At 46.0% G+C, this 72,089-nt stretch overlaps 2 protein-coding genes across 2 annotated transcripts; both read left to right on the top strand.

Moving 5' to 3' along the window:
* Window positions 1–20,993: 20,993 nt before the first annotated feature.
* tmem256 (transmembrane protein 256) lies at window positions 20,994–23,503 on the top strand. The gene is made up of 4 exons (XM_056576051.1): window positions 20,994–21,130; window positions 21,315–21,352; window positions 21,683–21,763; window positions 23,050–23,503. The coding sequence occupies exons 1-4, from the start codon at window positions 21,049–21,051 to the stop codon at window positions 23,191–23,193; spliced, it is 345 nt and encodes a 114-aa protein (XP_056432026.1). The 5' UTR covers window positions 20,994–21,048; the 3' UTR covers window positions 23,194–23,503.
* A 6,008-nt stretch (window positions 23,504–29,511) lies between these two features.
* On the top strand, window positions 29,512–50,286 carry tmem102 (transmembrane protein 102). Its single transcript, XM_056575646.1, has 6 exons — window positions 29,512–29,671; window positions 30,669–30,881; window positions 43,491–43,832; window positions 47,115–47,308; window positions 48,808–49,020; window positions 49,597–50,286. Exons 2-6 carry the CDS (start codon window positions 30,680–30,682, stop codon window positions 50,206–50,208), a joined length of 1,563 nt encoding a protein of 520 aa, XP_056431621.1. The 5' UTR covers window positions 29,512–29,671; window positions 30,669–30,679; the 3' UTR covers window positions 50,209–50,286.
* Window positions 50,287–72,089: the final 21,803 nt, after the last annotated feature.

Genomic DNA, 72,089 nt, shown 5'->3' with positions numbered 1-72,089 from the left:
CATATCGTTGGATAGGACCGGGCGCTGCGTGTGAACACACACTCGGACGCAACACTGAAGACACTCACACGTGCGCGTGTGACGTGCGCGTGTGATGCGCGCATTGCTGCGCGCGGGCGATGAGGCGCACTAGGTACAGACCTCCCTGACCAGGCCACTTGTCCTCTGCGCCTCTAACGACCCCATTGAAGATCAATTAGAGCCCATTGATCCACCGTGCCTAAATGAATACACAGGCCAAGCTGGGCCAGTCGCCGTGAACCTCGCTCTACCCGCTCGCCCTCTCTCTCCTCCCCTTTCATTTGTTAGAGCTCTACTTCTGATTCTCTCTTTTTTTTGATGATTGCCGTGTGATTGGTGTGTGCGTCACTGTGAGCGGCGACGCTCCCATACACACACACACACACACACACACACACACACACACACACACACACACACACACACACACACACACACACACACACACACAGTCGTCTGACCCCCACCCCACAACACTGCATACATGTTTAAAACTCTCACCATGTCTCTCTCTCTCTCTCTCTCTCTCTCTCTCTCTCTCTCTCTCTCTCTCTCTCTCTCTCTCTCTCTCTCTCTCTCGCTCTCTCTCGAAGACCTGATGCAGAGGGAGGGATGATATGGGAGAGAGCGAGAGAGAGAAAGGAGCTGAGGGGAGGAAACAGGAGAGGAGGAGTGGAGCGGAGGGGGGGATGTGAACAAGAGGAGACGAGCAGAGAGCGGGGGAGAGAGAGGGGGGGGGGGGGACGAGGAGAGGACGTGAGAGAAGGAGAGAGGAGGATGGCCGAGCTTCCTCCCAAAAAAGATGAGAGCAGAGGAAGACAAGGAGAAGGCCGAGATGAGAGCAGAGGACAGAGTGTGGAGAGGAGGGGAGGAGAGGAGAGGGGGAACCAGGGGAGACGCAAAAGAAGAGGCGAGAACTGAGGGCCAGAAGAGAGAGGAGGGCCACAGATAAGAACAGAGAGCTTCTTGTCTCGGCTGAATTCTATCATCTAGCACGGCCCCCACATCGGAATGCCCCCCACCACCAGACCCCCAACCCAAGCATATAAATGCACCCTATTCTTACAGAGTGTGTGTGTTTGTGTGTTTGTGCGTGTGCGTGTGCGTGTGCGTGTGTGTGTGTGTGTGTGTGTGTGCGTGCGGGTCTATATGTGTGTTGCGTGTATCGCATGTGTGTGTGTGTCTGTGTGTGCGTGCGTGTGCGTGCGTGTGTGTGTCTGTGTGTGTGTGTGTGTTTGTGTGTGCGAAGTAGCCTATATGTTCTTATGGAGTCTTCTTGCGAGACAACACCCGGCTAGGAAGGCCCCTCCCCCCCCACCACCACCACCACCACTGCCACCTCCACCTCCCCCACCTCCACCACCCCCACCACCACCACCTCCACTGCCACCACCACCACCACCCCCATCACCACCCCCATCACCACCACCCCCACCACCACAAGACAACAGCGTCAGAGGGATGTCTTTCCTTGTTGATGGGAAACGACTACAAGGAAGTTCTGTGCGTTTGTGTGGGTTTGGTCTAGGCGGGGGGATGGAGGGCTGGGGTCGAGGGGGGACGGGGGGATGGGGGTGAGGGGGCTGCGTGTGTGTACGTGAGAATCAAGAACTCAGTTGTACATCCGACCGTCAGACTGACTGCAAAAACATAGTGGGTCTCTCTGGAGTAGCCATGTCCTGCCACAAGACACAACTTGAGTACCCTTATTTAATGTTTGAGAGAGTAGCCTATGCCAGACGCACAGTGATCTACACGGTGATCTAGGCGATATAGGCATAGGCAACCGCCTTAATTAATATGCAACCATTTGAGCATTGATCTTCAGGAGTAGACATGTGATCTGGTACACCCAGAGAAGCCTCTGTGTCTTTAAATACTGCTGCTCTTCTTCGATGATAACGGTACCGTGGGAAGGATTTGGTGCTTTGGAGCATCCAGCTAGGAGCAGGTTTTACAATAGGGTGCCTGAATAGGCTATGATTGACATGATGACATGATTTCCATCACGTTTAAGAAGATAGCCGATTTGGATCACCATGTTATACATCATCAAGTGATCAGTCCATCTGCCTCACACCATACTTTAAACACTCAACGTCTACAAATAACATTATAATAATGGTTTAAAAGACACGATGTGATGTCAGCAGACTACCTTACCGTGATCGGTGGTCGTCGGATGGATGGACGCACAATCCAACTGATGTTGCTCTCCCCAAGCAGCGGGAAGGATGGGACGTCGTCCTCTCCTCGGCTCCACAGTCTACGCGCTTTTTTTCTCCTCCAGAAAAGCGAGATGTCGAGTGAAATAAAACGTTTGGCTATTTGCACATTCCCCGTGTGTGATTTCCCTCGATAAGCTGTCGCATCCAGCTGACCCCGACGGCAGGCGCTTCTCCGACTAAACCACGCTATGTGTCAGTGACAACGCGCTCTCCTCCAGCACAGCACTAAAATGCAATTAATGCAATTAATTTCTTTACATATAGGTAGGTCAATCGACTAAAAGCAACGATCCTGCAATGATTATACCCCAGAAAACCTTCGAGTCTTCGAGCCCTCAATACGAGCTGCTGCCCCCAATACACAACGGGGGGCACCGTTTAGGATGCACGCAATTCCCTCTCCAACGCGCGTGCGTGCCCTTGAGGATGCTGCGCGGTGATGGAATCCTGCACACAGCTCAGCATCAGCATCACGGGGCGATACCGGGAGCAGTGCGCGCCTCGAGCGCTCCGGTAACGGCACGGAGGAGGCTGCGTGGTCGGCCGCTTCTTCTGCAGAACGAAGGTGGTGAAGGCAGTCAAAAAATAAAACAGTAAAAAATCGCCCGTTTCTTTCTGTGCGATTGGCTCTCACGCTCCCGCACACGCTGCACACACACGCACGTCTTCTCCGGGGGTCGCGCGCCGTACACAGTCCCAATGATAAAAAAAAAAAGACTGTCCTCCTATTACGAAGTTTGTCGCTGTGACAACGGTTGGATCACCCCGCGTCCTCTCTGTCCCTCGATGCACGGTCGCGTCGCGTGCACGGATGTCGTTGTCGACGTCACCCACAGATCCGGCAGTCCTTCCCGCGTCGCGGTCGGCGTCGATCAAGCCATGTTGTCAACCGCGCGGCCAGCGGCGAGGAGGATAGGAACGATTTTGTGCTGAGGATTTTTTTTTCATCCCCCCCCCCTCTCTCTCTCTCTCTCGCTCTCGCTCTCGCTCTCTCTCTCTCAGCCTCCCCCCGTCAGCCTTGAAGATCTGCATCAGCGTGACGTCAGAGGACGTTAAAGCGCCACGAGCCCATTTCATCCCCCCCCCCCCTCTCTCTCACTCCGATCCTTACACCCCCCCCCCCCCCACCCATTTCCACACTGCCCATATAATCTCAATGTAGGCCAAGAGCATTCTGCTGGAGAGTGATCCATCACCATTTTTCATTTCTATTTTTACCTGCCAAATCATAGTAAGGGCTTTTATTTTTCTCCTCTACTCCCCCCCTGGTTGTTTGTTGTGGTTCGGGCTTGGCTCGCTCTCTCCTGTTTGTTTGTTTGCTGTATTTCAAACAACAATCATGACACACCAAGTGTTGCATATGGTATTGTTAATCAGCAGTGACTGCACCTGTGGGAAAGGGAATCGGGCGGCTACCTGTCTGTTACATTACCATGGTGATGACATTCTGGTACATTACCATGGTGATGACAGAGGCCCACCCCAAAACATTCTCTCTCTCCGTCTGAATATGAAGCCAACCTCTGTAGACGGACAAATTAATCCCCTTGACGTCTGCAAAAAAAATCAGGGGAAATATCTCCTAAACAAACAAGAAACTAATCCATTGCATGCATTACTGTGTAACGCAAACATATCTATGTTTGGTCAAATTCAGCCAATGGAAATTGAGATATAATGCTAAAGATCTAGAGATAGCCAAAGCTAATGCTTAAATCTAGTCTGCATATCGTGTGTGTGTGCATGTGTGTGATTTGGTGTGAGTGGGCCTGTGCGTGTGTGTGTGTGTGTGTGTGTGTGTGTGTGTGTGTGTGTGTGTGTGTGTGTGTGTGTGTGTGTGTGTGTGTGTGATTTTGTGTGTGTGTGTGTGCGTGTTTTCATGTGTGTGAGCCTGTGTATGTGCGTGTGCGTGCTTGTGAGGGTTTGTGCGTGCGTGCATGCGTGTGCTTCTGTGTGTGTGTGTGTGTGTGTGTGTGTGTGTGTGTGTGTGTGTGTGTGTGTGTGTGTGTGTGTGTGTGTGTGAGCATGCGTCTAGAGCAGGACCCTGACAGGCCAATCGGCACGGCAACAAGCCGCAGCAGATGCAGACACCGACAGGTGAAGCACCTGTCTCATGTGTTATCATTACCTCTCTTAAAACTCTGCACGTGACTATATTTGCTGCGTATTTATTGGCGGCTGCTGGAAGGAAAACAATGCATCTCATTTGTTGTCGTCTGTCGAGAAGCCCCCTGTTGTGAATAAATCCACAGATTAAACCTACATGTTGCTGGTAAAAGCAACATTGTGCATGCTACCCAACACCTGGCCCCCACCATACCAACCCACCCAACACCTGGCCCCCACCATACCAACCCACCCAACACCTGGCCCCCACCCACCTCACTAGGCCAGTGACACCTCATCATAGCCAAGGTGAGGGAAGGGGGGAGTGACATCTATAGTGGGCGTTGTGTGTGTGTGTGTGTGTGTGTGTGTGTGTGTGTGTGTGTGTGTGTGTGTGTGTGTGTGTGTGTGTGTGTGTGTGTGTGTGTGTGTGTGTGTGTGTGTGTGTGTGTCTGTGAAACGTTTAATGTATGTTTGTCCATGCTTGCTTGTCGATGTGTATCTGTGCGTAAGTGCATGTTTTCGTTTTCATGACTGTGTGCGCGTGTGTCTGTGTGTGTGCGTGTGTTTGTGTTTATGTGTGCCCTTGTTAGACCCTGAGCCTGCATCAAAGGTAATGGGCCATGAGGGACCCCCGACAGCTGAGCCTTTAGTAAGACACACACGCACACGCACACACACACACACACACACACACACACACACACACACACACACACACACACACACACACACACACACACACACACACACACACACACAGGGGGGCCGCTACAGCTAGGTGCTCTCTGTGGGCGTCTGTAATAAAATGCAACGATAGATACTGGCATTAACATGTGTACCATGACAAGATACATACACAAACAGACAGACACACACACACACACACACACACACACACACACACACACACACACACACACACACACACGCACACACAGTACTCACTCAATGTGTACCACAACCTAAGCCTGTACCTTATCCAGCACAGAGCAATACACTTAATCACACTCACACATAGGAGCACACAAACACACACACAAAAGGACACACACACAGGACACGTAGGGCATGCAAACAACCTCGATCCAAAACTCACACACATCCCACGCACAAACCCATTATCTCTGGAACAAATAGTTCCCAGTTTGTGGTGAGATATTGTGGAGGGCCCTGGAGTGTGTTTACTCCGTCCTGTGTATGTTCATCCTGGAGCCTGTTTTTGGTGGCTGGGCCCTGTGCTACAAAGCAGCGTTTCCACCTAAATGACCCACAACTTCTAGTCCCATTAACTACATTTCAAGGGCCTCAAAGGTCCCCTCGGCCCCTTGTTGTCTGCGTCCCCACCGCGGTGTAAAGCCCCGTGAAGGTTAAACAAATGAAGGTCCTTTTACAATCAGGTGCATAACGAATACATGGAAAAAGCGAATAATAAAATTGTGTCTACTATCAGTTCGACGCGAATGGCGCACACCTATGGATGCAATAAGAGGACTGTGTGGGATTGATGTGTGTGAACAAAAAGTTTGCGCTGCAGATGTTGAAATGGCTGAGTACTCAATTACAGCTGTACCTTTCGTAAGTCCTACCCCAGTTTTTGGGGACAAAATAATTTCTCCAGAACTTAATTGAGACCGGTGTCACCTAGTTCCCCCAAAAGTTCCTAGTTCCTGGGTAAAGTTCCTGGGTGGAACAAGGCTTGAGTTAGCGTTGACAGGGTCTGCTCCAGGAGCTTCCTTTATGGGAGGCCCTGGCTACAGCCCCACGGCCCCTCAGGCCTCTCTTCTTCTTCCTTCTCTCTCTCTCTCTCTCTCTCTCTCTCTCTCTCTCTCTCTCTCTCTCTCTCTCTCTCTCTCTCTCTCTCTCTCTCACCTCACTTTCTCTTCCACAAAACACTTGCACCCTTACACACGCACATGCACACACAAAACATATTTCTCTTGAAAGTTGTTTATTATCACATTCCATGTTGGGTGAACACATGGGGGTACAAACACACCCTGGCAATAATGCTGTTTGTTGTTTCATGTTTCCTGTTTCAAGACCATTACCATATTCCCGTGGAGCGCATAATGCAGAAGAGATCGCCACAGGTACATCCCATGGCATCCGGTTCAAATAAAGTATTCGCTCCAAGGTGTTCGCAATAATGTACAGTTGCAATCTAATAAAACCATTAACCTTAATCCCAAGCTACCCATAGTATTCAAAAAAGCACTTTCTCTCCCACCCTCTCATTTGCTTTTTCCGATTCCAATGAGCATGCCCAGCTGATCTCCAAACGTGTGTTTACCAGCCATTTTAAATGAACACTATTCCCAATCCCCATTAGCTTTCGCGGTCAGTTTATTAGCACAGAAACCATTGATTTATTCTTACCTGCTTGTTTATTATGACTAAGAATACCACTAGTACATAGTGGTACTGGTACATTTACAATTAATACTTCCACTACTACTACTACTACTATTAATACTAACAGTAATATTAATAATACAACTCATGTTATACTAAATGTTGACTCAATCCTACACAAACACTCTCTCTCTGAAACTGTTTCTGGTAAACCACTTTATCCGATAACACGCTGATATTTTAAGATTTTGTACAAAAGAACAAAGGCAAAAATAGGGTTCAGAGATTTGTCCAAGCACGGAAGACAGATGAAAAAAAACCTTTGCTGACAATTCTCCTCTTCTCTTCTATATTTCAAAGAATCCTTTCCGCTTTCTCTGGCCCGTAACTTCACCTCATCTGTAGACCAGAGATGCTCAACTGAATTTGCCACAAAAGATACAGCCAAGGCTGAACCAAAATCCTTCCTTGTGCTCTCAAACCATAAGAGAACTCTGTAGTAAGGCGTGGGGAGTTTCCGGACCTAAAGCTGTGTCTGTAGTACCCACACAGAGCGTTACTACAGCTCATCTCCTGCCTTTCTTTCCCTTCTCTCTCCAAGGGCTGGACTGGGACAGAAAATCTGTATTTTGGCCCAGACCAGCCCACCACAATCTTTCGCCCGCATGCAAAGCCCCGGCAAAGTGATGGCGCCGTGCCCGCCCTGGCCTTCTCTGTGTATTCTGGCGGCTGCAGGGCCCTGTTTAAGCCCTAACGCACTTCACTGCATTTATCTGACTCACTTTACTTCACACCTACCTAGACTAGGCTCTGCGAGGAGGAGCAAGGTCAAAACAGCCAGCACTTAGTTAACAATTCAGTCATCACCCTATTCACGCAAGTGTCCACAGTTTGACCAAATACATTCTCCAAACACAGGAATAAAAGGTTCACTCGGACGAGATAAGTTAAAAAAACCATCCATTTTGGCACTCTTTTTTTTTGAAGATGCGCTTTTTAATGAAGGCATGAGTGGACTTCATGCCTTCATTAAAAAGCGCATCTTCAAAAAAAAGAGTGCCAAATAGGGGGAGGGGTTTAAAGATGGGATTGGGCCACCCCAGTTTCAATTAAGAAAAACAATGTGCTGATCAGTTCGGTTATGTCATCGGTCCAACCCCCCTTCCTCCCCCTCTCTCCCCCTTGCTTCCTCCATGTCGTTCTCTGCTCATCTATAGCTTTGAATCTGTGCCATGCTTGTTGTTTCCAGTATAACTACAAAATGTACTACATGTATGTAGTTACACTGTACATAGTTGAGAGGTTGTTAAAGTAGACTGCATTTGGAAACATCATTTGTGTGGGTGTAGTGCATGCGTGTGTGTACACGCCAGTGTGTATGTGTATGTCTGTGTGTGTGTGTGTATCTGTGTTTGCGTGTGTTGGTGAAGGGGCCCTGATGGGAGATATTTCATTATGCATGAGGATCACAGTGAGATAGAATAAAGTAGAACGTGCCCACTTTTATTTGACTCCATTCGAGATACAATGGAGCTGAACAAGCATCGAGGGCAAGCCAATTGGAGGAGAGTTTCCCTGGTGGTAACGTGTAATAAGGTTGTAAAATAAGACGACCACAACAAGGTTACTATTGTACATTTTATGTGGTGTGCTTAGCCATCGTGCCGGGTTTAATTGAACATTGATATTCATTCACTTAATGTGTTTTTGTCAGGACATGTTTCTCTCACAAACTAGAAAAATAATACAAATAATTTACCACCATCGCATGACGTTCTTATCTCCTCGCTCTCCGCTCGTTATGTGACTTTGTCAGAAAGTTAATGGCAGGAACGACACCATTGCCATCCGCCGCCTCCCGTCATTGTGGCCCAAATCGTCCGGCAACCGTTTCCTATCTAAATTGTTTTGAGGCAATTATTGTTCAATGCTTTTTCCAGCCGTCGTTAACGGAGATCTAATTTGGAGACAAGCGGGGATGAAAATCGGTCAAATAAATGGCTCTTTGGTCCGCGTACGGCCATCGGTTCTATTAACCGTTAAACCAGTTGTGGAAACTAATTCCGGTGATTCATCCGGGAACACAGTGGGTCGGCCTAATTCCACAACAACTGGGCAGAGTTGTTTTTTCCTGCTGTGCAGTTACATATTTAATAACCTGGAATTGATGGAGTTAAGCAGTTCACCCCAGGTTCAGGCAGATGGGCAGGGAGAGCAGATTTGGCGCCGAGAGAAATGAATGGTCATTATAACAGTAAACTACTGTGGATCCAACACTGTCCTGGGCCTTTCAATAGAAGGCTGCCACCATGGACACTTTCAGAGGGACTTTCCCTCACGTGTTTACATTTGAGCTTCTCACCTTTTGCTTCATAGAACGATTCGATTCCGGATGACACAAAAAACAGCGTTGATTTGAGCTGATGATGATGATGGTTTATCATCATTAAAAAAATATTGAACAAAGGAGAGAAAGAGAGAGAGGTGCAAGGGAGGGGAATGGCCGCAATTACAATATTACATATAATGTTTCAACACAACACAACGACACATATAGTAGATGAGGAAAAAACCATGAGTACTTAATCAGAAGTGCAATTTAAATGGAATTCAGTTTTCATCATGTAATTGTCTTTCCTCTGATGCATTCCTGTAATTTTTTCCTCTGAACTTGACACAACTAATTACAACTCCTTAGCCAAAAGATTTGGCTGGTTAGTGACACAGAAAATTCAGTTTGTAAAGGGGTCATAGCAGATTGCAATTAGTAAAGTATATAGATTGACGGTGCAATGCTGGGCTCCTATCTAAATACGACGCTTGCAGAAAAATTGCAAATGCGTTCCAAAAATAACAAATCTCTTAAAGCCCATTAGTGGATTAAAGTGAAATCACGAGGAGGCCACCTAAAGGTCTTCACACGTTACCTGCACATTTTTGGTGCACCCCCTCCCAACTTCTTTCTAAAACTGTTTCAGAGGTCCACCTACATGCCCATCCAGTGAAAAGTACCAACTGATTAAACTAATGGGTGGAGCCATCCATCACTGATCTCTGCTGTACTCCCATGTGTGAGGTCGCAAACTAGGCACATTGTTAAATGGCTTGTAATGGTTATCACCATCACAACTGACGGTAAAGTAGGGGCCGTTAATCGAAAGCAAATGATAACATCGTAGGGTGAAGTGAAGGCTGTCTGTTCGTGTTAAATAAAAACACAGCGTGATTAATATTATATAAATGTAACAAATTGTCTGTAGATCGATCCTGCTGATTTTATTTTAATGCCTTATTCTGACCTCCAAATTCAGACACGATTTCCACCTAACAAGCAGGAGATTATATTGAAGAAAATCAATTCCTACCAATCTCATCTGAGAAATATACGAACATCATCCTTGAAGCCGGCAACATATTACTCCATTCATTACTTCGACCACTGCGAAACCTGAAACTGAAAAATACTGGAAATGTACTCCCTCGCAGTCATGACCATCGGTGAGGTTACTGCCGTCTCTGTGTGTGGTCGTCATGAATTAATGGAATATATAATCCACTGATGACTCTTGTTTGCCTTAAGGCTAAATGCTAATGCAATTCTGTAAAGTACATTGCTTTAGCATAGACGTTCACGATGACACGGAAAGGAGCTTTGATGAACCAAGTAATCATACCAATGACTACTGAAGTCATACTAGTCATACTAACATCAGGCTCACGTCGTCTTAGTACACTGTGCGCCAAGCTAGCAAGCAGTTGTAATTTCTCAGCAAAGGTAGCATTTCATAGTAGTATGGGTATGGCTTTTTAGGAGCACATGGAGCACATGGTAAATGGATATATATATAGCTCTATTCTAACCAGTGGCTACTCAAAGCTCTTTACCATGTTACCTAAAATAAACCATTCATGCACACTTTCACACACCGACGGTCAACCATGCAAGGTGACAGCCAGCTCGTCAGGAGCAGTTAGGGTGAGGTGCCTTGCTCAGGGACATCTCGACGCTCAGGTATCGAGGTAGAGCCAACCCGCTCTACCTCCTGAGCCACATCCCGCCCCCACATATCAAGTGAAGATACCTTATCTGATAGTGCCCTGTGTGACATCCAATCAAACCAAGACATTAGCTTTTAATTGTGACGCGCTGAACTGTTTGTGCTTACCGTTAGCTGTTATCGTGGGTTTTTGGTCATGCGCTTCTTTAATAACATTCTTGAGGTTTTGCCACTTTTTTTTCTTTGTCATCTTTGAACTGATGGCTGACAGCGACACCCAGAGTGGTATCTGGTTAGAAAGACTATCTGGCACCTGCTTTCCAAGACATCTAATTGGGTATTGACGATCAGCGTGGGAACGTGGTCGGACGGTGTCTAAAACAAACAAATTGACAGCTTGCTGGTCTGCTGGCCCTGGGGCGCCCTGTTCTGCAACCTTGGCTTTATTGAGCGCTACAGGGCCTGAGTGAACACCGGCAGTCACCATCTCTGACTCCCATCTTATCAGGCCTCTGCCGCCCCCGTTGACCAGCAGGCACCCCTTACGGCTAGGGTTTAAACAATGCCCCTAACACCTTCTTCGGGGCAAGTCACCTAAGCTATTGGTAAGAACACTACACCGCAAGGGGTACACAACAACTTTCATCCATATCCAGCGTTTCCCCTCGCCCTAAGGGACGGCGATCGCTGTATGAATAGAGGTTAGCCTTGTGGATTATATACGCTCAGCCCCTTCGTCTATGTCACCGTGTGGATGAATCGCTCTACCTTTACTAGCATGCCTTTCAATCCATCGTATGGGATGTGTTGATCGTCAACAACAAGAGCAGCATCCAAGACACCAAATGGATTATTGGAGGGTCAAGCAGGCGCTGTTGCTGTTGTTGGAGCAAGCAAAACTCTGATGGATGTAAACAGACAGAGAGACAGACGGAGCGTTCATGGAATAGGTGGAGTTGCCGTGAGATGGTATGAGTGGGAGTCAGAGGCGAGAGACAAAACAAACTCACTCTGAAAGCGTGAGTTTGAGAGACAGCATACGATTGACTGAGAGAGAGAGGGAGAGAGATGGGGAAACAGAGTGAGAGAGACAGAGAGAGAGTTAGAGAGAGAGAGAGAGTGAGAGAGTAAGGTGGAGCGAGAGAAAGAGAGAGAGAGAGAGAGAGAGAGAGAGAGAGAGAGAGAGAGAGGGGAGAGGGGAGAGGGGAGAGAGAGAGAGAGAGATTGTTAAGCAAGGCAAAGTGAATGAGACAGATGACGCAACGTCATGGCGGGCCTCTGGGACGACGCCGAGCTGTGATTGGATCATCAATTGTCCGGTACACACGGCATGTGACAACTCTGATTAATATACCCCATGCTCCACTGGTAATCCTCATTCTGTCTCCTAAGCTCTCTCTCTCTCTCTTTTTCTCTCTCTCTATCCCTCTTCTCTCTCTATCCCTCTCCCGCTCACACACACACACACACACACACACACACACACACACACACACACACACACACACACACACACACACACACACACACACACACACACACACACACACACACACACACACACACCACAGAGCAGAAGGGAAACAGCTGACGTTTGGATGTAGTGTTCATGGCTGGGGTGGAAGGTTGGCCACCTCAGCCGACATCAGACCGTTCCTCATGACTTCTAACAGGACTCAGGAACTACAAATTCCATTGTTACAGACAGGCCAATGTTAGACTTTCCAATGGTAAGCATGTTGTGTCCTATCTTGGAAACCTAAGACAAAAATGTCCTACGGTCATTTCAGGAAAATACTTAAATTACCTGTGTGTGTGTGTGTGTGTGTGTGTGTGTGTGTGTGTGTGTGTGTGTGTGTGTGTGTGTGTGTGTGTGTGTGTGTGTGTGTGTGTGTGTGTGTGTGTGAACATTTCTATGCATGTGGTTGAATATGTCCATTGGAGTCTGTGGGTGAGTGTGTGTGTGTGTGTGTGTATTAACACGAGTGCTTATGTGAGTGTATGTGTTCCTAATGGCATGTGGATTCGTTATTCTAGAATGCTTTATGTATGCCAATAAGGGAAAAAGAAGAAGAGTGAAACTGGAGATACCACACTCAGAGTTAATTAAACAGAATTTGATAAGATGCGAGAATGAATAAAAACCAAACTTGTTTTCAATACAAAAAAAAAAAACGCCACAACCAAGTGTCTCTAGCAAGCTGCGATTTTTCCTCCCCCCATCCCTAATTGCTGCCAGTGGCTAAATCCCCCACCAATTTACATTGATCCTCTTTGAAGAGAGATGCAGATGAGCTTAACAACTGGGCTAATTGCAGCCCTTCACTTTGTACAGCGAGCAACACCCACCACTCTCAAGACTGGAGTCGGCTCGTGTGGCAGTGGTGGCGTTTGAATCAGGGATCGATTCCATGAAATGTTGATTCCACCAATCTTCAATGTAATGGGTGACGTTATGTTCATGTTACCGATGGGATAGTCTAGTGAGGCCTCCACCACCACCTGTTCTTTAATGACCAAACAGTGAATCCTCTCTCTCATGTTGTGCCACTATTTACACATTTAGTTTCACTTTGTGTTAACAGCTGTATTTATAACAGCCTTCTCCTGGTTTTGTTTGCGATACGATTTGCACTGAAAAGGATTCCCCAGACATGGTGAACTCTTGTGTTGTCCATGCGTCCCTTCTTTGTACATATTTTCTTTTAGTCACTGATGTGAACATTGAACACAATCCCGCGAATTATCTGATGCTGTAACAAAAGAAAATACATTTAATTGGTGACAGGTATTTGGTGGAAAATGAATCTCTGCACTCAGAGGAGCAAATGACTAAAAGGGAAATCCACCGGCTGTTAACTGGCACAAAGATTCCTTACACGCTATTGATTGAGCAAGTTACACCGAGAGGATTCTCTGGTCAACGTTATTGAAGACAGGTGAGATACATTTCCACTGATAAGGTTGGCGTGTCAAAGGCAGTGGTAGGCGCGGCGTCCCTAGTGGCCACGTAGAGACATGACAGATCGTAAAAATGGGCTTTTACGATAAACAAAGTGATGCGTTCTGCTCCAGAAGCGATCTGAAAAGGTTGACCTCTAAGGTGCTTGCACCCCAGCGCGCGGCAACCGCCCTGGTAACCACCTCGCTGCCGGAGGGTTCAGCGCGGCAGGTGTGAAGGGCCAGGCGTTTTCAAAAGTGGCTGCTGCTGCGGAAAGTTTCAACACGGGGAAAGCTGAGCGGTAGGGCAAAATCTGTGCGCGTTCACGTGGGCGGCAACCGCTTCCTGGTCAACAGCCGCTTTTGTAACCGCCTCCCCTCTGCCGCCCTTCCCTCTTTGAAATGAATGGAGGCGGCGAGTTGCCGCGCGGCGGTGTGAAAGCTGCTTTAGAGAGAACGTACCTTTCAATGCAGGACCATTCTGTGATGTCATAAAATGTAAAAGGCAGCCTTTGAGCTGTGCATAGAGGGTTTGACATCGATAAGTGACTTAGTAACTTTAGTGGGGGCTACGGATGTAGTCATTGGTATAAGTTACATTGTTTTCTGGGCACAGCTCACAGTAGGTGGTGGCAGGTTTTCTCTGTAATACTGGGTGCGTTTCCAAGTTTTTACACACTTGATTTCAGCATTGAAGGGTGTACTGGGGCCCCGGGTTCTGTCAGGTAAAATAAAATCTGGCACCAGGATGTTTGTGCTGAAATACAGAGTGTCGGAGTGTGTAGTCGCTCTTTGGCCCGACCAACACAAGCTGTGCTCTGGGGACTATGTATTTCAGGAATATGGGAAGTAAAAAAGAACGCGTCGCAATGGTCGCCACGGATGGCGCAATCTGAAACATTCAGTCCTTATTTATGTAAGATATTGTGTGACCATATAACAATGAGGAAGAAATAAAGGTTTTAACTGAAATGTAGCTTTAATGGGTTGTTTTGATCTCCTTACAGGGCTGTGTGGTTTAAAAACAAAAAGGTTTTGGCACAGTGTGTATAGATTTCAGGACGGCTTGGCATTTGGATTTTGGTTTCCCATGGAAAAAGGGGTATTATGCCTTCCATCCCGGCTCTGGAGAAGGGAAAAAAGGGGACATCTCATTGTTAATTGTCTTGCCATGTGATTGTCTCAGAGCTGGCACATGGTAAAAGGTAAAACCATGGGCAGAGGGGGAGAACAGGAATGCATGTAATGGATGCGGGGCTAGGCTGTCGTGCTGTCACTTCGTCACACTCACTTTGCACCAGAGCGGCTTAAAATAACCAATGTTCTGCTTGTCCTGCTTGATTTTCTCTTTTTTTGTTTTTAGCTTTTTTTTCTTGTCATTTTTTGTACCCGAGCGTTGAATAGGTTTTCTTGAACGGGAGCTCAATCACAATAAAAAAAAAAAAGGTCAAGGCGCAGAAATACACACAGGCGAGCAAATATGTGTACACAGGCTCACACACCCACACACACACCCACAAGCGTGCAAGATTATATGTGAACACAAAACACACATACATGCTAACAGACACACACACACACACACACACACACACACGCACACACACACACACACACACACACACACACACACACACCCAGGTACGGCTGTAGATTTAGTGGGCAGGGACCCTGTGGCTGGAAGGGAGGAGGGGGGAGACAGGTGGGGGAGAGAGATGGATGGTCTCTCCTCCGAGGAGATGGCTCAGGGCAGACTGCTGCTGCTGCTGCTGGGACTTATATAATATTGCCGCTTGTCTGGGAAAACAAGATGTAAAGCTGCACTTCCCTGTTGTCCTTGGTCAGGTCCAGAAGGAACATCACCTGTCCGACAGTTTGTGATTGTTTATGTGTGCGTGATGCATGTGTGTGTTATGATGGTATTTTTGTGTGCTTGCATGTGTGAATGGGTACGAGTTTGTTGAAGTTCCTGTGTGCGTGTGTGTGTGTGTGGTCGTGTGTGTGTGTGTGCGTGCGTGAGTGTGCAATTACTGTATGTGTTTGATTTGTTGTGCGTGTGTTTGTTACAGTTGAACCTTTCATGTGTGGCGTGTGTATGCAGTATGTTTGTGGTATGTGTGTGTGCTTGTGTTTGTGTGTGCGTGCGTGAGTGTGCAATTACGGTATGGGTGTGATTTGTGTGTGGGTGTGTTTATAGTTTAACCTTTCATGTGTGGCGTGTGTATGCAGTATGTTTGTGGTATGTGTGCGTGCGTGCGTGTGCTTGTGATGCAATATGTTGCCTGTGTTTGTGTGTGTGTGTCTAGTGGTTATGTGATGGTGTAATGTGGTGTGTTGGTAAAGAGGGGAAGAAGGGAACATCATCCTGAATGAACCCTGTCTGGAGGCCAGTGAAGCGTGACTGGTGCACATGTGCGACCAAGAGATATGTAGGACAGGTTAAAACGCCCGGTGCCATGAAGATGGATTCCCATTAAAAAAAACAACTTATGGAGACAACATATCTGTGTCCATTTCAATGCGCATTTGCACACCCATCCGTTATGCACACACACACACACACACACACACACACACACACACACACACACACACACACACACACACACACACACACACACACACACACACACACACACACATAAACAAAGCAAATATCTGGGTAAGAACATTACAACAACATTGAGGATTTATGTCCTTGAAAGAAACAGATAGAATAGTCTGAGTGTGCTATCTAACTTGACCCACATAGCTTAGTAAGCTGAAAAATGTCTATAATTTGGACACACACACACAAACGCACACACGCACACGCACACACACACACACACACACTCGCGCGCGCGCGCGCACGCACGCACGCACGCACACACACACACACACACACACACACACACACACACACACACAAGGGGTTTATTTCAGCATGATGGTGATGATGATGGTCTATAGGGCTGTGTGAACTTGTTGTTTTAATTACTTACATGATCAAGAAAGCTTGTGAACAGCAAACATTGTGTTAATGCTTTGTCTATGTCAGCCAAGGACAGGGACAAAGTGTTCTTTGGTAAGGTAGCGTGACCCGTGTAATTCCAATATGTTGATCGGAGAGAACGTGAAGCGAGCCCTGCAATCGATCTTGTTCGCTGAACTCCAAAACAGTTGCAAACAGCGCCCTCCCTTGGTGTGGTTCACTTTGAATTATCTTTTATTTTATTAAAAGATAATTCATATTACATATTTTTTCCCAGAAAATGCAAGGAATGCTCACCCACAATTGATATCAAAACTTATTGAAATGGCAAATTAGCTGTCTAGTTATGCTATTATTTGGCAAATTGGTGTTCACCGTCGTGTTTCTCATTGGAAATGGGAGCAACTTAATTATTCATAGAAAATACACCGCAACTGATAATTGGTTTCACTCATGAATAATTCAGTTAAATAAAAGGTCTTAAATAAAGTCCCATGAAAAATAACGTTTTGTGTATCCTATATGGGTCACAGTCTTGATGAGATTGTCCTTCCGAAAAAGGAAAGTTCGGCTTTTTGGAAAAGAATGATGCCCGAGAGGCAACTGGCAGGAAGGCCTGTAACCAGCGCCGGGCGTCGTAACCCCTCTTCTGCCGCATCCCAGGGTTTGCCTCGGACCACCTGGAGACCATCCCTCAGCCGACAAGGTGACGTAATTGCCACAGACCATGCTCAGTGGGGAAAGCTTTCTTCTGCTTCACATTGGGGGTTGGCGCCATCTGCCAGAAGCCGCTACGCAGGCCAGGGGAACCGAACCAGCTGTACCCGGTGAGGTGGTCGTGGGCATCGTCGATTCAAGGTAAGTCATTTTTAGAGACTGCATTTCGGCGTTGATTGTCCTCATAGAAACGCCAGCCAGCGTCCCAATTCTTCCCCTCGAATGCCCGAGCCACCCATTGTCTGTCGGAGGGCTGGCCGTGTTGATGCAGCGTTGTTCCTGGGGCGTCCCGGTGATAATGGAGGTTGGTCAGGACCATTTGCTGCGAAGCTGTGATGGTGTAGCACAGGGGATAGTGCGTGCTGGTAGCAGGACGGATTCTGTGCCATTCTGGTTGTGGGTTAACGGTTTTCCAAAGTGGCACACTTCAGAACCCTCCCCAAACATCCGTCGGCCCAGGAGACCGCCAGGCTGGTGGTGCAACATGTGTTCCGTATCTACGGCCTTGCCCAGGACGTTGTGTTGGATCGATGACCTAAATTCGTTTTGGAAGGGCTTCGCCAACTGCCGTCTGGCTTTCACCCCCAGTCAAATAGCCAAACAGCACGTTAACCAGAATCTGGAGATACTAAGTTGCTACGCGTCAAACAGTCTGGCATCCTGGAGCCAACGTCTCCTGATTATGACACAACACATGGTCAGCTCTGCTACCGGTCTCTCTTTCAGTGCCAGTATGGTTACCAGCACCCCCCTGTTTCCAGGGATGAAGAAGGTGGCGGAGGTGCCCTCAGTTTGGCCAATGCAGGTGCGCAAAGGGCTTCGTGCTTTGCCCAGCACCAGGCAAACTGGCAGACATCAGCACACTCCCGTCAACCGTCCGGGCCCAGGAAGTAGCCTGGCTCTCTACCAGGGATCTTCCTCTTCGGAGTGAGTCCAGGAAACTATCCTCATGCTTCAACGGTCCACTAGATCAACCCAGGCACCTACGGTCTACAGCATCCCTGTTCCATTCGGGTCTAGTCTAGTTGGCCCTTGCCCCTCAACCTACTCCCCCACTGCGACTCCTTGATGGACAACTGGTGTCTGCGGTGTATCGGATTCTGTCGACGGTCGGGCGGGGTTTGCAGTTTCTAGTGGATTGGGAGGGGTATGGTCTTGAGTAGCGATCATGGGGTCCCTAGGCGCCACATCATGGACTCGTCCCTCATCACCACATTACCAAAGGGATCACTCCGAGGAACCTCAGTGAAACGGCAGGATCCATTCGTCGGAGGTGGGGAATCTTCACACAGCGGAGCTTCAGCGACATCTAGGTGCTCTATCGGCCTTGCACAGTGGGATCCCTACCGGACACCGTACACTAATGGACCGGTTATTCACACCTGTGTTTATGTTGTTGCGTCTATTTGTTCCCTCTGCTCCCCTCACTCCATGCTGATTCTTTACAAATGTTTGTGCGCCGCTTCTTGCCTCACCGAGTTTTCCCCTAGCCTGTTATAGCCTCTTTAGGTGACTTTGGACTTGCCTAATGGCTTCTTCCAATTACTGGATCTCACTCTCTCCATTCTTTAAATCACGCTTCTGACACCAACGTGGCGAGCTTGGCTTTTTGGCAAGGATTGTTGCCCGAGCCAGAGACTTGCAGAGTTGTAAAATCCTTGCTCCTGTTTGGTACTTTGTAAAACTTAAATCCTGGTATTTTTACCCAATCTGGGTGTGGTATTGGACATTTTATATTGGAAAAACAGATAAAATCAATAGTTCAGTCAAGCTTTTTCCAGCAGAGGCTCTTGTCCAAGGGCAAGTTATTTTTATCGCTTTATGATGTGGAAAGGGTTATACATGCTTTGTCTCATCCCAACATGACAACTGTAATGCCCTTTAAGTTGGTGTGACCCCGGCCTCCCCTGTCTCTAACATTTGATCCCCCTGAGGAGGTTGCAGAATTATCTGTAGGTTTGTTGACAAACTACGATGGAAAGGGTTATAGACAAACAACGACATTTTGTTGTATTTTTAGTATACTGGGTCTCATTTTGACTACTATTTGGAACACATTGGAAATCTTTCCAAAGTTCATCCCCCGCACACTCTCATTAAAGTTTAGAAAAACTAAGGCCAACTAAGCTTTGATGTTCTTCAGACAATCCAACAATAATTTGCATCATTCCGTTTCAGCGGCAGGTAAATTTGTGTGTCATCCATGTCATTGGAAAGAGACCCCTATATCTTCTTAGCATGGTCCCTAAGGGAAGCAAATAGTGAGACTTGAACCACTCCAGCGCAGTGCCTTTAATGCCCACACAATGCTCCAGGCGTGAGATGAGGATACAGTGGTATACTTTCTCGAATGCAGCTGTCAGATCTGGAAGCAAATGAAGGGCAAATTCCCTGGAGTCAGTAGATAATAAAACATTGTTAAAAACGTATAAAAGGGGCAGATTCAGTGCTTTGAAGGGTTTTTAAACCAGACTGCAACACCTCAAGAATGCCATGTATCCACCAGAGATGGACTGCACTCATTGCGAGGGCAAAACTAGCTGCAGTATAGGAAACGTTGCATTCCTCTGGGAAGATGAGTCCCAGGTATAGTTATGGCCATTGCATTCAGTCTAAATCTGCAGGTCTTTCTGCAGCATATTCCACACAGTTGGGGCAGGGTATACAAAAGCCTTTTTACCCTGTTCTGTCCCCACATTGGGGACAAAAAGCAACACCAAGTCCTGTGAACGTAAAAAGTGTGGACCAGCACTTTTCCGCATGATAAGGGTGCATAAATAGCTAGGTAGCCCACCAAGTATTGCCTTATAAATAAATATGCACTAGTGACTGAGCCTACGAGTGGACAAAGCAGGCCAATACTTCCGGGGCTGACTTTTGGGCACACTTGTACTACATTTATACTAGCAGAAGGCCAGGGTCAGAGGCTCTATACACATGTTTTTGAAACAAAACAAAAAACAAAAAGCTTCCAGGATGTATTAGTAGAGGAGAAGTGGGCAACTAGAGGAGAAGGGGCAAATCGCATGCCTCGATTGACTAATCTCACATGCTCTAACCCAATACCACCATTGATTAAAGTTACCCCGCCCTCCTCCTCTTCTCACACACACACACGCACACACACACACACACACACACACACACACACACACACACACACACACACACACACACACACACACACACACACACACACACACACACACACACACACACACACACACACACACATTTTTTTAAATATTTACAGCGGGAATCAACCTTGTAAATTAAGTTAATCGCTCTTATCTCTGATAACATCGTGGTCAATTTATCATTAAGAACAGTAGGATTTGTTACATACAGCTTCTTTAACTTTGAATCTTAAATATCTAATAATTATTACGCACATTATAAAGACTATGAAAAAGGATTCATGTATGATATTCTGTATTATTCATAAATATAAATAATAATTTAAAACACTCGTATTTAATTTAATTCAAACACATAATGAATCCGTTTGTCGAAAAAAATCGACAAACTATGACTATAATCACTCACCATTTCCCAAACTGTTTATAAATAAACCATTACTGCGCCCTAAAACACATTGTGAACCGCGCTAACCGGATGTACTTCTCTACTTTGACTTCCGGAACGAACGTAGTCACCTCCTTTGCTTTTCCGTATCTCTTCCGCAAGCAGCTCGACCATAACAGCAGTCATGACCGCGTCTATTGTCGTCCAGAGGGTCGCTGCCCTGGCGGGGGCTTCTGCCGTGGCCGCTGGGGCTTATGGAGCTCACGGTAATACTTAATAGCAATTTATTATATTTTATAAAACTCATTCGGAGAGACCCGTGCGACAACTTCCTCATCCGTCTTTTTGTCGGTAAACGTTATGCAACGCCAAGGTTAGGCTGGCCACTGGTTAGAAAAGCGCTGTATAAATGCAGTCCAACTACCATAACTGCCTCTACTCCCACTTTAGGTTTCAAAAACAAAGACCCCGAAGATTACCAGAGAAATGTACGTGCAAGTGATTGGATTAAATTGCATTTTATTCCGTCAGAAATACTTTTGATTGACGGATTAATTGTAATATTTTCAAACTAATTCCCTAAGGATAGATCAATCAAGGAGTTAATTGAATGTCTAAAACAAACATATTAGTCCACAAAGCCTTGTAAATTTGATCATCCATTGCGTCTTACAAAAATCCAAGATTGATTTGATAAGACGCATGTTCTATGCTACATTACATTTCTGTTTTATATTTACTGGACATTTCAATAAGTAAATCATGAAAATGCATCTCTTGGTCTGTCTATGTCTCTCAATCCCTTCCCTCCCCCCCAGCTGTATGAAACGGCCAACAAGTACCACTTCTACCACAGTCTCGCTCTGCTGGGAGCTTCTCGCTGTGGAAAGCCCGCCTTGGTGAGTGCATTAGTGGGTCTGATACCTCGATAGCCTGGGGCATTGCTCTCTCCAGGGTCCCTTTCACATCTTTACCCTGGCAGTGTAGCCTTCTCACCCCGCCTCTCACTTGTGTATGTATTAGAATCCATACCATTACCAATGCTATTACAGCATAACAGCTGCCATCGCTAGCTGTATGAGTGTACATGGACTGTACATTTGAGCAAGGCGTCAAAGATCACGCTCTCCGGAGACCAGGAATATAAGTGGCTATTTGTTACGTGTTTATGGTGGATAATTTGCTAAATATTCAGGGAGCACCAACAATAGATTTCAGTGATTGACAGGGCCAGGATATTGTAGAGGCTAGGGTGTTGGATTCCTAGATGAAAAGTACTGAATTTAATCTCCACAGTCTACTTGTCTGTGTTCCTGAGAAAGTTGTCAAACTCCTTCCTGCTCGTTAGTGACATCAAGATAAAATAGTAAATATTAGGGGTGGAACTGTTATAATGTTCCACCCCTGCATAATTCACAGTTCGGTTCATAACACAATTCGGGCTCACACTTTTCGGTAGGGTACAGTGCATTTTTGGTAAAGCAGAATATTTTCATTTATATATATGTGTGTTTGTGTGCATAAATATGTGAGGGTTGAACCGGTATTATTGCTCTGTGGAGGAATTTGATAAATTAATTGAATCCGTGTTTCTTCGGATTCACTCTTGGTGCAGGGTTGCTGTAAAAACGTTGATTTCCTTTAATGCATGCTTATTTAAAAAAGAGCAAAGAAGACTTTTAACCACAATGTCAAACAATGTTGTTCATGCTACTTTTTAAAAACCACTCCAGCTTTACAAGGAACCCCTTCTTCTTGAACCTACTTGTTCATTCTGAATGATGTATTGGATAAATAGGGAATCACAAGAACTAAAATAGATAAATAGCATCCATGTCCCTGCCACCTCTTGACCAATATGTAGCTCAATAAATAAACCACCTAAACAGCTCTACGGAGTATTGCCGGATAGTGAGTACCTGGTTAGTTGTGTTAGTTAGTGTTGGTCTCTTAAATGTTCTGAGTTAGATCCCCAATGTCTGTGGCGTCCCTTTAAGCATCCATGAGCAAATCACCTAACCCCAAACCTGCTCCTGAATGACATACCTGAACACACTGTTGGAAGAAATCACCTGCTAAAATCCCATTAACCCTAACCCTAACCCAAAGACATTATCATTGATTTGGCCTTTATGTTGCGTTAAACCAAAGCAATCCTGCTAAATGACGGTTGGTTTCTTTCCAGGCGGGGGCCCTCCTGGCGGCGGGCATTGGCCTGTTCTGCGGGCCCCTGTATCACCAGGCTCTGACGGAGAGCTCCGAACTGCGAAAGGCAGCCCCGTTCGGGGGGATGGCGCTCATCGCCGGGTGGCTGGCCTTGGTCTTCTGAAGCCTGTCAGGTCACCTCTGGGCGGGATGCAATGTCACGTTAAAACTGTCAAAAAGTTGAGCTTTTGAAAATGTAATGTCAGATAAGAAGCACAGGGGGGTGGGGTGGAACCGCCGCCCCTCCCCTACGTGTCGCCGCGAGATAAGGCTGTTTGGAGGGATTACCTTTATTTAAAATGTCCAAACCATCGCTGGATTTCTGCCCGACTTGCCGGGTTCACAACCTTGTCTCAGCCCATCGGAAGTGGACGGGGTGAATGTATGTGTGTATTTTGTTACAAAATTAAATAAAGTTAGATTAAATCAATAAACCCATGTGTCGTGATGGACTTCTACTGACCCTTATTTGGTTTCATGGGCTGTGAACTCTACTCCTCGACTCTGTACACTATAACTATACTCCTAGAGTATTGTTACTCTGCTGTGCCCACTCAACAGATGCATAAAATTGTTTTACTTGAATTTTATAAATAAACACAGACGAGCATAATTTATATTCAATATAATTCAAATTCTGCTAAGGCTTAGCTATTTATATTAATCAAGAGTTTGACTATTCCTTCACCGAGACGATTCTGTCTGGGGTGTAAAGACAGTTGTTCCCCTTTGTCTTTGTGACCTACATCATTTGATGCTCCGAGTGGCGAAACACAAAAGGAGTCAATTACTGGTGGCCTTACTATAGCTATGTACCATGTTGGCTCTCTTGACAACTGAAGATCAGACGTGGGCCTGATCCCCTATCGTTTGATGCTCTTTGGTCATATTTTTTAAATGGCAATTTCCAAAGGAAGCTTGGTTTTTATGGCTGTGGCTCTTAAGATAAAAACGTCCCTATGTGTTTTGGGCTTGGCATTCGTGTGGACACCTGATACGCAAATTATGCAGTAATCGCCCCCAAACCAGCTGGGCGACGTTAGGGTTCTGTCATATTTGTTTTTTTGATTTGATTTGTATTATTTTTGTAGCTTTAAATAAATACAGCACCTTGGTAGATTGAATTATTAACTGTGCATTCAAAAGTATTTTCTGCTCAATCTAAAAGGTTTAACAACTGCTTTCTCCTCCTCGACTGTATTTGTAACATTGCGCAGGTTTGTTGCGCGTGCTCTGCCTCGTCTTCTTCTTTTGTTGGTGGTGAACCAGCGCCACACAGTGGCCTTTAATGTGTACTACAGCGTTTCTACAGCTCGATGCGTTTTCGCAATGAGTCCGACTTAACGGAGATATTCCTGAAACGCAGCCAAGGAAAACGGAGGGGAAAAGATTGTTTTTCGCCCTTGTGGACGGGAACTTAGTCTGTAGAAAGAAAGCGATAATCTCCCCCATTTTAAACAAGGTGCCATAGACCTGATCGCTACACATGAAGTGGTGGGAGAACCAGGCGATGCGTCGAAAACACACTTTCGAGGCCTAATTGGCATCCTTTTATAGAGGTGTGAGAAATGGCGTGTGGCGTTTGGCAAAAGACTCCTGACTCTGCGTCACAGGTTAACCAGTGGTGACGTGGACATGTTGTGCATTCAACGTCACTGACACAAGCACTGAGCGAATTCCCACTTATGGAATGGAGCGTTTAAATGAAGCCACGGTTTCACCCCGCAGTCTTTATTCTCGTCCTATTTTCTCCACTTGTCTGGGGGAGACTTTAATGCAGAGTCGTTCTCGGCTGCTCTTGTTTATGTATATCCAACTGTCCTTGGCTCATCAAATGATGTGGTTGTGTTGTGTGTTGGTTCCATCATGTGTGAAAGGAAAAAAGCGAGAGTGTCATATGTTCTGTTTGAAATACTTCCACATAATTCTTAAGAGAGAAAAAACAAACACTAGTACTATTGATCGAAAGAGAGGAAGATGCTGCTTTGCAAACACACGGGCCGTGAAGTAGGTTTACGTTCTAAATGAACTCCACAGACAAAAGTGTCTTCCGCTGTCGTGGGCGTCTGTGAAGGAGGGAAAGAAACGCGTATATAAACCAAGGGCAGATATTGTTAATTGTACCTCGGGGGAACTCTTCTCTTAACTTCACAAGCTTCTGCGCTCTTTTATTTCTCTATTCATGAATACATTATTTAGGCAAACACCTCCCTCTTGGCTCCTTCCGAAATCAGGCAGACGGAATATAATTACATCGGCAGCCAGTCGTGGAGCCGCTCGGTTAGATTGGTATCTGGGCTCAAATTGAACTTGTGAAGAACTGGTAGCCCGAGAGCCATCAGTCATTCACCGACCAGAGATACAGAGGGGCTAACTGGGAGGAGGAGGATGATGGCTGCTAGCTAGCTACTGGGAAAAACAGGCTGTAACAGGTTTCTTCTTCACACTTCAAATAAGATAAGTTGTACTTCCCACAAGAGAAACTCGGAAATAGTACTTCATAAGACTTCAGCCATATTTATAGATATTTAATCAAACACTGTTGAAGCTCAAGCATTTCATTTCCATTATTGTTTCTGCCTGCTGCTCATTATGAAATGTGCATATTACAATAAACATGAAACTTGAATTGGCTGTCTTACGATATTGTGGGGAATATAAAACCCATTGCCTGATGCCTATTCACGAGCCGCCCATCAACCTAGACTTAGTCCTCGCTTACCGAGACGGATCCAGAACGCACACGAGAGCGGAGAAAAGTATTAATCACAGACACAAACATTGTGTTGACGCGATGCTATTAAAAGACAAACCACACACACACACACGCTCACACAAATACACAAGAAGAGACGCAAAATCGCTCCCTTCTTTCCCAGGCATCCGTCACGTTCTGGCAGCTCACACAACGGCCGTAATTGCCATTTGGAGTGTTGCCACAGCCCACTTCCCCTACTGTTGACCTTTCAAGCTACTTAAAGGATGGTTACCGCTAACACACACACACACACACACTCTAGATTACTCCCTCACTTCAGCAGAGACTGAAGCCTCACAATAGACGCATGGTGGATGACAGAGCGATGTGTCTCTGATCATTTAGTCCCCCATCTGGGCCCCTGTTGAGAATTTTCATGCGTCAACGAAGCATGGAGGTAAGTAAAAAAAAAAATTGGCAAGCCGGGTGGGTTTGTCGTGCAACATCGCCATGGTGATAACAAGAGCTCTCCTCCCCCAGCTGTGGAGACACCACGATGTGTGATCACACCCACTGTTCCTGCTATCTCGTGGACATGGGGGTGGTCACCCAGTAGCCCCTTTTTGGCTGGGAACACTAGCAGCTGCATCATCCTACCCCCGATCATACATTAATGTATGGATTTATAAGGTTTTGATCATATTTAGTCTATGAAGGATCTTTGTTTAACTTCTATTTTCCAGTGTGGAGAGAAACAACATTTTTTATTTCCCTCTATATTTTGTGATTTCAAAATGTATTTTTCTTTTGGAAGGATCTTTTTAATTTCTGCCAAGGATGGGTTACCCGAGTTGATTTTGGAAGAAATCCTTCACAAATATCCCCAATGAAAGCATCCAATGGCAAATGTTCTACACAACAAACCTGTAGAATGGTATTTTATATTTCCTGTACTGTCTTTCCTGTCACAAGAAAATAAGCAAAACACAAGCATCAACATGCTCTGTCGTCTATAGCACAATAAATAGTAGGAGGTATAGGAAAAGGACCCAATTTAAATATGTATTTAACCATTTTTATTTGACACATTTTATTTTGGCACATTTGTAGACACAAGTTCAGGCAAAATTAACTTCAACCCCTACATATGAGCATTACCTCGCTGACGCATTCACAGTCCCCTGGTGAAACACCGGTTATTACATTCTCTTTTTCTTGTTTGTGATTGGATCAAATTCGTACCCTGTGACAAGTGACATCACTTTGCACCGATTTGAACCAATCAGCAATTGCACGATATATGGGTTCCCTTCTGTCCTGATGGTTTGATCCAGGCACTAGGTTTTGATTGAAGCCGCCAGGCCGAGGGAAATATCCAAGCGCCGGCATACTAGTCCAGGTTCCTGAAAACTTGCAAACTAGGACTCAATTTTATTCCTGCACCTACATGGGGCCTGGGACCACACAGTGTGTTTAATCATGTCCCCCAGCTGCTCATGAATAAAAAGGGGGATAAGAAATGGGGAATGAGTTTAAATTGTGAGATTTCCTTCGCTTTGTAATTCTTTTTACTGAACCATTGTAATAACTTTGGAAGTCCTTTTCGAGGATGCAGTCACCTCTCATTTGGCTGAGCAGGTGCCCAATACACCACTTAGGAGCAACGTATGGTCTTCGGTGCCTGCTCGTCATTTTAAAAGCTTAGAGTTACCACATACGGATAAATCAGAATATGTTTGTCACTATACAGAAGGCTGCTTTACTATAATAATATATATGTAGAACATTTAAGTGGGGACATACTATATTATACTAAATTAATCAAATGGCTTTAGGTCATAAAGTTATGTGAATGTAAAATACTATATTTATTTATAGCTACTCTGTATAGTAACATTGTTATGTTGAAACCAAAAAAAAAACACCTAAAAACCGAAAACATATGCTTTTGTATCACCCTATCAAAGCAATCAAAATGGGGTCTATTTTGGATTTTTTTACAGGATCTACCTATCTTCCTTACTTCATTGTGTTTTCAGAATCTAGATTCCATTTCCATTTGTTTGGGGATATAAAGCCCATCACATATAAAAAGGGCACCTGCAAAAGCCAACAAATGAAGGAGTGTTAGGCCTTCCTGTATTTAGGAGTTATTATTAGGCAGCCAATGCTAGGGCCTTGACTTCCAGATGAGACGTCATTTAACAATCCTCCCTTGTGGCTAAACATTGAAACCGCATCAGCAAATGGTTCCTCCCTTTGCACTTAGCTTTTTTCTAGGATGGAATCCCCTAATAAATGAATTGGTAATAATTGTATTTGAAGAAACTCAATTAGGATTCTGAATCAGATAAGAAGATTTAGCAAACGGCCAAGTGTTTCTATACACACCCATATGTCATCACCATTACTTTTTGCCATCTCAGATAGATGTAGTGAGAGAGGGGACTTGTGACCCTTGGAGATTTATACACAGACAAACAGTTTGCTTCATTTAATCAGCTGAACCAGCAACCAAATTGATCATCCCTTATTCTCACTTCTTCCGTTATCTTCAACTGAGGCACTTTGTCAAAGACAAAATTAAAACGTTGTAACAATGCCAGAGATTCACCCACCACTCTACCAGCTGCAAAAGCTTCCTCCAGACTCTAAGCACCTGATAGCTCGCTTTGTGCGCCTATTTGCGAACTCCGTATCCACTAACCATCTGAAAGAAGCCCGGTCCACTCAGCTGAATCTTGAGGTGTCTGACGACACTTGGAATGACAGTCAGACTAGAATCCAAACTTGCTAAATGAATGCCTGGTACAAACAGATTAAATTCAAAGCCATTCATATGCTCCACTATTCAAAACCCAAACTACACTACCTGAATTTATCCGTTGGTCTCCCCATTGTATGACAGATGCAAATGTGCAGAAGTCTCGTGACACATCTCTCCTGGCTCTGTGCTCATCTACCAACATTTTTGGAACATGGCTTTTCGGAGTCTATGGTTGGGACATTCCTCCTGATCCAGAGCTTGCACTCCTTGGATGCTCAGAGTCTGCTTCAAGCTATCTGAGGATCAGATGTCATGGATGCTTGTTATGGTTGCGGCAAAAACATGTATTCTATTAGATTGTAAATCGCCTACAACCCCCTCCTTTCAGAAATGGCTCAACGTAACGATCATCATACAGATGGAGAGAATACGCTTCTACAAAAATAAAGCGCCAAACTACATAACATATGGGGCCCATTCGCTTACCATTTCAAAGATAAATAATTGTAGTGACATATTATTGTTCATTCTATTCTTCAGCTCTGTTTTGTCTTGTTTACAAAAAATATATAAAACTCTAACGGAAAATTTAATGCATAAAGAATAAAAATAGAATTCTAAGTGGACTTGGAAAGGTGTTTTTAATTATCACCTCAGGTGTCAGCGCTGAACCTGATGAATAAGGATTGTTTAGAATCATAAACTTGGCACTCATCCTCTTCGATATAGGCTGCTGGGCTGCACACACACACACACACACACACACACACACACACACACACACACACACACACACACACACACACACACACACACACACACACACACACACACACACACACACACACACACACACACACACACACACACACACACACACACACACACACACACGATGACCCCAAGTGGCCCTCACCATTCAAACCAATCCTCTTTGTATTCTGAGAGGTAGTACTCTGCAGGTACTACTACTCCCAGGATGCTCCCTGGCTCCGTTGCTTCCGGGTCCAGTGTTGCCAGGGGAGAGGTGGCCTCGTCGGGGACCTGTTGGAGATGACAGCTGAAGAAAGCGGATTAAACAATAAACCCCGCAGATAGCGAAGAAACCTTCTCTCGCAACACTGTGGAAGAAAAAGGGTGCGTGTGTGATCGCGCAACGTGACCGATGTAATGCTAAGCTAATATAGCTAATGATTAGTTCTTACTGAGATCAGGTGTCACCAAGCTAGTCGGACACATGCACCCGCGTTGGTGTGTGCGTGTGTGTGTGTGTACTTGCGCGCATGTGTGTGTAGATGCGTTTGTGCAACTATGCGTGTGTTTGTGTCAGGGTCTGCGTGTGTGTTTGTGTTATGTCCTAATCCCTGCCCTCCCACCTGTCATGTTAGCCAAGGAGAGCTATCATGATGCAGCTAGCCGGCTAATAAACCAGGTGTAAACTTCTTCTGATCTTTATCGATTCATTTGAGTAATTGATTTATTATTTGTTGAGGAGCGAGCTGAAAGAACCAATAACGCTGTTATATGTTGAGTTTATGATTTCCTGGTGGAAATGGTTTCCTATTGAACAGGAGGGCAGGGTGAATGATTAGCCATACTTGTAGCCTGGTTTCTAGTCTCGCGAGAGCTGGCTGGTTAATTGCCCTGGTTAATTGGTAAAGTGAGGGCACGACCCGTTTCACTTCTCAAAGTAGGTAGATTTGGTTTTCATATAGGTTTCACTGTTAAAAAGATGGACTGTGTCGGCTGTTGGTTTTAATCAGTGTTACAGTAACAGTGATGTATTTAACTCTTGTCAATACACTGGCCTGTAGGAAGTAGGATTTTAGGCCAATGTCTTTGATGTTTGCATTGCTTTCAAAGTCACTCCGTAATAACCTTGGGCATGACTTCTATACTATAGTTACTAAGTTAGGCGTTAGCTAAGTTAGGTATTCTCGTTGAGGACTTAGGCAAAGATTAAACCATACCGCCATCTAATCAGCATTAAATCATGACCGAATGGGCACAATCCACTTATTAACCATTTATTATACGTACATACTCTAATAAACAAACAGTTTTTAAAACAGTCACCCCATTTAGGTCTTGCCTTATCTTAACCCGAACACTGTCTCTCTTCTCCGTTGGTCAGGGCGCTGACCCATGGAGTCGTTGATCAGCGCGGTGGCTCCGCGCTCCCCAGCCATCGTCAAGAGGCCCTCTGAGGTGGACTTCCGGTCGGGGGCCACGCTGGAGCAGCTGTCCCTGCAGGCGTCTGAGCTGGTGCTGCTGGAGCAGGGAGACTTTGGGGACCAGACGGCCCTGGAGGTCCACACGGCCAAAGACTTCATCTTCAACATGCTAGGTAGGCACCAGGATGAGCTGTGTTGTCCCCCCAACATGGGGACTGCTTGGTGTGGGGGGGGGGGGGGGGGGGGGGGGGGGGGGGGGGAAGGCCCACAGTGTTGAGGAGATGATGGATAGGTATGCCTTGAATGGGTCGCTAGTTCATGGAATGAACAAGTTAAAAATGACTTGTACGATAGTTTGATGCTCATTATTCAATGTCTCCTTGTCAGGTTTTTAAGATCTATTGCAATCGTGGGAAGACGAATGCAAAGAAGCCCATGAAGAATCTGAAAGGCTATTTTGGCAATGTGTCGATTAATTATGAAATGAAAGGTATCACCAGCCCAGCATCAAAAAATAGTCAGGGCTCAGAAGAAGTTGTGAAATAGTGGATGAAATAACGGTTGATTAGTTATGATACACTGGAGAAAACTCTTCAAATCTCTCTTCCACTTTCTTTGGCAATAACAGCTTGACAGTTCTGAGAGGAGACGACTGTGGCTGCAAGCCTCACAAAGCAATAACCACCATCATGATCCTGAACCATTCGAGTATGAAATAGTTATGTGTTTTACTATTTAAATAACCAAACAGTCTAACAGACGATTTCAGATACAAGTCACTAAGGAGCAGGTTGCTCAAATGCATCGGCTGTTTAATGGTGGGGGATCGAACCCAGTAACTTTTGACTGGAAGTCCAATGATCCTGCTCCCTCAAGTGTGTGTATACAGTGACATGGTGCCGCACCATAGCTGCAAGTACCCGTCCGAGTGCGTGGATGAGCTGTAGCTCAGAATTGCTTATTTTGGACGGGATTGGCAACAATATTCAGAAAGTGCTGTTCAGACACATCAGAAAACATTGCAGACAAAACAAAACACACCCGTCTCCCTGCCAACACCACCGCCGTCGCTCCATTACGGTCGAAAACAAACACATGGTTTCATGAACTCACGGAGCTTGCATCAGAAGCACTAAACAGTGGCTTACTATCAGGGCTTGGCTCTGAGGCGAAGTGGAGAGTGGCTTTAAGATGCTGTTCTACTAATGGCTGCTAAGTGCGCAGGGTTAAAATTGACAATGAGTCACCAGTGGTACCCACCGTGAACTCCAAACGACAGTGCAGGGTGTTTTGGGCTGTGACTACAAACACCATAAGGTTGAACTTGTTGTGTTTAAATCCCACCAGTGCTTTACTTTTCTCTGTGTTTTTTACACCATGGAGATTCTCTTTTCTTTTAATAAAAAATTACTCATTACTTATATTGTAAATTATTAAATTATTATCTGTAAATTATCTGTATCTTTTTAAGTCTACATCCACAAGTATACACAACATAACAGTGATTATTCTGCGTATTTCAGTAGGTCATCAGTCTGTATCATTTATTGTAACTCTGCTAATATAAATTTAGGGTATTTGTACAATGATAGTATATTCCATAATTTTTTTCTTTATCACTACATGTAAACATGCAGCAGTGTACCTAATACATCAACTGTTCCTGTTGCTAGAAATTTTGGAAATGACACACAATCTAAAGTATATTCCATAATTTTTTCTTTATCACTACATGTAAACATGCAGCAGTGTACCTAATACATCAACTGTTCCTGTTGCTAGAAATGTTGGAAATGGCACACAATCTAAAGTAAGGCACATTAATTTATAATTGCCTGATGTGTTTTGATAATGTGTGTCTAGCTTGTTTTAATATAGGCCCATTCTTTTTTATAAACCCCCACTCTCTCCGGTCCAGTAGAAATTCCATTTGGGATAGTCGAGTACTTTGATGTTAATATGGAAGTCAGACGTTCCGGGATGTACTATTGTAGAAAGTGGAGGGGGGTGTATGGATTAATGTGAATGGCCTTGTTTAACCTTGCTACACATATTATCCAGCTTTCTCAGTCAAGCATGCAAGTATTGAAAACGAATGATAACGAGTGAGATGGAGTTTCGTCATAACCTTTCAGAGAGTTGGGCTTTACTGCATTTTATTGCAGTGTGTCTCTTTGCCTCACAAGGAATCTGCATATTCATTCATGCGCAAAGTTTTGTTAATATGATTGCATCATTGACTATCAGTACATACCAAGAAATACAAAGGTGTGTTGTAAAAATGTGTACCCAATGCCCTCGAGCACCCTGGCATGGTAGGGTCATGCACTCCCATACCACTTGCAAGTGAAGTGTGTATGTTTTTCCAATAGGTGGCACTCTGCACCCTCCCACCCTCCCTCCTGCTCTCTCTCCCTCTCTAACCTCTCTCCCTAACCTCCCTCCCACCTCTTGACCTCCCTCTCTCTCTTCCCCTCTTTCTCCCCCTTCTGCAATTCAACAATTCAATACTTACGTATTTTTTTTCTGCACTGAAATTCCCACCCCAAATGTTCCTGGTTTGGTCCCCAGTGTTGACCCAACCTTCAAGGAGATGCTTAGCCCCTACTCCTTCTCCATGTCCTATGCTTTCTGTTAGGGAACGGCCGATATTCGTGTTGTTGAATGCCGTCGGCCTATCGGAAAATAAGATGACATTCACCAATGCAGTGGCCGATGTTTACATGTTTAATGCTTTCTCCTCTTGAAATGTCACTGGATCATGTCATACAAACTGCATATCGCTGATCTTCCTCCGAGACAGTGAAATACTCCCACACGACTGACATTTTCTTTCACTTTTATTTGTAAACAAACCACATATGCATTGGCTGCTTCTTTTTTTTTCTGTCGCATCACTCCGCAAGCGTCCTCGGTTGCTAAGCGACGTCGACATCTTTGGCAGACTATTTATCAGCTGATAACCACTACGAATGCTGGTAAAAAAAATAATTGTAAAAAGACACACTGTGTGAAGTTTTTGCCACAGTTTCCATATGCTTAAGACGTGTCTAGGTCACCGTCATGTGTTCAGTAAAATAAATAGCGATCTGTTTTCGACGCATGTAGGCCTATCTGCCTAAGCCCACGTTGAAATAATTTTGATGTTGAATGTTAATGGCACAGTTAACATTCAACAGAAACACAGAAATAAACAGATTGACAACAGATCATAAAACCCTCTCCCTGGGTCATTGTGTGTGTGTGTATACGAGGTGCGTATCTGCATGCGTGCGTGGGGGGTCATCTAGGCCCGATGGCTTGGACCTTTGTTTCTATCAGCTAGTCATTTGATGCAAGGTGAGGCAGGTTCACAGCTCCCTCTCTTCCCACACTCCCACCGCCGTACACCAAAGAGATTCATCATGTCTTTTTTGGTACACATCAGGCAGGCAGTGTTTGGTCAAGCTCAGCGCCAATTGACACACACACACACACACACACACACACACACACACACACACACACACACACACACACACACACACACACACACACACACACACACACACACACACACACACACACACACACACAAGATGTTGATGCTCCTGTAGTGACTGGCAGATAATTATAATGTTAAGATCATTTTAGTGTCTTCTTTATGTGTGTTTAGTATGCAAGTCAGTCTTACTGTTAAAATAAGACAGAATAAACAACAAATGGCTCTATCAATGGCTGAGCTATTATATTACACTCTATTAAGTTCTGAGTGGTAGCAGCGGATGAGGATCTATTGCCGTTCGATGACCTAATCTTACTCTCTCTCCATCTCCCTTCCTACATCTCAATCCCTCCCTCCATTTCCTCTGGTAAAATGTAACTGCTGGACTTGGGGTTCTACCTTTCATTTGTCCCCATCCTCCAACGTATTACAATACTGACGGGGACAGAGAAGCTCTTCATACCATGCATACGGCAGCCTTTAGAATGAGTATTGAATCTATTATTGATGCGTGTAAAAAAAAGCCTGTGCAGGGTTTGAGTTGATTCAGTTTGATCATTCGATCGCCCACTAGACAGTGTGGTCGTCTCTCTTTCAACCGAAGAGGCCTCGATCAGTGCAGAAACAGCCACATCCAATTAATGCTTTACCCCAAATGTATGCAGGTCTTTTTCTTCCTTTGTGACTTCAAACTATAGAGTGTTTCCCTATTTCTTTCTCTTGCGTTTGCATTTGAAGATGAGAATGAGATGCACTTTATGAATCCCAGATGGGTAATTCGGGAGCCACAGCGGTAGAAGTGCAGGACAGTATTCGTCCTTTCTTCTCTCCTTCCCTTCCCGTCATCCCTCTCGCTCTCGCGCTCGCCCTCGCGCTCGCCCTCGCTCTCGCTCTCTCGGCCATGAATAGCCTGTTTGTTGTAGATGGGTTTCACTCTATGTCTGTCCGCGGCTGGTGTTTCGTGGGGTTAAGGATGCGCTGGAGACCGCCAGAGAACCAAAACACCCCCCTCCTCCCCCCCTGTGCCCCCCTTAGGTCCGCTGGACCTTTGCTTGGCGGTTTATTATACCTTTGTGTGTGAGTATGCCTGTGCATGCACTTTGAAAGTTTTTTTTTGCCACCCTTCTGTCGTTTTTGAAGTTGCACTGGAGCCCTCACACTGTCGGGGAACTGAGGGAAAACTAAAGACTCACATATGCAGTCTTGGGTATACACCTATATACACACACAAAACCAGGCAACTTGTAATCAGACCGAGCCAATCGGGGAGCCTTTATCTACCCTGTTTAGTATATTATTTGTTGCCGTGGCGCTTGCTATCGCATACATGTATGAGGTAAGCATGGAGACAATGCCCGTGAACTCCCGGTGTCACTGCTCGACACTCGCATCTGGCACCGCGCGCTAGGCCTCTGTGCGGCAGCCGACACAGCAGGGAGGTGCGCAGACATGCGTCGGCATATTGGAGCCAGCCCATCCAACCCTCGCCCTTCTGTTCCCCCTCTGCTGCCTCCTCTTCCTCATCCTCCCTCTCTTCTTCTTCTGCGTCCTGCTGTGTGCCACACATGGGGTACTGTTTGTATGCTGCATCCCCCTAGAATCCCCTTATGTTTGGTGTGTCTGAGGTAGCTCTTTGTGTGTGTGTGTGTCTGTCAGAGTGTGTGTGTGTGTGTGTGTGTCTGTCAGAGAGAGAGTGTGTGTGTGTGTGCAAATTTCTGCAAAAGTTTGCCTTGAAGTACAAAGACAGCATGTGTTGCCCAACACAAGCTTTGTGTGGGCGGAGGTGTTTGTTTGTTTGTGAATATTCATACCTTCTCGGGTGTTTTATTGCAGTGTTTCTCTGCCTCCTTGACAGTGCACTGACCCGTGCAAACAGAAAGCCATAAACAGCCCCTAGCCGTTTGGATACTACTTAATAACATCCCCGCAGGGTTTATTTTGCATTAATCCCTTTTCTTGTGTATATTGACCATACAAACAATTTCAAAGTGTAGTTCTTCTACATTTGGGTAAACACAAACTATTTTATATTCGATGTATGTTTATTACAAAGTGAGTTCAACTGAAGGGGAAATATTATGTAAATGGATTTTTTGAAGTGCAAAGGAAGAAACTGGATAATGGCTCCCTGCTGATGTCAGGGCCGCAGACTAGATCACCAGCTTCCGCAAAAGACTCAAGACTCACTTGAGTTCACCTACATCTGCATAGCCACCCCCCTTATTGTATGTTGTATGTCCCGGCACTTTATGTACGCACTTATTGTATGTCGTACTTAGTTATAGCACTTAGTTGTGTAGCATCTTATCCTAACTATTTTTGTTGTTTTGTTATGGATAATGGCTGCTTTGCACTTTGTTCTGTGAACATCCTTACTGTACAGCGATTAAATTGTTGTTTCTCTTTCCTCTGAAAAATGTACTTATTGTAAGTTGCTTTGGATAAAAGCGTCTGCTAAATGCCCTAAATGTAAATGTAATACTAGTACTGCCAGCTTGGTTTGATGTTCACTGTGTTCAGTGTCGGTAACTCATCCTTTTTAAAAATTGCTAGATGAGTGCTATGGCTACCAGTTGGAGTTGCACCTTTACCGATGACCGTACTCTGGTATTGGTCGTTCACTGTGCTAATGGACTCCCAAACAGGCACACCCTCCTCACACCACGGCAACATGGGGGTAGCGATAGGAGGAGCTTATGACCAGCGTGCAGAGGCACACGATTCCTTGGCGATCGCACCAAGGCACACCCAGTAAATCAGTTTAACTATTTATTCTACACACACACACACAATAAAATGATGACGATAAGGAGTTACTCATTATTTATTATCCGAGCTTCGTCACCAGGCCTGGCATTTCCTTATTTTAGGGGCAAGGCCACTTGGACTGCAGCGTGGCAATTTCTTTGAGGGCACAAAGGCCACATGCCAGGGCATCAAGGCCATAAGATAAAAAACATGATTTTGATTTCACGTAAATACTAGACAAATCCATTTCTAAAAGCATTGATGCCTTTTTAATAAACAGTGCAGTTTGCAGTTTTTATCTGCATCTTGAAGAGCCCTTTGCGATAATTTTCCACTTATTTTTCAAAAGGAAATCCCCAAATTCAACATTTACCGCCTAGCCATGACTACGCCCCACCCACAAATTGAAGAGACAGACATATATACATTGACATACATATATATATTCATATTTTGTTCTTATTTGTACTTAATTTATAGCTTTTCTCATATCCGATTAGTTGAAGTACGAGGCCATGTGGCCCTCTTTATCATGAAAGATTCCCATCCCTGGTCTAGTGTTTCATGTGCACAATGTTATACCACACATGTAATAAGATTGGAATAGTAGGTATAGTTTGAGTTGAAATTAATGCTATCCTACGACGGCTAGTGGCTAGCATGGCAAACCCATGCTTAACACCCGTGACAGTGACGACCCCGCTAAAACGACAAACTCACACCAACACCCCTTCAAAATACCTCTCAAATATAACAACACAGCACTTCCAACCACGACCACGCTCGCACATCACACGTAGCGCGGCGGCGTGAGGCATCGAACCAACGGGATTAACTCGGAGCGTGTCTGTATCCGCCTCCTTTTGGAGATGCCTATTTCAGGCTAATCTCCCCGCCTTGATGCTAGGCCCAGGAACGCCATGCGGGCGGCGGCGGCGGCGGCGGCAACAGTTCACCGCTCCGCCGCTAGCCTCGGGAGCCTTATCCTGATATTAGGCAGCGTGGGCTGTTGGCGAGGGGCGGTCTTCAAAGCGGCGTTACCGCCAACATCGGGACTTTTTAAATGAAAGTGTTTGACGATTGGCAGAACATTCCAGGAGCTCATCTTGCTCAAGGACACCCAATAGGTACACTGCGGGCCTGAGGGGATCGAACTGGCTACCTTTTGGCTTGGAGCGGAATAACCCCATCACCATCACTAATCACTAGTCCTTATTTTTTTAATTAACTGCTTGCTCAGGGTTATCAGGAGTGGAGAGCCGGGGGGAGATGGGGGAAAAAGGGGGAATAAACGACCTGATCCGATGTTGACGAGGTGCCCTTAGAGCAACCCACCTAGCCCGTTCTGCTTTGAGAAAGAGCATTTCATGGTCCCCAACCGACTTTTTTTATTTTTTTTCCAGTGGGAAAAATTGCTGGCAATGTTGGAAGTGCCTTGGTAAGTCTCCCAGCCGGCCCTGTATTAGTGTTCTGCAGCGGGAACATGCAGCGACTCCCCCCTGGGATTGGTACTGACTTCACAAAATGAAAGCTGGCCCCCAACACACACACACACACACACACACACACACACACACACACACACACACACACACACACACACACACGGGGGAAATAAAACATCCTTGGTGCAATAGACCTCAGATGTAGGTCCCGAGCTCTTCTGGTGAAATCCCGTTTTCTGGAGCTTTCCGCGGCTATATTTAGGGCGGCATCCCGAACAAACGTACACAGATGAATAGCTGAACTTACGGAGGACGAAAAGGAAATCAACAATGTGTTTTTGTTGCTGCACTGCACTATGGCAGGAGAGAGGCAGTGAATGTTAGAAGTGGGTAGGATTTTGAGGTAAAACCCTGAGCCCTCTCTGTGCTGGCCCAAAAGGAGGACATCATCAACCCCTGGCCAGCAACAGGTTACCGATAGTCAAAAGCTCCATTTATTGGTTATATCTCAGATTTGTGCGTACATTTTTCTCCTTGCCTGTGATTCCCAGCCTGCATGTGTTAAGTGCAGAAACTTTACAGTCTGGTTGACACTCGAAGTCGATTTGTATATGGAAATAAGTTCTCTCTATTTGAAATCACCATTTCTTATAGGATTATGAGATTAATCTGTGACACCAGCCGTGTGTGTGTGTGTGTGTGTGTGTGTGTGTGTGTGTGTGTGTGTGTGTGTGTGTGTGTGTGTGTGTGTGTGTGTGTGTGTGTGTGTGTGTGTGTGTGTGTGTGTGTGTGTGTGTGTGTGTGTGTGTGAGAGATGGTGTCCGTGCCCGCCCCCTACCCCCGTTTTCCCTCCGTGTGCACCAGTGTACCGACAGGGTTTTAAGAGCACAGTTGGAAACGAGTGACTCAAAGGGCTTGATTAAGCAGGAACACCGCCACCATCGTACCCCAGATTGGCTTGTGTTGGAGCGGCCTCAAACACAGCAAACCGACCGCAGCCGCCGCCTCATAAATTGACACACTTGACTTCCGTCCCGCCCCCTCCCTCCTTATCTAAACACTTTCCCCACTGAAGGCGCCGCTGCAGAGATAACACTCTCTTTTAAGTAGCGCCCTCTCCTCTCCTCTCCCCTCCCCGCTCCCATCCTCTCCCTCCTTTTCCTTATACGTGCTCTCCCCCCCCTCCCCCCCCCCCCCTCCTCCACCTCCCCAGTCCTATTCCCCTGTCACGTGTTTTATTAACCCGATTTATGAGCGTTGGAGATTAGACAAATGGGGATATCACAAGGCAGGGGGGTGAACAGCAATCGCAGAGCCCAAGAGCTCGCTAATATCATCTCTATCCGTCTCTCATCTCGCTCTCGTTCGCTCTCTGTCTGTCATCTCTCTCTCTCTCGTTCACTCTCTCTTTGTGTCTCTCTTTTTCCAATCAGTCCCAAGATTCAAGATTTAAAGTTTTATTTTTTGGCCATGAAAATGTACATGGCCAAAGCACATGGAGTACAATAATATACCATAGGGTAGTTTCAACTTTTAATTATACAAATAAAAAATACAAATGTCTCCCTTTTCTGTCTCTCTTTCTCTCGCTCTCTCTATTTCTCGCTTTGTCGCTCTTTCTGCTTTAGTCATCCATCACTAGTCCAGGTTTCATCATTATTTGAGGCTCTCTAGGTTCCCATCTGCACTTCTATTTTCACTTTTCTTTTTTGCAATGTTTGATGTTGTTGTTTACTTCCATAAGCTATGTGCTGACAGAAACACACTCAAAACAACGTAAATATTGGGAAGTACGTGTAAGTGGGTCGAAGAAGGATACAGGGCTTTGAAAATGTAATTAAAAAGGAATTTAATGTTGACGACAATGATCCCTATGCGACCCATATTGATATATTCATTTATTTTATAATATACTTAGCCTAGCCACTGTCTTGCCTAGACATTAAAATGCATTAATGCAGAATATTTTAATTGAGTATTGTGCACTGCATTTCTGATGTGACTAGATAACACACACACACAGAAAGTGTATTCGAGGCAAACATCTGTTCTGGGGACAGGTCACAAAGCAGCAGAAGAGTGGCAACCACTCTCCAGGGTACTCCTGAGTTATGTTTCCCCCCTTGTGAGTAAAGATAGAGGATCTTGGACCCATCCCTTGTCGGTAGGGGGTCCTGTTTGCTCAGCTGGTGACGAAGACTAATTGGAGGGGTGGCTGTTTCAGTTGAGACTAGTTCTTTCACCTAATTGGTTAGAATATGTGCATACGATCACTGGTCATAAGAAGGCGTTTAAAGTGTCACACAGGTGATTGTGCCGTATAGAAGTGTGACTAGTGTAGCCACAGTTCAACCAGAGAGGGTGCTGTTGTCAAGGTTCGGTTGATCGGGCCTGCTCTTTGGAAATAAGTAAAATGGCATCCGACGTGTGTCGTGCTTCTTCCCGTACACGAGTTTCCAACTCAAAACTCTTCGCTGAGGAAACGAGCTAACCAGGTCAAAAAGTACATGCTTCATCTCCCTGTGTTTTTAAGACAACCAAATCCCAAAGACCCCGCTTCCCCCCCGCTCCCCTCGCCCCGATATCTGTCTCGAAGAGCGATTTCCGCTTTCCGACTCGCTGACTTCATGGCGTCTCCCCTGCTGAACGCCGCTGTCTTTTCTGACGTTAGGTAGGAAGGAGATCAGTCGTCCTCACTCGGCAGGGTTCCTCCGTGGGTTCTGGGAGGGGGGGGGGGGGAACGTGTCCCCTGCAAGAACAGAAGCGATCCCACTCTGTGATTGAAGACGAGGCCCATCTGCAGTCAGGTGCGCCAGTGGCTCGGCTGTGAGTAACAGTGAGGGGAGGATAGTGCACGCCGCGGTGCCTTGAGTTCTGCCTGCTATTGGCTCGGTGTGCTGAGCGTTCAGTTGAAAAGAGGCCAAAATGGAGGACGCATGGATGCACTACTTAAAGGCAATTTTTAATCAATTTGAGTGGAAGGGGGTGGCGAGTCTGACTCTGCGCCAATGATTCACTCTTGTGTGTACATGCCACACACACCCACACACACATACACTCACACACTTTTCTTTTTTGGCACAACCGTGGTTGCTACCATATTGGTAGATAATTGGGTTTTTTTGTGCCAGGGTGAAATAAATATTACCTCCACTTTTTGTGTAAAAATAAAAGTTTCCTTTATCTAATTCCCTTGAATGATACACTGCATTAATTTGCTTGTCATGTATTTCCTTTAATCATCGTGTCAAAGTTCATGGTTGTTCATGTATTTAGTACATCAGCACTTCCCTTGTCTGACCTTGGGATCTTCCTCCAGTCAAACACGGCAACGTGTGTGTGTGTGTGTGTGTGTGTGTGTGTGTGTGTGTGTGTGTGTGTGTGTGTGTGTGTGTGTGTGTGTGTGTGTGTGTGTGTGTGTGTGTGTGTGTGTGTGTGTGTGTGTGTGTGTGTGCACACACAGACACATACACCTAACATATCAACTCTCTCACCGACATTCCCTTCCCAATGCTCACCGCTACGAGAGCTTATTCAAAGGAGAAGCTGATTCGGGTAGTTGGCCAGCAGTGGTTCTTTTAAACTGGCAACACACAATCTACTGGTGAGCAACAACAAGGTTCCCACAGGATTCCCAATGGCGGCAAGTGTACAACAACAGCTAAGTAGCCGTAAAAAGGATTGGAGGGCTCGAGGGCTCTCCTCTTCTGAACAGTTACTAGAACGGAGGAGTTGTGCAGAGACCTCTATTTTCTCTATTTACCCAGGAGAGATTAAAGCTTAGCCTGACATGGTTGCGATATGTGTGGAAAATAAGTGTCAGCGGCTCCAATTTCTTATTTTCTTTTTTAACCATCTCCAAGTTTTCTTCAGATTTTGTGTTTCCCAGTTGCTCTCTCTAGAAGTGTTCCCTGCGAGTCAACTAATGAGGAAGGTGTTTCAGCTTTTCCTGGCCTACTTTTATGGCCAAATGCTAATAGAAAAAGCGGTTAAATGTCTTCATTACATTGGCTGTAAGTGGTCTCGCAACTGGGACCTTTTGAACATCAGACTAACCCAGGCCAGTTTGATCCATAACGTGTACACACAGCTTACTGTTACTGAAAGTCCCCGTTTCTGATCCCCACTGTGTGTAGTGGGGACAAAAGTGCAATTCATAGTTGCCGTTCATGAGGTGGCAGTTTACCAATGGCCAGGCAGTTTATAGTAGCACTTTGGCGTTAACATCGGCGTGAACACGCACTCTACTTGCTGAGCTCCAACATTTCAGAAGTGCCCAACGTGCGTAAAAATGCCCCATTATCCCTGCACGGGGGGCTGTGATTACGCCATGTTTGGTTGGTTGACAGTTTGCACAGTTCACGCATGGCGACCTATAAATTTGGTTTAATGTGGACATTTCTTCCTAAACTTCTGGAAAGAAGATGTCTTTCAGTTTAGGCAAGAATGCCTTTCAGTTTAGGCTAGTTCTGTCAGCTGATTGCTTAGAATATGTGATGTCACTCGGCATAAGTAGGCATTTATTGCGTGATGGTGCTGTTGTCACGGTTCGGTGGCTCAGGGCAGCTGTTTGGAAACGAGTCCAATGGCATACGACGTGTGTCGTACATTTTCAAGTGCGTACGAGTTTCCAACCCAAACTCTTCGCTGAGGCAACGAGCTAACCAGGTCAAAAAGTACATACTTCATCTCCCTGTGTTTTTAAGACATCCAAATCCCAAAGACCCCTGTTCCCCCGCTCCCCTCGCCCCGATATCTGTCTCGAAGAGCGATTTCCACTAAAAACCCTAAAAGGAGGTTAAATTCAATTTAACTCAATTGTATTTGTATAGCCCTTAATCACTGGTACGGTCTCAAAGGGCTTAACAGGCCATATCTTTGTGACACCGCCTCCCTGACCCTTGCCCCCAGAGGGCAAGGAAAAAAAACCTTGATCAGCAAGGAATAAATCTAGAGGAGCAACGCAGAGTGGGGGACCCCTCCTTCAGGGATGGTCAATGGTCAGTGCAATGGTTGCCATCATTGACATTCAAACGTACATGTTACAAACACACACGCAGAAGGTGGTAGGAAGGTGCCTGACGCGTACGGCCTCTCTCCCCCAGGTCTGGTCCAGAAGGTGGACCAGCGCCTCCCGGTGGCCAACGAGTACCTGCTGCTGTCCGGCGGCGCCCGGGAGGGCGTGCTGGACCTGAACCCCGAGGACCTGGGCGACTACGCCAAGGGCGCCGACTTCGACCTGGACTTCACCCTGCTGGTGCCGGCGCTGAAGCTCCACGACCGCAACCAGCCGGTGACGCTGGACATGAGGCGCTCGCCGCCCTGCCACTCGTGGCTCAGCCTGAGGCTCTGCGACTCGGCCACGCTGGCCCGCTGGAGCGTCTGCTGCCAGGAGGAGAACCTGCTGCACCCGGCCGAGGACGAGGAGGAGTACGAGGAGGAGCTGGGTAGGCCCGGGACCCCCACCCCCCCCCCCCCCCCCCCCCCCCCCCCCCCCCCCTGAGTAGCACAGCCTGCTGTGATTGGTCAGCATGCCCGCTCTGTTGCGGTTGGTTAAACGCTTTCCGCGTCTGTCTGCATACTCACATCCCGAGAAGTTGTAAACATTGTGGGTTTGCCGGGAGGCGGGATTTCGGTACTGCAGCATAGGGCTTTGACTTTTGCCCAAAAATCATATTCGAAGTTTGTTTGTTTATTAATATTAATATTCAAATATATTTGAATATTTATTAATAATATTTTGACCATTAAATGCCTTCAGTAAGACCTGGATTGGGCTTCGTGAGGTTTGTTTACCACGTTGCTATGGTTACCGGTCTTGCGTGTTCCAACGGTTCATTAGGTTTCTAATAAATCGCTGTATAATCAATACTTCATTCACTGCCTCTTCCGTTGTCATTACAATATTATGAATAGACTGCGTCGGGTTCTCCAACGTCTCTCCCTCTTGGCCTGCCCATAACAGGTTCGAATATTAAGGGCTGCCTAATATTTGTTCGAATTTTGATTTATTTTTTGATATTCTAATCATATTCGAATAACGAAGTTCAGAGTCAAAGCCCTACTGCAGCACCGCCCACTGCATTCTGACGTCACTCTATTACAGAAGAAAAGTTTGAGTGCAAACAAGGTGTTACACGCACTTAATTGAGGGGCGTTCTCGGTGGGTGCAAATACTCGCCCTGGCTCAGCCTTCGATTTTTCTAGTTTAGCAAACGTAGAACATGTATACATACGGCATATATGTCGAAAAAGCCTGATATCACCCATTTAATTGTGTCGTAGGTAAAGATGTTTGACTTTTAGGCGGTAAAGCATTTAATCCTCCAGCCTAATCTCCCAAAAGCCATTTCAACAAAAAGACCATTCAACCTGACCCAAACCCCCACAGATAAGAACAGTGTTAGTTGGTTTTGAGTCATCATTCTTTATTTTTTTATATTTATTTTATAACAAAAATGAATATTTAAATAAATTGTCTGTAGGTTAGATTTAAGTGTGTGGGCGGTGGGGCAGCTATTAGTGAGGGAGAATAGCTCTTTGTCGTTGACGGCACCTGCCTCAGGTCAGCTCTTCCCTGATTTGTCCAGGGACTTCACGGTGCCTGTCAATCACCTGAGTGCAAATGCTACACTTCTCAAGGCAGCGAAACTATGGGATTGATTGTTGTAAGTGGTCTCTGCAAGCAATTTGTATAAAATCTGAAAAGGTTGCAATGGACTTTGTAAGACTTCATTTCAGCAAGCATAAGGGTCCTATGAACATTTTATTTTTAATGTAAATTTGAAATCTGGCATCATTCAATGTATCTCCCCCCTAGCAATCCCTTTCTGTTCAATGTGTTAATTTATCTTCGAGACCCCCATAGGGTAGATGACTGGGCACTTTGGAAGCGCATTATACCTCAACTTCGTTCTCTACATTACTTTGTTCCCTGGGGAAAAAGGGAGGAAAATAACAGGAGAATTATGGATGCATATCATGCTAGCATTCATTAACATAAATCCCTTATAGATTGGATTCATATACAATCTTTAAGCCAAATGCGCTACGTCACTGCTCATAAATCTGCCTTGAATCTTCCCCCTCACTCATCCTTACGTAATCCGTGTGTGAAATGTAACCAAATTACACCCTCGGTTTATCAGGGTAATCTGTGGGTAAAGTCCATGCAGCTCCTAGGTAAAGCTGGATGCAAATGACTAAAGAATAGAGGGTAGTGGAGTGGGATAAAGCTCGCTCCTCCCATGTGAACGTCACGTGCCTTTTCCAGAATGGGTGTGTCCCATCCATGCTGGTGGGGTGGGGCAGGCAAAGCTCCCCTTGCAAACGGAAATGTCCGTTTGTGAACAGCTTTTAGGCTTGTTATGAATCAAACAACACATGCCACTATCGTTGTTCTACTCTCATCTTTGTTGCTCGATTGTTATTCTGCTCCTGGCATTTAGTTTCGAGGCAAGTGGGTTTTGGACGCAAATCCTGAAAGACGGTTGAAGATGGTGTGCTCGCAGCCAAAGCCTCTGGTTGCTCAGGCGGTCTGGCTGTGAAGAAGAGAAGCATGATTTGTACAGAGCAGAGCAGACGCCCCCTAACGCAAAGCAACAATATGTTTTATGTATGGTTTCACGGCAGACAAACAGATACACTCTCACTTATTTGAATTAGAATTGTGAAATTGTGAAAGCAATTCTTACAATATATATATGTGTGTGTGGAGAGAGAGAGAGAGAGAGAGAGAGAGAGAGAGAGAGAGAGAGAGAGAGAGAGAGAGAGAGAGAGAGAGAGAGAGAGAGAGAGAGAGAGAGAGAGAGAGAGAGAGAGAGAGAGAGAGAGAGAGAGAGAGAGAGAGAGAGAGAGAGAGATCTCGATCTCATCTCCATCCTCCTGTACTTTGGGCTAGACAGGCCAATGGCTCCCTTGAAAAACATTTCAACATTTATGAGTATCTCTTCAAAATCTCAGGAAGCCAGAGTAGAAGAGAGATAAAACAACGAAGGACATCTAATCTGGTTACTCACTACTACAATTCGCAACTTTTCCTTCAGCCTTAGTGTCCAATCGAAGCTTTCCCCGAAGCTTTAAATGACGCTGGGAAGAGACTAGGGGTGGTACAAATTATCAATACGGCGATATAGTGTCGCCCTCCTTCGTGCGACAGGAGAATCGATACACTGACGCCAAATATCAATATTTGTCTATTTTTTAAGAATTTCTTGAGCATTTTTATGCTTTATTCCTGAAGAGATAGACAGGACATTTTAATTATAAAAGAAGGCGCTCTAAACAGATTGCCCTGCGGAACAAGGTGGCGCTCAACAAATGAATGAAGGAAGCTTCACCTGAAGTTAACTTACCAAAGAGGACCAAGTGATAAACTCAGTTTGGACCATGAATCCAGAACTTTTCACCGTCATTTTGTATTCATCGTTAGACGCATATCGCTATACGTATCGTTATAGGACTGTCTTACAATATATCTATTTTTGCGGAATCGCCATATCGCGAAAATAACAGTACCGCGGGCTGTGCATCGCGTATCGTATCATGAAGTACCCTGTGATTTCCACCCCGAGAAGAGACCTTTATTTGTTTATTCCCAGTCGTGCTCCATGCTTGCTCTACGCCAAAAATTCCAATTCAAAGCTCAGCATCTCTCAAGTGTTCACTGTTTGACGGAAGTCTCCGGTCGGCCACGCCCACCCCCGTGACTCCTCCCTCTGGATCTGCAGGCAGAGGCTCCGCCTCCTCGCCCGGCTCCCCCCAGTCTCTGGACGGCTGCTACTTCTCCCCGGCGCTGGTGACGGACTGGTTCTGGGCCGTGGTGAGCCAGGCGGTGGAGGAGCTGCGGCGCAACCCCAAGAGGGGCATCCCCGTCCCGGAGAGGCTGGAGCGCAACGGGCCCCTCACCACCATCATCCTCCAGGTGGGCGCTCTCACCTCTCACCTCCCCTTCAACCGCTTATCCGGGGTGGGGGGCGCGGGGCAGCAGCAGCTCCAGCAGGGGGCCCCAGACTTCTCTTTTCCCGGGGGCCACATTGACCAGCTCTGACGGGGGGATCCCGAGGCGTTCCCAGGCCAGTGTTGAGGTATCGTCTCTCCACCTAATCCTGGGTCAGATAGCCGAATCACCTCAACTGACAAACGGGGATACCAAAACAGAAATAATCCAATGGAATGGATTTGTCCCCGGAAAAGAACGATAGCAGGAACAAAGTGTTTGGATGTTTCAGATGGAATACAAGGAGTGACGCCTTCAGCGTCTAATATCATGCAACACTAATCCATAATCTGTAAGCAACGACTCAGTCTTTTCTTTACTTCTGTTTCGGAAGGATATATATTTTTAGCATTTTCTTAGTGCAGCACCCGTAAAAAAACCGGGCCAGTATGGAGTTGGATGATTGTTTTATTTTTACATAACGAGCGCTAAAGAAGCAATGAAGTAGTATCAGAGATGCAGTCGTTTATTCATAATATCCATCCACCAGAGGCGCACATAGCTTTTGGCCGTGTTCTATAAGATGTTCTAGAACACTCCATGCAGGATTCCTGGAGCTCTACATCTAAATAATATAATCTAAACATCTATAATATAATCTATAATATCACGGCCAAAAGCTGTGTGCACCTCCCGATGATATTATGAATCTCAAAGACTGCGTCGGGTTCTCCGACGTCTCTGGTCCTTCCACATCAATCTGAAGTCACGCTTCAATCTGGACTTCAGAGAGTCCAAGCCAAAGTTTCTTTCCCCCAATTCTTTCCCAACCATGGCCGGGTTAACCCCCAATACGAGTCTTTACTTGTTGTGGAAGTACCAGAGACGTCCGAGACCTCTCAGGTACTTCCCCACGCAGTCTTTAATTCATAATATCATCCGGAGGCGCAAACAGCTGTTGGCCGTGATATTATTTATCATATTATATAGATACCTTTATATTATATTATATTATTTAGATATAGAGCTCCCGGAGTCCGCAAACGCAAACAATCACTTTCTCCTCCTGCTGCGATTCACTCTGGGAGTGTACGCTGATTGGCTGTTATGTTACATCCCTCAGGGAGTGAACACTGATTGGCTGATACCCCTTCAGAAGCGTCTTATCCGTGCTATCTTTGTTGTATACAGGGAATAAGTGAACCTAGCAGTTGATAGTGCTTGGCACTTGGTTCTATGAACATCCTTACTGTACCGACAGCGGTATAATGTTGTTTCTCTTCTCCTGACAAATGTACTTGATGTCCGGTCGTCGCTTTGGCTAAAAGCTTCTGCTAAATGCACTAAATGTAAATGTCATCACTTCATTAAAATGAAGTATTCAAATCGAGCAGAGCAGTACTTCAGTAAAACGATCCCATTGAGATGGATTCTGTTCCCCCACCTACCACCACTTACCTGATCTCCCCCCCCCTCCCCCCCAGGCGGGCTCCAGCCGGGTGCTGTACGACCTGGTGCCTGTGGTGTCGTTCCGGGGCTGGCCCGCCGTGGCCCAGGGCTGGCTGACGGCAAACCACTTCTGGGATGGCAAGATCACGGAGGAGGAGGCCATCTCGGGCTTCTACTTGCTGCCCTGCTGCTCGCCGCTGGCCGGGAGGCCCGACCGGGAGTGGAGGCTGGCCTTCTCCCGCAGCGAGGTACCGCCCGCCACGCTCAACTGCATCTGGGGATTTTGAAATAAATAAATAAATAATGAAGTTAATTTCATTATTTATTTATTTTTATGTAATATTGAATTGGTTTTATTCTTTCATTTTAATTGATTTGTATTCCTTTGTTGTCGTTTATTTCTTGGGTTTTAATTAATTTACGTCATTTATTCATCAGGTTTTCAGCTGTTTTTTTTATATCTGGTGTAATCACAAATTCACATTATTTTACATGCTCTTGGACCTCGCTCTCCTTCCATTTGTCGTGTCTTTCTCTCTCTCCACCCCCCCCCTCTCCCTGGCTCTCTCTCTCCATCTCCCACCCCTCTCCCTGTCTCTCTCTCTCTGTCTCCCTCCCTGTCTCTCTGTCTCCCACCCCTCTCCCTGTCTCTTTCTCTCTGTCTCCCTCCCTGTCTCTCTGTCTCCCACCCCTCTCCCTTCCTGTCTCTCTCTCTGTCTCCCACCCCTCTCCCTCCCTGTCTCTCTGTCTCCCACCCCTCTCCCTCCCTGTCTCTCTCTCTCTGTCCCCCACCCCTCTCCCCGTCCCCGTCCCCCCCCCTCCAGGTGCAGCTGAAGAAGTGCATCCCCTTCCCCATGGCGCAGGCCTTCCAGGCGGCCAAGGCCGTGCTGTCCCGCCTGCTGTCGCGGCCCCGCACGGGCCTCAGCCCCTACCACCTGCGCACGCTCCTCTTCTGGGCCTGCGACCGCCTGCCCGCCTCCTACCTGTCCTCCCCCGAGACGGACTCGCCCGGGCGCCTGCTGCTCGGCCTCCTGGACGACCTGGCCCACTGCATCCTGGGCAAGAACTGCCCCAACTACTTCCTGCCCCAGTGCAACATGCTGGAGCACCTGTCGGACGGCCAGGCCCTGCTGCTGGCCCGCAAGCTGGGCCACGTGCGCTCGGACCCGGCCGAGCACCTGCGCGCCGCCCTGGACCAGGCGCGGCAGGCGGGGCAGCTGAAGAAGGAGGCGCTGGCTGGCGGCGGCGGCGCCAACGGGCAGGCGGGGTCGCCGGGCCACGGCCCCGCCAACGGCATCATCTCGCCGTGCGAGGACAAGCTGGCCCAGCGGCTGCAGCAGCTGGTGACGGAGAACCCGGGCAAGTCCATCTCGGTGTTCCTCAACCCCGACGACGTGACGCGGCCGCACTTCCGCATCGACGACAAGTTCTACTGAGGCCCCCCCCGCGCGCGGGCGGACGAGTCCTGCCGCCGCACGACTGTCCCGCCACGGCCGTCCGCTCAAAGCTCACACTGCAACACCCCCCCCCCCCCCCCCCCGCGCTCTTCCCCGCGCGTCTCTCTCGGAGCGCGGGCCGACGACTCTTCCGTCCCGACCCGCGTGATCGCCATCAGCTCGTCAACTCCGGCCGACGACAAGCGGTGCTCATAGCGAACTCTGCTGACGCGACCAAACACTGCTGCTTGCCAGAATTCTTCTTTTTTAAACCAAAAGCGTTGGTGTGTGTGTGTGTGTCGCCCGAGTGCACCCTTTAAAGAAATAACAAAGGAGAAGACGTACCAAACCCCGCTCACCACGGAGCACATCTCTCGCCCCAGACACCCAATTTAGAGCACCCCGCCACCGAGACGGCGTCGATCCGACCACGGTAACAAGCCGGCCTTAACGAGACCTTTCAGATGGTGCTTTGAGACCGGGGTGCCAGCAGGGGTAATGGGAAACGATGTTTGTGTGTGTGTGTGTGTGTGTGTGTTTGTTGTCTGGGTTTTGATGAACTGTTCTCAAGATGAATAGGGCGATGGACGACGCAAAGTGTCTGAATATCCTTTGTATTTTATGTTATTTGGGCCCACTCGATAGAAGATTGTGAATGTAAAGAAGAAAGTTGGAGAGAAGCCAGGCTAAACGGAGGTGTGGCTGATGCAACACTTTGTAACGTTGGCTAATTATTTGACTTAAACAGGCCAACAAAGGCTGCTCTCTTTCTGCCCCCCTCCAGTCCCACTCTCCCGTTCTCCATCTTCCCCTCGTCCTTCCTTTTTTCTTTCCTTTTCTTTCTCAGGTATATCTCACGTCGCCGTCCCCTGGTGTGAGTGACGCCACGTGTCCTGTCGCCTCGGCCGTGATTTCCCCCCTGACCCGTTTGTCTCTTTTTATCTCCTCGGCCCCCCCCCTTCCTCTCCGTTGTGTCCTCATTGCATCGTACAGCGGAGCGCACCAAAGAGCGACGTCAGGGGAAGGAGAAGAACTCCACTGCTCCCCAGAGTCTTAAAGTCTTAACCGCCTCTGCCCTCCGTCCAGTTCAGTCGACCCCCGGTCGCAATCCCATCCCGTAGCCCGGGGAGAGGGAGAGAGCGAGGGAGAGAGCGAGGGGTTAGGCACTCCACATAGCTAGGGCCCCATGCCTGCTGGTAGGAGTGGCTGCCCGAGTGTTTCAGTGTGGAATTATTCAGTCACTCGTGAATCCAGACTCGTGCGCAGTAAAGAAAACGCACTTGCTCTTGAGGTATTCTTTTTTTTGTGTTTCATTTTCTTACCTTACTAATTCTTATTTTTTTGGCCTAGTTTCACGTGTAATTGCAGGGGGAGATCAGTCCTGCTGATAATTGCCCTATATCTCGTCGGCCCGGTAGGGCTTTCTTACAGGCTGGTGTGTGGCGTGTGTAACGTTTGTGTGTGTGTGTGTGTGTGTGTGTGTGTGTGTAGGGAAACCCACAGCAGGGTGCGACGCGGACAGACGCCTCACACGAAATATCACCCCCCCGTGGTGAGGGACTTTTGGGCTCTGGTTGCAATCTCGTCTCCCCAGATGTGGGAAGGAGGGAGGGAGGGAGGGAGTGAAGGGTAGCTGGGCGGGCAATGGACGGAGCGGATTGGGAGAGAGCAACAAGAGAGAGAGTTTGGAGGACGTCGTGTGCCTCTAGGGGGCGACCATCTTCAGTGTCTCCCCCTCATCCCGCTCTTTCTTACCCTCCCCCTGCTCTCTTCCCCCCCACCTGCCTGTCGTTCTGTGTCTTTTCTGTCTGCTCGTTATGTCTTGTACTCCTTCTCTCTTCCAGTCGTCATCTTATCTCTGTGTCCCTTCCTTTACCCCCTCCCTCTTTCCCGCTCTCTCGCGCTCCTTTTGTCACCTCAAATTGGCCTAAGCTTTTCCCCTGCTCCGTCATTATTTGGCTTTCGTCTTGATCTGCTAGTCGCTCTCTGGACCAGCCTATTACCGTTCTATCCAGTGGTAGAGTGTTGTTGCTGCCTTGCTCGATAGCGTTGAGAACCCCCTTTCTAGGTCAGCGATGTTGACCGATACATACCGACACACACACACACATAAAGGATAAAGGATGTTGTTGGCTTATGTTGATCCACTTATTGTAACTGGCTGAATGGACCGTTGGCTACTGTGTTTTAGTGCGTTTAGTTGCAACCATGCTGGGTGTAAGCTAGCTTGTAACCAGGTTGTATTTCTCCTGGGTGCGCTACGATGAGTTCGGCTGACCAGTGGCTGGATCGGACTGCTTCTGTAATGTCGGTACTTTTTCAAAATGATGGTTTTTAAAAGCGTGTGCGTGTTTTATTACTGAGAATTTTTAATCAGGTGGTCGACGTTATCTCGGAAGGCTACTGGCACTTTGTGTGTGTGTGTGTGTGTGTGTGTGTGTGTGTGTGTGTGTGTGTGTGTGCGCGTGTGCGTGTGCGTGTGCGTGTGTGTGTGTGTGTGTGTGTGTGTGTGTGTGTAAAAAAAAATGCAAAAAAAACATTTCCAAAGCAAGTTGTTCTAGCTGGACAGAATTTGAAATGTGAGAGTGTGTCTTCAGCACTTTTTAAATATGGATGCACCACAGCCTAGTTGGATCGCTGATGAGAAAACATTTCGCACCGTTTAGCTTATATATACACCAACTATGTATAAAATAAATAAATATATGTATAATATAAATATAGAGGGAGAGAGAGAGATGCCCCTCCTCTGATGCTAATAGACAGCTCCACTTGCTTCAGACATTGTAAACATGAAACACTACCACAATCTATGTATTCATGGGTTAAGCTAACAATTTGTTTGTCGTTGATTTCTAAATATGCAAAAGTCTATTGCCTCATTGGATTGATAGACTCATGCAAGGAAAGAAAAACTGAGAAATACTGGGTTTACAACCCCAAAGGCATTGAAAAAGTGCTACAATTAAACACTCATTTTTATTATTATCATAGTTATTGATATTATTTACAAATCATATCGTTATGAAAGCCAACCTTGATTGGTGATTGTTGTGATCTTTGCTGTTTGCTCAAACTACTGAAGATTGTTTTAAGATATCTTTCAAAAGTGACAAGAAATACAATGAATGTATATCAGGAAATTGTCTACTGAATCAAAACCCTGCTACTGAATCAGCTTCCTTAATGTAAAGATCTGAATCTGTCTGAGAACAAGAGGCCTATACTGACTTTTCCAATAGAACTGCTACTTTGAAAATGTGTGTTGAAATTATGCTCGCGTTGTATTGAATCACTCCAGTTTCTTGTGTACTATATTTCTATCCGTTTTATGAATTCTGTTCTTCCTTATTCGAATTGAGTATGAACATAGTTTTTCTTTTCTGTATCACAAACGTTTTTCTGTAATGCTGTGACGGAGGAGTGCGCTGTGTTTGATATTTTTTAATCCTGAATGGTACAGCGGTAGCATGAAATAAATCACTACATTTAAAATTATATGCCGTGTTTTCCTCTTGCATGGTCAAAGTAATTCCATTATTTTGTTTACATCATCATCAGATGTGAGATAATGGTAGTTTGAATTGGCATGTAATATACCTTATTACCAACAGAGGGTGCTCTAGGACAGTGTACGTTACACTGTTGTTGTGAATGGTTACTGCCAGGGACTTATAATTTGAAGAATGTCAAAAGGTTCTTTGGCAGCTTATAATTAGATATACTACTACTAATACTATTGTGTTTCTATAGTGAGGTAGGTATCAGTGTAATATAAAACGTTCTATTTGGCTTTTATTTTTAAATGTGATTCCTTAATTCCCCCCCCTGCTGACCTCATGTTGCATCACCTAAACACCAATTAAGTAGTTCCCTTAAGAAGGGGCTCCTCAAGTCATGTAACATGAACACACTTTCTGAAATAATTGCTGTTATTTGATTCAAATGTTGGCCTACTATGGTTTCACCACTGCGCTACCTTACTGCTGAGGCTATTTACTGCATTCATAATACCAGAAGGAGAAGGTTGGTTAGAATAAAATGGACCCATCCCCGACTCAAGGGAATCTTTCTCTATAAATCGTTTAATTCTGGTCCACTTTTGCCTCCTATGATGAAACTTAGTGGTAACACTATACATGAGGGTATTTTGATTAACCATTAATTAACAATACTTAGTTAATGCAGTAATAAGCACAGATTAAGAGTTAAATGGTGTAGTGGTGTAGGAATCATTTTCCGAATGGTGCGCACATGTTTTCCAAGGTATGGGTGTTCATGTTTACTAAGGTATTGATGTCTACATTATTTAATAGTGTTAGTGTAAAACTAACCCCCTAACCATAACCACTATGCTAATGCTATATATATATATGAGGTAGAGTGGGTTGGCTGGAAACCGGCTGCTAGTTCAAGTGTCAAGGTGTCCCTGAGCAAGACGCCTCACGAGCTGGCTGTCGCCCTGCATTACTGACACCGCCTTTGGTGTGTGAACATGTGCATGAATTGGCGAATGTTAGCCAATATTGTAACGCGCTTTGAGTGGCCACTGGTTAGAAAAGCGCTGTGTAAATGCAGTCCATTTACTAACCCATGTACGTGTTATTTTCCTCTGAACGTAAGGCTCAGAAACTATGCCTGGGGTCCTAATCTAAAACATTGAAAATGTTTTGTCGTCTTTTGTTTTTGACCCCAGGGTAGAGTCCCCAGCATTATATTATATATATATTTGGAAGTGGTTCACTTTTTCGTTATCTGAATGAGGGGGCATATGTTTCAGGCACAAACAGTAATGGCATCATTTCCCATTAATACTGAGTGTGACACACGCACACGCACACACACACACACACACACACACACACACACACACACAAATACACACACAAATACACACACACCTAGCGACAGCTGCAATCTGTTGATGGCTATTAAAGATGATTACGAGGCGGTGGAGTTTTGCTGCGTGACTTCCCAGTTGTGTGACCCCCGTCCATATGCGCTCAGCTAGTCTCAACCCGCTGCACAGAGAGCACAGATGGCCGGCACTTTGAAGAAAACACAACAAGGAAATTTAATTAGATATTCAAGTTCCCTTTTGTCAACTTGTTTGCCTAAAACTATTGTTTATTATTGAGTGTGTCATGGAGTTCAAGCAGGCGGGAATAATCATTCAAACTATCAATAATGTTGATCACACGCAAATCCTGTTTCGATGAAGAGCCAAGTCCGTTGAACCCTGCCCTTAAATGGAATGCTTTAAGGTCTCCTTTAAATGTAATGCTTTAAGGTGTCCTTTAAATGGAGCTTTCAGGTCTCCTTTAAATGTAAAGCTTTGAGGTTTTTCTCTTTGTTTTACACTACACCAAGCTATAGGGATACAGGAAGAGCAGAAAGGCAATCAACCTGGTTATTTCATTCAAGACATCTTAACTACATTTGTTTAGAGAGAACAGTTAAAGGAAGAATATGAGCGTATGATCCCAGGCCCTGCAGCTCCTGTCTATGTTCTGCTGTGAGTTAAAGTGCATTGGTTCAAGTTCAAGTCAAAGCACCGCCCTAAATAAAACTACATTCAGCGTGTTGGCTGTTGATCCTGTCACTCAGTCTATCTTGACCAACCACACTGTACCTGCCGGAGGGTTCCTTCCACACAGGAAGACGACTCTGACCCAATCTACCATGTAAATAGGCCAGTGTAAACTCAGACGTGTGTGTGTGTGTGTGTGTGTGTGTGTGTGTGTGTGTGTGTGTGTGTGTGTGTGTGTGTGTGTGTGTGTGTGTGTGTGTGTGTGTGTGTGTGTGTGTGTGTGTGTGTGTGTGTGTGTTGCGTCAACGAGGCCAGGCTGCTACTCAATAGCCCTGCGGCGGTCTCTTCTGTCAGCGCGAAACTGGAGCTGAAAGCAGGACATGCCATGTGTTCACACACACTAGTGTATAACTAGTAGCAAGGCCTTGGCTCCAAAGGTGAGTTTATGTGAGAGTGTGTGTGAGAGTGTGTATGCCTGCCAGCGCCGGAAGTTGCCGTTGGTAATTAATGAATTCAGATTTATTTTGTCATCCTTTTGGTGTCCTACATGTGTGTCCCTGTTTCAACACTCATACCACTGCAGAATAACATGGCAGTTGATGATTAGCTAGTTTGGTTTCACACACACACCATGTTAGTGCATGGTGCCCTTGGATGTTTGATTGAATGTAGGGGAGGTTGTCCATCCATGTTTGTTCCATTCTAGTCTGGTGTGCTCAAAGGTTTCTTGGGACGAGGGAGTGAGAAGGAGACAGAGGGGAGAGTGTGTAGTGGGTAGAGAGAGGGATGGAGGTGGAGTGATAGGAAGGGAGATTGTCTCCAGCATTTTCATTCATACAACACCCTTAATTTTTTAAGGGGGGTCTTCCTAACCCCCCACCCCAGCCAGATCACCACTCCTGCCGGTGTACTTTGTTTTCTACCTTGTGTCTGATCTTAATTTGAACTTAATTTGAACAAAGAACAGTTTCTTATTCAAACGCTGGTGGATACCACTCATTAAATTTTGTGTTATTCATTACCAAGAATATTATATAATGAATATCGTTGTGATAGCCACAAGAATGTACATATATATAATGTGTAGATGTATATACTGTGTATATATATCTTAGTTTGTTATGGCCAGCGCAGGGCAACCAGCCAGTAACCTGACCCTCTTTACTCCGCTTCACACCAATATAGCAATCAAAAAAGGGTCATATCAATGTGTGTATAGATCTATATAGATGTATTTATATATTACGGTCGGTCTGTCTGTCTGTCTGTCTGTCTGTCGATATATGTAACGTTGCAAAGTGTCATTAAATTAAACAGTATTGTTTGTCTTATTAGCATAGAGCGAACCACTTAGACAAACTGTTAAATCAAACCAAAGAGCACTCTTTATCCTCCCGGCGACAGACTTCGCATGAATCCTCAAACAGGCTTTTATTTATTTATTTATTTAAACTTTTTGGCCCAAGTTGAAATGCGGCCCTCATAAATATTTATCTCCCTACAAGGAGAGGGAAAAATGCACACCTTGGGAGTCCCCTGTGAGCTAATGTCCTGCTGACAGCAGTACCGCCTCCCCACCCCCTCAAGCCCTCCTCCCCCCAGCTCCCTCCCAGCCTGCTCCTCCCTCCCCTCCACGGCTGTTTTGGATATACCGTAAGCTATTTTCCGTCGTCTTTTGTTAACTTGGGATCCTTTCAGTTTGAGGCTGTCATCAAGCTAGCCGCCGCTGCAAAGCCTGGCCCTGCATGCTATCTCTCACTGTGTGTGTGCGTGTGTGTGTGTGTGTGTGTGTGTGTGTGTGTGTGTGTGTGTGTGTGTGTGTGTGTGTGTGTGTGTGTGTGTGTGTGTGTGTGTGTGTGTGTGTGTGTGTGTGTGTGCGCGTGTTTTCAGCCCTTTTCTTTTGTGTTTGTAAAGAGTAACGCGAAAAGAATGAATCACTGTCTGGTCTCCTCTTTTTATTAACACCCGCCGAGCATCACTCACTCTCTCCTCCTCTTATCACCATCATCTCTATTCACTGAAGGCACTCCCACGTGTGTGTGTGTGTGTGTGTGTGTGTGTGTGTGTGTGTGTGTGTGTGTGTGTGTGTGTGTGTGTGTGTGTGTCGGTGTGTCGGTGTGTGTGTGTGTGTGTGTGTGTGTGTGTGTGTGTGTAAACCCCTCCCTAAGTGTGCTTGCAGGGGCAGGCGGTGGAGGGAGGACATCCCGTATGGTGCTGGCTTTGATTGGGTTGCGGGCAGTCTTGTCCATCATTGAACACAATTACTTTTATTGATCTGCCTCTTCGGTCCCCCCTCTCTCGTGCTCTCTGTCTGCCTCACTCTCTGGCTGTCTCACTCTCTCTCACACCTGATTCTGTTATCATATCAAAGGTGGATGTGTCGGGTGCATGTGTTTATGAAAATGGCGTGTGTTTATGCGTGTGCGAAAGTGTGTCGGTCCATACGCATGCAATTGCATGTGTGTGTGTGTGTGTATGTATGTGTGTTTTTATTTACACGTGTGTATGCGTGTATGAGTAAGACAAAGCAGAAGATGGAGTTGGTTTAAGTATTGACTTTCGTTTGGGATCGCCACGGTGACCGGAAAACATTCCCACACTCCTTTGCTCCCGTATAAACTTGACTTTGCTCTCCCCTGCTGACATAAGACGCATTTGTATATCTTTGTATCATGTGAGGTTAGCAGTGTGATGACCTGGTAGAAATGAGGACATTTTCTGATGCTATTGGCCTATTCTTTCAATATTGGTATGCATTTATTTAATTATTCAATGTTATTTAAATCTGGTTCAGATAGTTGTAAACACTAGTAACATTCTCTCTCGAAAGATGAACATGAAACTAGAGAATTATGCGCACACCAGATTGAATCTATTTAATGCCACTACTTCACTTGTAGTCTTTCCTGTGTCGCAATTGAAGTGTGTGTCACCTGTGTTGATTAGAAAACATGACATTTTATGATCAAATTACGACAGTGTGATTGCAAGCGAAACTAAATTTTGGCGTGGGTCGAGAACATACAAAGTCAATGCACAGACACGAATAGACACACATCTTTCGCCATGCATTGGTGGTGGCGCCATGTGAATGTCACAGCGCAAAACATGAAAATGACACAAATTTTGCATTATTCTATGCATTTACATTTAGGGTTTTGCAGACGCTTTTATCAACAGCGACTAACAACCATTAATTTGCACATTCGCACACCGACGGTGAAGTCAACCACACAGGGCGACAGCCAGCTAGTCAGGAGCAGTCAGGGTGAGGCGTCTCACTTAGGCACACCTCGACACTCCGGGGATTGAACTAGCAACCTTTTGGTTACCTGTCAACCCGCTCTACCTTCTACTGTTGCCACAGTCTCCTGCAACTCAACGTGAACTATTTGAACTTCTGCGTGAATTTGAAAAGTCCTGATTGAAAAACAAGTATGGCGGAAATAAACTATTTTTCTTTCACAAGAGCTGAGCCCCTCTAGAGAAGGGCGAATATTAGTGGGTAACGTGAGTCGAAAAGTCGCTTGGCTTTGGTGTGAACAGGGCTTTCGCCTTTGGTGGTGTTCATTTTCATTTTTATATTTTATTTTATATTATTTATGTTTACATTTAAAGGTTTAAAAATGTACTAGCAACTAGCGTTGGGGTTTCAGATTTGACCCCACTGCATGACCCCTCAGCCCCTTCCTCTCCTACAATACGGTGGCCTGTTAGGCCTATGTTGCGTATGGTGCAAGTGTTTTTGTTTTTTGGTTTTGCCAAAAAACAACATTCATTTGAATTGATCCAAGGTCGTTTTTTTGACAGCTCTTACCAGCGAATGTGTCAACCATTCACCATCGGTATGGTCACCATAGTCACTGTATATGTTTAAGGACATGGCCGAGGTAGCAGCCTATTGATTGATGCTCCTCCCACAAAGTCCTCTCATTACTTCCATAGGGCTGAACTACATCCACAGACCTATAATTATATTCTAATCTGTTATATGTCTACAAGCCAATGTTTAATTGCAGTGTGGTACGGTTTTCGATACCAACTTTCTCTGACAGATTGACAGCCTAGTTTGAGTTATTGAACAGGGAAACAATCTGAAAAAACGAACATTGCCAATACATGAATACATTAAAGAATGCAACCCATTCATCAATCCCCCGCATTCCATTATTATCTGATCCTCTCAATACTCCTCGAGAAGGGTTGTGTGGGTATGTGAAGCTCGGTCTTGCCAACGGTTGATGTATATTCCCGCTTCTAGGATTTTTTTTAAAATCTTTTTTACAAGCCATATGGTTGTAAAAAAAACAACACTATGGTGTATGTGTGTCAGTGTGTGGAGCTCTGTCTGGTCAGCGGTTGATGTGGATTTCCGTGTCAGAGAGACGGTTAAGCCAAGTCTATGACACTAATAGCATCACACCACAGTATGTGTGAAGGTGTGTGTGGCAAGTGGTTGTCTGAGTTGGATAAGCGACTTGAGATACATAATATAAAGTGTACTGTGTGTGCGTGGCAGGCTTCCTATATACTCTACATGACATGTTGCGTTCATTTATCCAAAAAGTATTGTGATTGTGCGTTTGAAACCTAACTTAATGTATGCACTGTATGGCTGATACCAACCCACTAACACGTTGCTGTGTTTGAAGACGTGACTGTAGCTACAGGTCTGCGGAGGGAACTGGCATCCCCATATGGGTTCTCTGTGACAGCCCCTTGGTTGGTGCTGAATGGTAAATGGACTTCATTCGTACAGCTCCCTAACCAGGTTGCAAATCAGCATGTGGTGCTGAGCTCTGATGTCTTGTTGTGCGTCACATTTAGTCATCGTGACTCTCCTGTGCTACGCCACAAGTCACTCTGTGGTACTACCTCAGTGTGGTACTACCTCGGTGTGGTACTACCTCAGTGTGGTACTACCTCGGTGTGGTACTACCTCGGTGTGGTACTACCTCGGTGTGGTACTACCTCGGTGTGGTACTACCTCAGTGTGGTACTACCTCAGTGTGGTACTACCTCAGTGTGGTACTACCTCAGTGTGGTACTACCTCAGTGTGGTACTACCTCAGTGTGTTACTGCCCCAGTATATTAATACCCCAGTGTGTTACTTACTACCCCAGAGTGTTACTACCCCCAGTTTGTACTACCCCAGAGCGTTACTACCCCCAGTGTGTTACTTAATACCCGAGCGTATTAGTACTCCAATGTGTTACTACCCCAGTGTCATACCACCCCAGTGTTTCATTACCCCAGTGTGTTACTTACTACCCCGGTGTGTTAGTACTCCAGTGTGTTACTACCCCATCTTGACGCTGTCATTCCTACTCTTTGTGTTCCTTCCAGCTGGTAAACTCCTGTGGTGTGTGAATGGACTGAACGGGAGTCGGTTCTACTCCAAATGAAATGTTCGCTCTACAGTGCTGCTACTTGCTTTGGATACTGTCAACTTAATACAATGAAATAAAACCTGCAAAACTACAATAACAATGTGAACCAGAGTATAATACAAATTCAGAATTTTGTTGACACTTAGGCCTACTAGTAACTAATTAACATAAACACTGCTGCTAGCAACAACACATTCCCATAGTTTATGGGTGTTTGGTTCATGATGGTATAGATTTTTGGTACAAAAAATGATGCAAACAAATAGATTGTGTAAACATGATATACACAATATAACGATATACATCCCTGATAGCAGCCGGGTTGACTTACACACCACAGTCGAGTGTAACAGCAGAACTCTGTTTAGAAAAAAAACTAAACTCATTAAGATGGTTTAGACGATCATTAAACCTCTTCACAAGCTGTCCCCATCCCCTCGATACAGTTCACCTCCACACACACGGCCATCTCTTACCCGTCGCCTACCCCCCCTCCCACCTCCCCCCCCCCCCCCCCATTAGCTCTCCTTAGCTGCTGAATTATCCCTCCCTTTTTGTTTAGGCTCATTATCCTCTGGGGGGGGGGGGGAGGATGCTGACACAGCACTGAGGTCTTCCCTCTCCTCCTTAATCCATCGCTGGTCCTTCCCCAGCAGTGGGCACAGAGGGACCCTGTGTGCTTTATTGAAGGTGGAGAAACCTCTCAGGCCTCACAGACGACCGGTGCAAGGAGTGACAGAGTTGAAGGAGAAGGAGGCTGAAGAGGAGGAGGGAGGGAGTGAGTCAGCGGCGGGCGGGGTCGGTGACATTCTGCATCCTGTCCCGGTTGTCTTCGGGTCACTGGCGGAGCTATGAAAAGTTGAGGTCTGGATTTTGGACTTATTTCTGTTTTCTTTCCTTCCGCTTTCTTGGTGTTTCTCTTCCTCGCCGTTGCTTTTATTCTTTCCTCAATTTTTCTATCTCGCTCGGTGTTTTCTTTTTACTCAATCTTTCTTCCAAGTCTCTTTCTGGTTTCTGCTTTCTCTCACTGTAGTTTATCCCTGTGGTATATTTCCCTTACTCATGCTTTATCGCTGCATTTGTCCCACTCATTTCCTTCTCTCTCTCTCTCTCTCTCTCTCTCTCTCTCTCTCTCTCTCTCTCTCTCTCTCTCTCTCTCTCTACTGAGTGAGAGCCGTTCAAAGCGGGCTCTCCCCCTCCCCTCCTCTTCCCAGACTAATTAAACAGGGGTGTAATTACAGGGAATCTGAGGCCAACGAGGGAATTGGTCATGGCCTCTGAATCTCTGAAATGAAATTGACTTAGAAGTCGTTTCCTCTCCCAGGTACACGACCTACATAACGAGCCGTGGTGAGAGCCGAGGGACGTGGCCACACGCTTCTCCAGGTTTTTTTTCTCTTCCGCTTTATTTTTTGTGAATGATTTGATCACGCTGTCGTAATTCTATTGATGCGTCACGGCCGGAATCCACAATGAAGACACGCATGTCTCCTGGTCTCGCTGCAGATTGACTCCCAATGTCGTCGTCTTCTTCAGACTGAGAAAGATATACGGACAGAGTAGCGTGCAGGGAAACTCCCCTGCTCACGTAGGAACCCTTACCTAGGAACCCCTTAGGTAGGAACCCCTTAGGTAGGAACCCCTTACCTGGGAACCCCTTAGGTAGGAACCCCTTACCTAGGAACCCCTGAGGTAGGAACCCCTTACCTGGGAACCCCTTACCTAGGAACCCCTTACCTACGAACCCCTTACCTAGGAACCCCTTACCTGGGAACCCCTTAACTAGGAACCCCTTACCTAGGAACCCCTTAGGTAGGAACCCCTTAACTAGGAACCCCTTACCTAGGAACCCCTTAACCTAGAAACCCCTTCTGGTCTCGCTGAACATCTTTTGAACTAGCGATAGTTTTAATGGCTTTTTATTTGTTACACCAATCAAACTGTCGCTTTGGCTTGTTTCATTAAGATATTATTGCCAACAAGAAGGACAACTCAGGAGCACAACTCTTCCTGAATAAGGCCTTGTGGTTTCCTCGTCCATGGATCTATTTAATGAGGAGTTGCTGAAACAACCCTTTCTTTTTTACGATTCCTCCAATCCAATACCTCATGTTGGGCTTTGGGCGTGGGGAACATTATACGAGTTGGACATTCTCCTCTCCTGAGAGTCTTTAAGGCTGCCTCGATCTCCGTAACATTAATGTTAATGAAGCTTTATTTAGCTAACATACACAGTTATGGAAATGTTTTCCTTGTCCTTAATCTTTCAATGCGCGGGCGCACACACACACACATGAAAGGATTGAGAAAACACAAATTCCTCCATTAACTTTTTAATGACTGGTAGAAATCTTTTAAGCCACCAATAACCTTGGAGATGCTGAGCTAGCGCTTGCGCCAGCGGCAGTTGCAAAAATGTCTAGCCAGTTGTTTCTCCGATAGCCACATTGATGGACACCTACTTCTTGAAAACACCTATCAGTAGTTTGTTTTTGTAGCTCACTGGCACTTTTTCTTCTAACTACACACAATTTTTAAACCCTATTTTCTCTAAAGTTGACATTCCTGGTTAGACTCTGTAAGGGAATTTCCTTTTTTCCTTTGCAAAAGAAAAAGTTGTGAGATATTGGTGCAGTTTGATGATGACTTTGTAAAACGTATCTTTATGTAATCTTCATTCATCAAGTACACTACTCCTCATATATTCACCAATGAGTGAGCAAGCAGAACTGTATGCAGTTTCTCACCTGCACTTGAAACTTTCTCAAGTTGCGTGTGCAGGTTATGGCTGTCAAATATGGGCAAAATTGACGTTTGAAAATTCCTTCTCAAGAAAACGGAGGTTCAAACCCGATTTGAATATCTATGATTGCGCAATTACCATAAGAGAGCGATTTGATAATGAGTATTGTGCGAAAGGAACCTTTGTTGAGTTGTTATCGGTAATACTATCAAATGGTTTGATTAAACCGATATGAATATCACCATACCTAGGCAATAACTTAAGAATGAGTTTATAAAATAACATAAATGACCAATCATTAATTTAATCCCCCTCCGAGAGACAGCTCCTTTTCAGTTGAAGGATATTGAACTCTCCAAGCCAGCTCTGCTGTGAACCATTGGACAACAAAATACCTTTCCTAGACATGAGACAATGTCATAATAATGGCTTGATAGCTTGCACACCACTTTGCCACGAGGTTCCACAATGTTGCTGTCCACTGGCCAAAATCCAAACTGTTGCCAGCCTTTTCAACCCGCTCGGATAGCAAATCTCTCTTTGTCCCAGTTAGGTTGTGAACTCTGCAGCTTTCAAACACAGTTGTTTAATTATTGAGTTTGTTTCCTCTTGTTCTGTCCATCCTGTCCGTCATGCAGCGCAGGCTCACGCTGGCCCAGAATGCTCACGATAAATAGCTTGTCATTTATTTACTTTTTCAGAATTCAAATTCAAATTTGATGATCCCTTGACCGCCCTAGTGCATGTTTTGCTGAACCATCAACAGGTTGATAGTGTCCTGTTCTCCATGCACACTATGTATGGGGTCTATAGGGAGACTTGCATGGTGAACCACGGCTGCACTAGGAATCCAATAGCTCTATTGCAGGGGTTCCCAGCGTTTTTGTTCCAAGGACCGATATATTCAGAAAAAACGTTGGAGGACCGGCAGTTTAATTCTCCCCAGCAGTGTGTGTGTGTGTGTGTGTGTGTGTGTGTGTGTGTGTGTGTGTGTGTGTGTGTGTGTGTGTGTGTGTGTGTGTGTGTGTGTGTGTGTGTGTGTGTGTGTGTGTGTGTGTACACTGTACTGTACTGTGAATTCATAGCCACACACACACAGTCACAGATACGCACATGCTGATTGACGAGACTGGAAATGTACCCCGTGACCCACTTGTACACAAAGAAGTCCCCCAACCTATCACCCCCCTCCCAAAGCATTCACACACAGATAAGCAAAACCCAAGGAATTTGACTAAGGCACATTAAGCAGTGAAATGGATCACCTAATGGGATGCACAATGACAACGACCCCAATCCATGCAGAAGGACCCAGGCTTTCATTTGTTGAGTGACATAGAGCTAATGGCTGTGTCTGTGTGTGGCGGGTCGGTGATTGTGTGCATGTGTGGGAGATTTTCATTGTCTTGTGACGACGAGTGTTGTATTGTGTGTGTCTGTAAATGTATGAATACATGTGTGTGACTTTTTATTTTGTTAAGTGACTTCAAGCTAATGGGAGTGTGTGTGTTTGCATGGGTCTGTAAATGTGTGTGTACACAGACGCACATGCGCAAATTGATTCACGGTACTTCTATTCAGGAGCTTTTCCGTACGAAAACTATCTGCCATTTTAGGAATGAAAAGATACAAAGGTGCGGCAATCCGTTTTTTACACGCACAACTGCACACACACACACACACGCACACGCACACGCACGCGCACACACGCACGCACACAACAGTCTTTTCGGTTCGGCTGGGCGAGGGGGGTCATACGCTGGGACGAGATAATGGAAACGGACGAGAAGAGAGAGGGGTTGAGGAACAGAGGCATCAGGGACATGTGGAGAGGAGTAATGCTCTCTGAATCAAATATTACTTTCTATCGGAACATCCAGGTCGATGTGTGTGTTATTAAAGCAGGAACAAGGGAGACGCAGAGGGAAGGCTGGGAGTGGAGAAGAGGTGTGTGTAGGATGTGTGTGCATGTGTGTGTTCATAGGTCTGGCACATGCTTGGCTTACCAAAGTGCACACAGACACGTACGCCTAGTGAAACACACACAAGATTCTATGAAAGAAACAAACAAAAATTCTCCCCAACAGAAGCACGTGCTTGGACACACATACCCACACACATGAACAAACAAACACACACACACAAATGTTCAGATATGTACCCACGCAGGGTTTACAGAAGTTCTGGTATGCACACACACGTGTGTGTGTGTGTGTGTGTGTGTGTGTGTGTGTGTGTGTGTGTGTGTGTGTGTGTGTGTGTGTGTGTGTGTGTGTGTGTGTGTGTGTGTGTGTGTGTGTGTTTATGACAGCCACATTAACATGTAGGATCAGTAACTTTACCCACTGCAGTCCCTCTTACTTCCACTTTAATATTGCATTCACTTGCATAAATGTCGCTGTGGTTTGTAGTTGGAGGAGGCAATGTCGGTTGTGCACGCTTTGCTTCCCTGTCGCGTCCGATCATACCGCCGAGGCCTGGGCCTGCACACTGTTTACTAAGGAGGGGATCCACATTTTGAGTTCATCAGAATAAAGACAGATATATATTCTCACATGTGACATTGTCAAGTCACCGGGTGATTGATGGATTGGCACTGAGGTCAAGTCTCGCAAGAAAGCCTGGCATATTTGTTATTTTTGAAAGTAGCAAAGTGTTTCTCTGATCATTCTCAGTGTCACTCATCCTGCTGTGAATGACAACCTAAGCCCTTCAAGTAGCAAAACTCCAAAATCCTACATTTTCATAGAGCGACAGAAGTCGACAGACTTCCTCATCCATATCACTGTCATGTCAAGTGTGAAAAAGCCCAAATCAGTTCAAAACAAAGTTGCTAAAGAGGGTGCATTGATTGAGGCTGATGGTGCTGTGCATCAATAGCCTACTGCGTTCATTCACGTTGAATAGAAATTCACTTCTGAACAGACAGAACATGGTGTGTATATTCATGCAATGGTATTTAAAGACATGGTACTATGTATTCATGGAGAGTGTGTTTGTTTGCAGTTGGCAATTGTACAGCCTTTAAATGGAAAGGAAGAGGAAATGTAGCTAAAATTAAAGTTGCATTATCGATTCGTACCCAGCTTTCTTTATCTATTTTACCGTTATTTCCAAACCAATGAAGCAATTTCTTTGAACTTCAAAAAATGAGTTATTTCATTACCCTGGTTAGGCTACATATTATGAACCAAACTATGGTATAGAGGTCGATACCAATTTATGGCTTTTTACTCCACTGAGAATCGTTGAAACCTGCACAAACGCCTTACTAAGCATTCCTTTGTTTATTTGCTTATAAACAGATATTAATTTCCCCCAGAATGTATGACCACTGTTGTTTTTATCTCTCCACCATCCACTCAAAATGGGAGTTTTCATAAGGTAAATCCTCCTTTTAGGCCTAACTGTTGTCATGGGATTGTTTTAGGGTGGTTATTCCTCATCCAATAGGGAGCAGTTCTCTGGCCAGAGTCCACTGAGTGGCAGATGGGCACCAATCAAACCGTCCAATCGCAGCCCCCGAGCTGAGTAGTGAAAAACATTTTTTCACTATCCGTTCTTTGGGAAGAAGCATGGAACATCAGGGCTATTTTTATCGTAGTTATTATTTTCTCCGGAGGAAAAATAAAAGACATTTCAACTTTAATCTTTTTCATTTTAAAAGTTAAGAATGAAGAAATTGTTAATTGTTTTTATACCTCAGTTCATCGGGCGTCGATTGGAAAATAATATTGGAGCTGCAATATTATCTGTGTGTGTGTGTGTGTGTATGTATAGTTCTATGTATATATGTCTATATGTTGTGCTTCGTTGTCATGGCTGCATACTCCTCCATCGAGTTTGGTACCTCAGGGCTCAGAGGTGAGATGACGCGTGCCGGGCAGGAAGTGAATGACCGTAATAGGACTCAAGGAAACGAAGACGAAGAAGAATTATAGAAATAATATATACATTAATGCATCGGAGAAAGGTTGTATTGAGGAGGAGGAAGGTGGTGGCATGCGTGATGCGTGATGCGTGTGTGTGTGTGTGTGTGTGTGTGTGTGGCTGAGTGTGTGTGTGTGTGTGTGTGTGTGTGTGTGTATGCGTGTGTGTGTGTGTGTGTGGCTGAGTGTGTGTGTGTGTGTGTGTTTGTGTGTGTGTGCGTGTGTGTGTGTGTGTGTGTATGCATCTCCCCCCTCCTCCGGGGGGATGAGTCATCTCAGCCTGCATGCGGTTTGTGAGTGTAACAAGCAAACGGGGAGAGGTGGGTTGGGGGGCACCTGCAGAGGGCGGGGGGGATGTTTTATCCTGTCAATACGGTTGGCCCGGCTCAAAGCGCCGCTGCAGAGCGGTAGGATCTTCTTTACATTACATTTATGGGATTTTGCTTTTATCCACGGCGACTCACAACCATTCATTCACACATACACACACCGACGGCGGAGTCAACCACGCAGGGCGACAGCCCGCTCTTCAGGAGCAGTCAGGGTGAGGCGTTTCTCAGTGACACCTCGACACTCAGCTAGGAGGAGCCGGGGATCCAATAGCAACCTTCCAGGTACCAGTCGACCTGCTGTACCCCCTGAGCTACTGTCGCCCCCTCTCTGAAACGCGGTCTCTTTGAATCAGGAAGGTTGGGGAGTTGGACTCCTCCTCTCAGATATGCTCACAAAACAGGACAGCCAAACCGTAAAAGCAGCGTTGACAGATGGACTGGTGAGTCTGTCGTTGGTCTCTCCCACTATGGGTGTGCTGTAGTTGTAGCTTTTTGGGCTGTATCTCGTTTTAAGAGAATGAAGCCAAGAAACACATTCATACTCTGTACACATAATATATTATACATTCTACATCATATATTAGGCCTTGCAATACACGCATACTCTGTAAACACTATTGTATACTGTTTGTAACTTTTTGTACAGCACATATCTTATTTAGTTTACTACTCCTGTGGGGAAGTTTTGACTCATATTGACTTATATTTTCCTCAACCTCAAGGGTGTGTCGGCTGTGTTTTTTAATGAGGGGCCAATTTACCACATCAATCAAGCCACCTGTCAATACATCGGGCCGTCTGTCAGAGGCTTGCAGACTCATTCAATGCCAATACCGCCTGGGGGGAGTGAGGGAGGGAGGGAGCCAGAGTTACAGCCTCAGAAGGCAGAGCGTGTTTGCTGGTAACCGGAAGGTTGCTAGTTCGATACCCCGTCTCCTCCTCGCTGAGTGTCGAGGTGTCCCTGAGCAAGACGCGTCACCCTGACTGCTCCTGACGAGCTGGCTGTCGCCCGACATGGCTGACACCGCCGTCGGTGTGTGAATGTGTGCACACATGTGTGCACACATACTTCAGTTTCCGACCATTGAAATAGGGCCCCTAAGGTGTACATTGTGTCCCCAGTTGACTTCAGCTTTGATGGGAATTATGTGTGTGTGTGTGTGTGTGTGTGTGTGTGTGTGTGTGTGTGTGTGTGTGTGTGTGTGTGTGCGTGTGTGTGTGTTGTGAGTGTGTTTTTCAGTTTCTGAACCCTGCATTGTATACCTTCATTCAATATTCCCTCAATACACTCATAATGCCATACTCTTGTGTATTTGAGTGTGTATGCGTGTGTTTACCTCTCACTCCTCTTGCTTGCTGCTTCCACTCTGCCTTCGGCTTTTCTCTGCTGCTTTTTGTTTCACACTGTCATTGTTGTTATTTTTTATCCCCCCCCCCCCCCCCCCCCCCACCCACCCACCCTTATCCCACCAGTGTTTTCGATGCTGCCACCAGATGGGTGTTGGTTCACACACACACATGCGCACACACACACGCACACACACATACACACACGCACACACACACACACACACACACACACACACACACACACACACACACACACACACACACACACACACACACACACACACACACACACACACATTATGAAGTTATCTGCTGTCATAAGCCAGTCTGACCTTGGGGACACCCGTCACACGTGCAGGACAAACGGCTTCCTAACCTGTGTGTGCGTGCGTGCGTGCGTGCATGCGCGTGTGTGTGTGTGTGTGTGTGCTCACCCAAACTTCTCTCACTGCACTTGAGCGAACCAGGTGAGAGCAAAAACCTCAAGGGTTTGCATTAGTGATTAATGATGTCTTAAGGAGTTAAGACATCTGTCCAAGGCCAGACCCAGAAGTGTTGACGGGGCGGCAGTAGCTCAGGAGGTAGAGCGGGTTGGCTGGTGACCTAAAGGCTGGTTCGATCCACGGCTCCTCCTAGATTAGTGTCGAGGTGTCCTTGAGCAAGGCACCTAACCCTAACTGCTCCTGATGAGCTGGCTGTCGCCTTGCATGGCTGACTCTGCCGTCGGTGTGTGAATGTGTGCGTGAATGTAAGGCAATATTGTACAGCGCTTTGGGTGGCCAATGGTTAGAGAAGCGCTATATAAATGTAGTCTATTTGACTGAGGCGATTGGCTGAGATTGGCGTGACATGGGCGTGATCATTTCTTGTGATTGGTTGTGTGTATCCGCCTTATTACCCTTGTCTGACAATGAAGGGTTTAAAACACTTCGGTGTGTGAGCGCGTCATGCGTGTGCACTTATGTGCACTACACAGACTGTAATTCTATGTATGTGCTCAGTAATGCTGACTTTACGCACAGATTTCAACCGGACGTTTCAGGGTCTACTTATGTGAATTAATTTCCTCTATTACCTCATTAGACCACGCGATATTGAAGCTACACAGCTTATACCTCAGTGGACCACACACCAGGTCTGACTAGTTTCTTCCTCTACACATAAAGTGGTCAAGGCAACACCAATTCTTAAGGTTTTATGGGTCTGAGATAAATCAGACCCTTTCGGCGTGGCTTCTTTACCATTCCGCCCATAGCTGGATACACTGAAGATCTTTCTTCGGCAAGCAGCTTCTGTTTGCCGCTGGAAATGATCCCGCTCGGTCCTTTTCGGACATTTGATCCATGATTCAACATACAAGGTTCTGGGCTGGTTACATATCCCGTGAGCGCGCGTAATCCACGATAACAGTGGCCTGGTTTGAAATAACCTAAGCGAGGCGCAGCTGAACTGCATTGATGGATTGGCTTTAGCCTCAAGCAGAAGGTGGCGTTAGTTCTAACCGGGCTTAATCAACTAAGCACCGCTTTCGTTAGCGACTTTGATGGAATACCCCTCTGGTCTCCTTGTCCGTTTACCTTGTATCTCTGAATAAACAATCATGTGGAACCTTTAACCCTCTTCGAGTTACCTAGCCCCGTAAACCACGATACCAGAGGCATCAAGATCCTCCTTCATCATTTAGTGCTTGCATGTGCACTAAAATGGCTGTATCTGTATGTACCTTAATTGCACCTCAACATACTGTTTTCAGCTGAGAGTATGCATGTGTGTGCAGTGTATACTTATGTGCACTAACTGGGGGGGGGATGCGGGTCTGTATTGGTCCCTCCGTGAACTGGAGGCACCTTAGCATGCAAGTACCATCCAGCGCGAGAAAGGTCAGGGCAGGCATCTGGAAGGTTCCTCCAGGTAGCTAGCGTAGCGGCGTGTCATTGTGTTGCTAGGTAGTCCGTCACCGAGGAGGCGCTGTCCAGTGACCTCTGCAGGGGTCGTCGGAGTGCTCCCCAAAGCCCTGAGGCTTCTGAGAGGACCATCAATCACTGACCGCACCCTGGGGTCACCAGCGAAACCACCACCACCACGACAACAGCACCGCCACCACCACCACCACCACCACCACCACAACAGCACCAGCACCCCCACCGCCAGCACCAGCACCTCCACCACCACTACCACAACCCCAGCAGCAGCACCGACCGCGGCCCGCTTTAAACAGGCCAGCTCACCTTTACGCTGACTTTGATGTGCTTTCCCCTAGAGCCCTTTTTTACATTTACATTTACATTTTGGGGATTTTGCTGACGCTAGTATCCAAAGCGACTTACAACCATTCATTCACACATTCACACACTGATGGCGGAGTCAACCACGCAGGGCGACTGCCAGCTCGTCAGCAGCAGTCAGGGTGAGGCGTCTTGCTCAGGGACACCTCCACACTCAGCTAGGAGGAGACGGGGATCGAACTATCAACCTTCCGGTTACAAGTCAACCCACTCTACCTCCTGAGCTACTGTTGCCTAAAGTCGCCCTAAAGCACCCTGAAGCACGCTTGTATAGCGTGCTTCAGTCACGCTTTGTTTTGTTTTTGTTCTTTTGATCCAATA

This window comes from Gadus chalcogrammus, chromosome 17 (genome assembly GCF_026213295.1).
Source record: "Gadus chalcogrammus isolate NIFS_2021 chromosome 17, NIFS_Gcha_1.0, whole genome shotgun sequence".
Lineage (NCBI taxonomy): Eukaryota > Metazoa > Chordata > Actinopteri > Gadiformes > Gadidae > Gadus > Gadus chalcogrammus.
This window is presented reverse-complemented; position numbering and strand designations above follow the sequence as displayed.

What these genes read in the sequence shown, in the direction of transcription:
- tmem102 (XM_056575646.1), top strand. Translation starts at nt 30,680, where the DNA reads ATGGAGTCGTTGATCAGCGCGGTGGCTCCGCGCTCCCCAGCCATCGTC. An exon ending in GGAGTACGAGGAGGAGCTGG is followed by an intron (nt 43,833 to 47,114) that starts GTAGGCCCGGGA and finishes CTGGATCTGCAG; the next exon opens with GCAGAGGCTCCGCCTCCTCG. An exon ending in TCACCACCATCATCCTCCAG is followed by an intron (nt 47,309 to 48,807) that starts GTGGGCGCTCTC and finishes CCTCCCCCCCAG; the next exon opens with GCGGGCTCCAGCCGGGTGCT.
- tmem256 (XM_056576051.1), top strand. Translation starts at nt 21,049, where the DNA reads ATGACCGCGTCTATTGTCGTCCAGAGGGTCGCTGCCCTGGCGGGGGCT. An exon ending in TGGGGCTTATGGAGCTCACG is followed by an intron (nt 21,131 to 21,314) that starts GTAATACTTAAT and finishes CTCCCACTTTAG; the next exon opens with GTTTCAAAAACAAAGACCCC. An exon ending in CCGAAGATTACCAGAGAAAT is followed by an intron (nt 21,353 to 21,682) that starts GTACGTGCAAGT and finishes CCTCCCCCCCAG; the next exon opens with CTGTATGAAACGGCCAACAA.